We start from the raw sequence: 70,253 nt of genomic DNA on the forward strand, positions 1-70,253 counted from the left end.
CGTGCGAGGGTGCGTGTGAGGTCTCCTGCAAGCTTTGAGTCTGATTAGCTGGTGAGCAAGAACAGGACCAGGCCGTTCGTATCGTTCATGTTTATGAGTGCTGCTCACGTCTCTGTGGTGCCTGTAAAGGTACTGCGCCCCTGCCGGAGTTGATTTTTTGGTGGTCGACCATGACCGTACAGAGCATGTGTATGCCTCTTGGAAGTACATGCCCTGTCTCGCTGCTGGCAGGACCAGGGAACAGAGAAGTGCAGTAGTTTCCCTTCCAGTGGACCAGGAAGGAGGAATCCTTTATTCAAAAATCCACTGGATCCAGCATCCTTTAACAGTGCAGGCCTTGGAGGTGCTGCAGCTACTTGATCTTGATGTTGAGGTCCTGCTTCTCCATCACCTTGTGGTTCCCAAAGGGCACAGAGGCTTTGGGGCTGCAGCGTGAAGGACCAGCTTTGGCACCCATCTTTCTATTTCCCCACTATTGATTTAAGCAATACAAATACCAAGATCTTACAAGTGTTTGGGTCAGTGATCCCCTAGAGTCAAAGGGAGTTTTGTTTTGGTTTGTTTTTTTTCTGATCAGACTTTCCATCTGCCAGCCTTTATCATAAAAGTGGCTGGGGTCGGACAGGCAGTGCCATATGATCTACCCTCCATTTCTAAACCATCCACAGAAAGTAGCACTATTTAGTCAGTCTAAATAGCAGGGGCAATGGCCACTGTTTTGTTGGTGGTCCATAAACAGGACAGTTGTGCTAAGCAAAACTCTGTTGTCTAAGGATCTGATACACATTACTAAACACATCTTCATCATGTCCAAGGGTAAAAAAAAAGCTGGGCTTTGCACAAACATCTCCATAGCTGCATTATTGCCATTTCTGCCTGCTGTGAGACTGCAGACAACACGGGCACAAGAATAAGGTGCCTTAACTGCAGCTGATGTGTAGATCTGGGGCAGCACAAGGCCCTGGCTATTAGTCTTTAAATGGTTTGTCCAAGATTTTGTGAGAGAGGTGCCCAGGCTACATGGAAAAGCACCGCAAATGTAAAAGCTGGGAATGCTTTTTGCACCGTGAAAAGATCTTGAACATCAGCCAGCACCAGTGTTTCACACCTGTGGTCAAACCCCAGAAATAGGGAAGGGCTGTATTTGCTGTGATGTGTAACATGTGCAGGAAACTGGAACCAATCACATTTCTCTCCTGGAGGTAGCACTGGAAGTAGCGTGGGATGAAGAAGGGGTGGAAAGGAAAGCTCGGTGAGAACGGGAGTTCAGGAGGGTCACAAGTCTCGGGGACTTTCTGGGGTTGGCTCCGCCCGTGCCAGCTCAATGGTCTCCATGGCGAGGGACAGTCTGTGACACACCATGCTGCATCTCTGTGGTCACCTGGAGGGGACACCCTCCCTACCATCTCTATGGTCAGGTGGCTCCTCTGGGCCGGCCTCCAGCGCTTCTCTATGCTCTCCCGGCCGAGGGACACTCTGGGATCCCCCCTCCAGCCCCTTTCTTGGGCTGCTGATGGAGACAAAATTTCAGGGCCACCCGCTCATGGCAGATAATGCCAAAGGCTGCGATGGCCCCTGGGTTGTTCGCCCACTGCTGAAAAAAAGGCCGCGGCCTCCCGGGGCTCCCATGACGTGCACCTGCATCCCCTTGCGGAGACTTGCCCAGGCCCCGGGGCAGAGCAGGGCCCTGTGGCAGCAGCGCCCCAGCAGCAGCATTTCCCCACCAACGCTCCCCTGCAGCACAACTCCCACAGCCCAGGGCCAGCCCGGCGCCGCTCCCCCTCACTCCCTGCCCTCCGCCCCGGCCCCAGCCGGCAGCAGCCGCCACAGGTTCCAGCCACACGAGCACATGCCGGGCCGCAGCATCGCTCCGGGCTCCCTGCGCAGCAGCCGCCAACACCCGCCGCTGCCGCAGCTGCTTCTCCGCGGCCTCGAGAGCGGCACCGCGGCGGGGCCCAGTGGGGGCGGGGCCAGCGGCACCAGGGGCGGTGGCCATGGACACACAGGCCCCGCCCCCCACAGGGCCGGAAGTGCCGCCTCCCGAGGAGCATGCGCACTGGCACAGAGGAGGGTGGTGAGGGTCAGGGGCGGAGCTGGGGCTGCCCGGGCCCTGCGGGGAGGGAGGGGCCGAGAGGCGGCTGGTGCCGCGCGGGGCAGCGTCTCCTGGTGCGGGGCCGCCCGGAGCCTCGAGCCGCAGCGCCGGGAGCTGCCGCGCCGGAGCCGAGGGCCGAGGGCTGCGGGCTGGGCAGAGCGAGCGGCTGTGCGCACGGGGGCAGCTGGAGCCGCCGCGGCCCGGTGTGTGCGAGCAGCTGCTGGGGAAGGCCCGGCCCGGCCTGGGCCACCTCCGGCCCCGTGGGAGCCCCCGGCTCTTGCGCCCTTGTGCTGGCGGCCCCGCGGCTCAGTGCCGGCTGCGGTGGCCATCTGTCAGCGCCGTCCTGGCCCCGAGGGGAGGGCGCGGGTGCATCTGGGCTTGTGGTGGCTCCAGGCTGGAGGTGACAGCAGGCGTGGTGGAGCCAGCAGAGGTGCTGCTGGTGCTGCCTGTGGGCAGAGTGGTGTGAAGGCGCTTTCTGAGCTTCTTCGCAGACCTGCTGGTCTCTCCGTGGGCTTCAGAGTCTCGGGCTCCTTTCCCTTCCCCCCACTGCAGCAGCAGGGATCTGGAAGCAGAGGCTTGGGGAAGCTCCTTGCCTTTGGTGTCGTCCCTGCCTGGAGCTTCCTGCTGAGAAGCCCCTGGGGAAGTGTGGGGGCGAGCGGGAGCTGTGAGCAGCCCTGCCCCATGCAGCCCCTCTGCATGGGGAATGAGCCTGCCCTGCCGGGGCCGCTCCTTCCCCCGGAGCTTCCGCAGCCCATGTTCACCCTGTTTGTAGTTACCCCTGGATGTTGCCGGGAGAAGGCTGGGTTGTGCTTTGTGTCTGCTGGGAGACTGATGCTGGCGAGTTGTGACTGAAGGATCAGCATGAAATGTGCCTCTGGCTAAAAGCTGGACTGGAGCACACAGGCATTTTTTGTCACCTTGGGTTTTCCCTTCTGAAGTACCAGCATGTGCTGACCGAGAATGGATTTTGATAGGAAGGGATTTGCACTTAAAATCGACGCCCTGATTTTTTTGTAAGTCAAATTCGGTAGCATATTGACAGCCGATGCTCTCTGTATGACAGGAAAGGTGCAGTTAAGGATATCGGCTTTGTTCTGCGGACGCTTTGTACATCTGATACCCTCGACGCTTGGGCCGCTGGCCAGCAGAGCACTGGCACAAGAGCACCGTGATGCAATGCTGCCGCTTCACTGTGGAGCGTGAGAGAGTCAGTGCAAGAGGGACGGGGGCTTCAGCCAGGGCCTGTGGGGTGGCCTTGGCCCTGGCACAGTGATGCACCCAACGTGCTGCCAGCAGCAGCAGCTGTGCAGATCTGAGCATGCACTGGTGCAAGAAGAAGAAATATGTCCTGAGGAGTCATGTTTTAACTCTGCATTTTGGACACCATAATTCATATTGCTGTCATGTACCCTGATAGCAGTTTTTTCATGACTATCCCTTCCCTCATGTGTGTTGCTTCTATGTGAAAGTGCACAAGTGATAATTTCTGCTGTTTTACTGTCCCTGTAGGTCACACCCTGTAAAGCCTGATTGGAAACCTGTTGTTAAAAGTGAGGGCTGGCTAAGATAAGAAGTGGAGCACAGTGAAGACACCTGCCTTGCTCTGCCCTGGTCCTGGAAGTGGTCTGCTGCAGGCTAGGCTGCCTCTTGGAAGGCTTTGTCATCTCAAAAGTGATCATTACAGCAGTGTGTCCCTGGCAACTCTAGGCGCTAAATTCCACAAGGATGCAGAATTGGTTCACTTTTTAGGTCATTTTCAGTGTACAGGTTTTGGAAGGAAATGATTTCTTCTGTGTGTCTGAGAGGGCTTGCAAGCATTTCCATACATAATGTTCTTTTGTCTTCCCTCTGCTGTTCATTCTTGTTATCTCTTTTTTGTTCTCTCCCTCCCCACTTACGCTTTCTTGCTCTTAGCATGCTGCTGAAGCAAAGGAAAGGAACTAGGGGGTGTGTGGGGGGAGGCGGGGGGGAGAGAGGGTGCTTAAAAGGTGCAGAAGGCAGGTATGTAAAACTAGGGAGCCCTTTTAAAAGATATGGATTTTCTGCTCTCCTGTTATGGGGAAAATCAGGAAATTGAGGGGAAGAACAGAAAAGATTATTAATTAACAGATTAACAGAAAAGAAATATTAATTGCAATTAATTAATGGTATTAACTCCATTCCCCCACCCTTCAATCTCAAGGGCTTAATTTCATTCTGGCTGTCCCAGGGGCACGATGGGAAAGGGCAGAGTCAAGAGGCTGCGGCCTGGCTCTTCAGTGCAGCCACAGGGCAGAGGGCTCGAGGGTAGTAAATGAGCGTGGGGAGAAACAAGCCCATCTTCTGAACCTCAGCAGCCAAGTTCAGCTTTTTTTCCCCTCTTTTTATGGTAGCAGGTTGGGGGTTGATGTCACATCGAGCTGAGGGGGGGTGTAAAACCATGCTGCAGCAGCACACGGTCCATCGCCTACAGTCCTGCTCTCAGCCCATGTCAGTCCTTGCAGTTTTGTGATGAGAGGGATTTCTGTCTGAAAACAAGCCCCATGAGTAGGAAGAGGATCACAGGAGAGGGGAGCACCTGCTTTGCGGGCTGGCCTGGGGTTACAGCAGCTGGAGGAGGTGCTGAAGCTGAGCCCGCAGTGAGGGAGTGAAGCTGCAGGTTGTCACGCTTCATTTGGAAGGAGACTGTTCCCATCTGCCAACCTGATGGTCAACCAGGTGGCCAAGCTGGTGAAGAGAGCCTTAAAGTGGGAGTGAGTGGGAGGAGAGGGTGACTCAAAGAAGAGTGAGGATGTAATGGCGTGGGATGGCAATGAAAAGGTGCAGGGTGATGTGGGGAAGAGAAATGCCGAGAGAGCAGTGGGAATGCAGGGAGCTCTGCCTAGGGACGGACAGTGAGGCATTCGAGAGTGTATGGGTGAGGATTAGGGGGCAGACCAACAGGGGTGGCCTTGTAGTGGATTTCTGAAATGGATTGTCTGAAGAAGGGCAGCCTCTGCAAGGCCCAAGGAGCGCTGAGCTGGGGAGAGGAAAATTTGTCCTGCTCTGCAGATCCCAGCTCCCAGGCGGGCTCAGAGCTGGAACAAGAGGCTTGGAGGCAATGACGTGGTGATGGATGTTCCCACGGTGACCACCAGAGCTTTGTTGATGGGGGGTCCCCATGGGCACCACGAAGGCATTAAGATGGGGGTCCCCATGGTCACCACCAAGGCATTGTGATGGGGGTCCCCACGGCGACCACCAGGGCTTTTTGATGGAGGTCCCCACGGCGACCACCAGGGCTTTGTGATGGGAGTGGCGTCGTGCCCACAAGGCCATTGTGATGGGGCAGTCCCTGTGGTGACCGTGTCCTTGCTGGGGCCAGAGCCCTGAGGTCCTCACTCCGAGGAGAGCGGCTCGATCAGGAGGAAGCAGCTCCCCTTGGTGCCAGAGTGGCAGGTCTCTGGAAGAGGATCCTGGAGATGGGCAAGGAGCGGCAGGCAAACGTCTGCTCCCAGCCCATGGATGGGCTTCCAGGCACACAGGAGCACAGGAGAGAGGTGAGTGATGGGGCTGGAGGGAGAGGCAGGCAGCAGGGATGGGACCCGCACAGAGAGCACAAGGACGGTGGGGAAGAGGAGCTGGGGCATGAGCTCCTCCAGCAAGGGGGTATTTATTCCTAGCCTGGGGATTTTCTCGGAGACAAAGCACACCAAGCTGGATGCTCCAGGGCCCACACAGACCCCGTGAGCTCTGCGCTGAGAGGCAGAGAGCAGCTCTGGGCCAAGCTCAGCCGGGCCATACTCGGCCATGATCTTCCATTCAACACGGGGCTGAGGTTCCCTGTGCTTCAGGGGCCCTCGTACCAATGCAATCACCCCCATCATGTGCCTCCTTCTCCCCATAGGTGGGCCAGCAGGAGCTGCACTCAGCAAGGCAGCACATCTGGACGCCAGCTTCGTCCCACCGAAGGGACAGGCCGCCTTCGCTCCCCAGCCCACAGGTTTCACCGGCCTCTGAACACGGCATTGCAAAGGTACAGAGCTGAGCAGTGGTGGTGGCAAAGCCCCTGCCTGATTCCCCATAGCTGCTGAGAAGCAGGCGGGAAGAGCTGGGAGAGACCAGGAGGTCTCTGCCCCCCAACAGGCTGACTGCCTGCTCTGCACGGCAGTCTGCAAGGACATGCCGCAGGGTCTCCAAGGGAGCTGCCTTTGCCTGTCTCTTGCCCCACAGTGACAAACCTTCTCCCCACCCAGCCTCTGGGAGCAGGGCAGCAGCCGCCTGCGTGGGAGAGTGCTTCTGTTGTCGAGGGCATCAGGAGCCACAGGAAGCTTCCACCTGGGAAGGATGGAGGGCGGGGGAAAAGGACAGCAGTAACTTGGCCTTTCTCGTGGGCTTTGATTGCAGATGGTGGAGGACACTGCAAGGGAGGTTCCCGTTGCGGTGCAAGCTCTGCATCCCTCCATCGGCCTTGTAAGGAAGGCTCCTTTGGGACACAGGCAGACACTGCCTGGCAGGACTTGTGCAAGAGCAGAGACACCACATCTGCCTGACTTACCACCTCTGCCAACCAAGGCAGCTAGGCAGGCACATGGAGGCCTGGAGGCCTCCGCAGGTAAAACATCAGGATCTACAAGTCGAACCAAGCTGCCTGCTCTGGAAACATCCTGCAGATCTTCTGCCAGAGGCAAGGTCAGTGCCATGGCTACTGAAGGTGTGGTGGCCAGGAGAATCCTGGAGAGAGTGACCGAGGGATTAGAGAGGCTGGCTGCAAATTCCAGCCAAGCTGCTGCCAGGGAACACTTCCTGCCTATTAGTGGTGCTGGGATGGCTCTGGACTCAGGCAAGAGACGGGAAGAGGAAGAACTAAAGCCATCCCATCTTTCCTTGCCTCCCCTTCAAAAACCCAAGCAGGAAACGGTGACAGTGTGCTCCCCCCTACCCCAGCCAGACCTCTGCATAACCCCGCTCAGGCGATAAACATCAGCAACAGTTGTGATGGCTGCACCCCGTTCAAATCGAAATTTGGGGAGACAGATAACAGCATGATAGCCAAGGGCTAATTGAGCATGCACCAACCCAAATACAGTTGGCATGCAAATATGACTACAAGTCAATCATCTTACCCCGTAAATAGGAGGCAGCCCAGAGCCCGTTGAGCTCTACTGCGTGGCAGCGGGCTGCACGGCAGGATCTCCTCTTGAACAGGGACACCTCTCAAGGTCACTCCTCGAGGTTGGGAGATCCCTTACCTGCAGCAGATCCTCCCTAAGTGACTAATAGTGCACTGAAACTTTGCTAAGTTGCATCTTTGATTGATTGTGCACATAATCCTTTAGACATAAACCGTTGACCAAATCTGGGACTAAGATTGGATCCAGTCACACCCAGACTCCTCTGAGAAGGAGTTTGGAAAGCAAGGGGGTCCACTCTGAACCTCGTGACTCAACGGGAGGGCCTCCTTGACAATTTGGTTTGAACCTTATATGTAGTTATTGTTTTACCCTCCATGCAGTAAATAACCGAGTGTACCTTGCCATCAAACCTTGTTAAATCACTGTCTTATCTCAATAAAACATATTGCTGCTTCTCTCTTACGAGTGAAGTGCATCACTCATCCGCAACAAATTGGTGTAGTCGGCAGGATGGCAAGTAGTATCACCAATTATTTTGGGAGGCATGGAGTGAACCCGAGTCCCAGCTTCTCAGAAGAATGGGCTCGTGACAATTGGCATAATTGGGAAGCTGTTGAAGAATACCTAAAAGTGACCAGGGGCCATAGAAAGGATGGAAAAGGGAAAGGAATTAACTGCAAGATGCGAGGTACCTGTTTAGAAGCTGCATATCAAGAAAGGAAGAATAAAAATAAAGAGGAGCAGGACCTAAAGGAAGAAATAGAAGAGCGAAAGGCAGCTGAGTTGTTACTGTCTTTGAAAATTGAGCAGCTGCAGAAAGAGTTATAGGAGGAAAAGGAGAAAAGACAGAAGTTGGGAGAAAAAGTTGAGCTGATGCTTATGGGGGCTCCCTGCCCCCCTGACATTGTACAGATTAGGAAACTAATAGTATGCCCTGAAGATTGGGATGGAGACATGTGGGGTGATCCCGATGATAGCGAGCCAGGAGAAGATGATCCTTTGTCCCCCTCAAATCCCCCTGAATATGAAGCTAGACCCACTGTTAAAAGGGAATGAACTGAGGGACCTTGGGGTGGTGCTCCACGATATACTATGCGAATCACTCCCTGGGATCCGTGACAATTGACAATTTGGCAAGAGAGATATCACAGAATCACAGAATGGTTGAGGTTGGAAGCAGAAAATATAAGCAGAAAACCATGTGAAATTGAAACAGAATACTTGTGGTGAGTCTGCCTAAGTGGTGGTAACCGAATAATGCTGAGTGAGGACAAAGCAAACAGCTACTGCGGTGTTAAAGAAGTTACTTGACCCTAAGTTTCCCGAAGCAGAGTCTTAGACACAGAGTATCACAAACTGATTTACTAGAAGTGGTACAGCAGCAAACAACAGCTCGAGCAAATAAAGCTTGGAGTTGGCTGCACCTCACACTGTGACCTGGGGCTGATCATATTTCCCATGTCTGCAAAAGAGGACCAAACAACTCTTTTATCCCATGTAGTGCAGTGCATTCATACATCTACAAGGTAGAAATCTGCAAGGGGAAGGCAAGAAGGGAATGGGAAGGGTCTTCATTTCACTCATTAGGATAGCAGGCCTTTCCCCAGAGCATGGTTACTCCCTGCAATGGCTTCACAATGGAGCTATAACACCAATCCCATGCTGAGGGCTATAGTCAGTGATCGACAAGTGACGGCTTCTCTAGCCTTTCCAGTCTCCTCCTGAATGACTCTCTGCTTTGCTCCTTCACAGCGAGACATGTCCTTCCACAAGCGCACCGACTGGAGAGTCCAGCTTAGACTGAGGGCATGTGGTGGATGCCAAGACCCACAGGAGTCATGCTGTGGCAGAGACGTTTCTTCTGGGAGCATCCGAGAGAGGAACACCGTGGAGGAAGCGGAAGAGGAGCAGCATGCTCGCTTTTCCCCCTCCCACACGGCTGCCGAGGAATTTGCCAGCTTCATGGACTTCCTCGCTGACAGGGAGGTGTTTAACAGCCTCCAGACAGTCATAGAAGAAACCACCCAGAAAATAGAGGATGTCATGGCGGCATATGGAGAGCCCAGCTGCAGCCCAGAGACTGAGTGTCAAAGGTGTTCCTGTCGGACCGAGAGGGACCATTTCTACTCCTGCCACTACCCTGCCACCTCCAGCTTAGGAGGGCACTGGGAGAAGCAATGCATGACCAGAGCTGGGCAGGACCTGGAGTGGAGAATACTGGACCCGTCTGCTGCCAAAATTGCATGCAGGAAGGACAGGAAGCGGGTGGAGGAAGCGGTGAGGGCTTTTCACCCAACTGTCTCTCTCTTCTAAATCGTGGGGCCCTGGGCCTTTTCCCAGAGTGCAAAGCCACAAAGACTGTGATCTGATTTGATTGGAAACTGAATGTATAGTGTTGTATAGAGATACATGCAGCAAAATCTCAGCCTTAGCCCCTTCCTGTGGGGTTTGCATTATTTGCATACACGACCAGCTCTGTGTAATGCCCTTCTCTGCACCCAACAGTGTGAATTTGGGGTGTAAGGGATTGAGAAAGGAAGGCGGTGGAGACTTTCTCTTCTTGACTTTCATCACTTGAAAGCCGAACGCCAGCGTGAGCAGGAGGCACTTTTCTTAAAGGCACGTGCCTCCTACAGGCTGCTTATAGTACTGGGCCATTCCTCCTCTTTGGGCTACAGGGAGGCCCTGAGGGGGATCTGGCAAAGGCTCCGTCTCCACAGAAAAACCCTCATTCCACAGAGCCTTGAGTATAAGCTTCAGATTCATGCATGTCAGCCCATGGCCAGAGAACAATCTTGGTGCTATAAGTGGGACAAATGCATGGGACAAGATCCTGGAAGAAGAGCAAGTACATGCTGTTTTGCTCTAAACTAGAGTCATGGCGTTTAGTTATCTAAAGCCCCCCATAAGCCAGACAGTAAAAGTCTACAAGTTTTTAAAATAAGGACAGAGGCAGAGAGATTTTGTATGTTCTGCTACCTTCTGAGCTATTCAGAGTAGACTTGGATGAAGCTGTCAAGGTTTTTTCCCACAGCTATGAAAGCTACAACTATCCCAGAACAGAAGCTCTTAGAATCCATAGTCTGCTCATTTCTGGAGGGTGGGGCTTGAAGCAAATCCCCTGGGAAAATCACACTCAAATTGCAAGAACTGGCAGCCCTGAATGTGTGGCTGAATGAAAGCTGCAATCTGGCTCTGACACTCATGATCCTGCCCTCAAGCCTGGGGAGGCACAAGTGCCACCTATGTCATGAGCTCAGCTGTGCTCACAGCACTGCCCAGCTCTCTGCAAGCGTTGGCAGAGCATGTGCTCAGCAGCATCCCATGGTGTCCAAACCATGACATTGGGCTGCCTGACCTGGTGTCCACCTTGGGGGCAAGATCTGAACTTGCCCAGTCAAAAACTTGGATTCCACTAGACCTGTCATTAAAACTCACTGAGGCTTGGACCTCAGACTGGGCTTTGGCCCCTCTTCAAACTAGAGATGGGATTTGCCTAGTTTAGCCTTCCCTCACTGAGTCTCTGTGCTTCACGGGCTTACTCTGGTAAGATTTTCATCCTCTTCCCTCTTCTTGCAGACTGTTCATGAAAAGGCAGCTGAATTTCTGTCTCACAGGACCAAGATGAGATCTGCACCAGGGGCTAGCAAAGAGCGTGAAAAAGAAATCACAGCTGTCCTGAAAAAAGCAAGCCCCCCGAAGCTTCTCAGGACCATCATGGCCAGTTTCCCTCTGGCACTCCTCATTTCTTCAAAGACAGCATTATTCTCAGCCCTCCAAGATCTCACCAAGGACATTGTTGTCCAAGTATTCAGTGCAGTAATGGAAGAAGGATCCCACCTCCCTGACAAGTCCTGGGGACATGGGGAGAGCAAACCAAAACCATCTGCAGAGGAACCTCAGCCCAAGCCTACATCTGTGCCACCTCCACTGGCTAAAATTGCTCCAAGACCACCCCTGGAGAAACCTCCACCTAGGCTAAACAACAAGCCACCTCCACTGTGGAAGCAGAAACTTAAAGCCAAGAAATTGGAGAGGATCGAAGAAAACCCTCCACTTTCCCAGGTAACTTTCTATTTTTCCAGCTCAAGCAAAATGACATCCTGGGATCAGTTGCATGTTGCAGGTGTTTTTTCTTGGTATCCCATCCAACTCTGCATGATATCTGCATGATTTGTAACTACAATGTCTGCCTAAGAATCACATCTTGCTCCTTTACATTGCACTAGAACAATGTAGTCTTCAAATTCAGGTATTCTTAGGGTTGTCCCTGAAACACTGCTTTTGGAGTAGTCGCACGATAGCCAGTGTGCTTTATGGGCACAGTGGAGACACGTGTGCATGATGTCACTGCAGCTCTTGCTTTTACAGTAGGTGGTGCGTGTCTTGTGCTGTCTATCTTGAAGGCAGATTCACTTCTGGCATAGGTAGCAATGTAAGATGAGCTCTACAGGGAAATGGGATACAAAAATCGTCTCCAGCAAGACAGTCCAGGTAGACAGGCCTGAGGACTTCAGTGAGGCTGTCTCGGGTCTCAGGCAGCTGCAGGAGTCACGTTTCTTATAGCCATAGCGCTTCCATAAGCCTTCACATGAACCCCTGAGCCAACAACCATACACAGTCCCAAGGTGAGGCAAGAACAGCCTTCCTGTACTGGGGGATGATAACTTCAGTGCTCACTGAGACTGACTTTTAATCCCTTTTCTACTTCCATCCTTCAGAGGACAATTTTTTCCTCTGCTGCATTTCTTCCAGTGTCTCTCATGTGGACTGAAAACACATTAAGTCATAGCTGAGGCTGAGCTGAGCTGTAGCATCCATGACTGGTGACAGATTGAAAGGCAAAGATGCTACTTTTGGTTACAGATGTCTCTGATGCCTCACGCTGCTGAGGTACGCTCAATATCCAAAGCTGCTGGTCATGAGAGAGTTGGGGCAGGGAGCCCTTTGACAAGCCAAAATGATGGTTCTCAAAAAGCGACTGTTTAACTGTGTGGATTTAGTCTAGACTCCCACATCCCATCAGCTGGTTTGTCACACCAAAACTCTGTCACATCTTCAGCATAAGAGGCCATTTGCTCTTTTCCACTCCCACCTTGCTCCCTTGGCTTCAGTGGGCATGGCCCAAACAAGAGCAGAGTTTAGCCTGGTTCTGGTTTTGACCAAAGTTAATCAGAAGCCACTACTACCAATAAAAAAGACACCGCAAAGGGGTCTTCATGTTTAGAAAATATTTGCTATCTTTCACATTCCAAATTGTAACGAAATATATAAAAAAAATTTTTCATGCTGATTCTCTCTTGGCAACTGGACATATGGATAGGCGGGACCTCATCTCCCCCCAAGGAGCCAGCTTGCTAAAAGGGTGGTGAAGAAGAATCAGCTCGGAGGAGGCAAGCGTTTCCGAAACGAAGAGCAGATTATCAAGCCTCTTGTGGAAAAGGCGGTCAGGCACATACTACGCAAGTATAAGAATGAACGATCACTTTCAGAGAAACTTGGATTTAGCTCTGTTCTGGTAACAAAGGTGCTCCTTGAGATGGTGTTGGGCTTTAAAAAGCTGAAGGGCAGTGGCATACAGTTAACGTCGCAGATTGACTGGGCTGAGGTGTATAAGCAAGGAAATCTGAAGAGTTCTTCTCAAGCTTGAAAGCCGACAGCAGAAGGGATGGGCAAGAAGATTTCTCCTCAATGAGAAATGATTCTCAGCAAAGCAGAATTGCCCAAGAAACACATTAGGCAGCATGCCACTCCTCTGCCAGCACCCACAGAAACAGCACCTCCAAAATTCCCTCAGGTGCTAACACAAAAGGCAGAGGACTCACCACAGCTGGCCGCTGTGCAATTTCTCGGGCAAACATCATCTTCTACAAAACCAAGGATTGCAAATGAGAGCCAGAGAAAACGACCTGTTTTACCAAACACTCAAGTCAACACCTCTGCAAGGCCGCCCATACCTCCTCCAAAGCCTGGTAGCCAAAAGCCACTCTCCTTCTTCCCAGACATGCAGGAAATCGGACGGAGCCTTCAAAGCCCTGTGCCCACTCTGAAAGAGCTAGTGCTACCCCTGAGAGCCTCGGGACCCTGTTTACCACCTTATTATTACACAGAAGAGTTAATTCCACAGCTCCCTGGCAGCAATTAGCATCTTCTCCAAAACCAGGTACCTCCAATATCTCAGATGATTTAGCAGGCACAACAGCCCATTCCCCTCGAGCTCGAAGAGAGAGCCCATCCTCTTCCAGGACTGACACCAATGGCGAGAGCAGCCCAAACTCTCTGACTCTTTTACTGGCCACAGACCGCCACGACTCTCTAGGAGTGCTGAGGCACTCCTCTCTTTCCCAAAGACCACAAGGAGGGCACAGGCACCAAAAGCCCTCTGCTGTTCTCCCCCCGATTTGAAATTCTCTCTGTTTAAACATGAATATCATTGTACAGATTTTTGCCCAGTGTGTTCTTTGTCTTTACCAATTCTACTTATTCTTACAGTCTTCTGAGATGGATTCAGTGTGAACAAGTGAAACATCAGTTTTTGGCGCTCTCATCCTTCAACAAATGTGCCAAGTGATGAGATGCTGAGCACTGCCACAGGTTCTTTGCAAACCATTGGGTTTTTTGTGGCTTCCGTCTCTCCTTGGGAAACAGCCCTGCTGTTATTAACACTGTTGGTCATTTGTATCATGGCCATGCTTTGGGGTCACAGGGAAGAAAACTCTGCTCTTAGCCGTGGGAACGGATAGCAATGTTTGATGTAGGGTGAGGTTATGACCATCAGTTCATCAGGGTGGGGGAAAGAAGGACACAGAAGGAAAGAAGCAAAAGAAGGCACAGACTGTTTGCAGGCTTGATTCTCCACAGTATGTGTTCATGCACTGTCTTTCCAACCCCACCTTCTCCTGGCTACTCTCTGAACAACTTCAAAAAAATACCTTCTTTCCCACAAGAGTCTTCACTAATTTCCCAGCTTCTCATATGTTGTTACTGGGTAATTCTAAGAGCTAGGGCATATTGAACTGGATTGGCTCCTGTGGTGTTAGCCAGGCATCCAAATGGTTTTGTTAGTGATGATTTATATTTATCTATTTCGACAGGAATCCAGAACCTTTGCAGGTGAACACCATTCATCAGCATTTACCTTTTAGTATTTCTTTGAGTGACCTCTCTGTGTTAACCCAATGTAGTATATTTAGCATACAGGTTCAGAGTGGCCTAAAGGAAGGACTGCCTCGTTTAGAAAAACCTCCTGGCCAAGAGATCCCACAAGTACTCTGGCATCCTGTTCCAGTGTTTGACTACTGTCACGGTGAAAAATTACTCCTACTGTCTAACTGGAGTTCCCCTTGCTCCAGCTTCTGCCCATTCCTGTCTCTGTGCACCTCCAAAACAGTCTGGCTCTCTCCTCCCTGCGGCCTCCCACGAGACAGCCGCAGATCGCAACAAGATCACCCCTCAGCCTTCCCTTCTCCAGGCTGCTCCAGAGCTCTGATATGTGTATTCTGTTTTTAGTTCTGTTCTATTGTCTCCTGAGATTTCTGTCAGCCTGTTTCTCCAGACTGTCAGTGTCCATCTGAACAGCAGCCCATCACACATTTCAGAGAGCTTTGGGAACCTTTGTGTAAACAACTGGACTGAGCCCTTGATGTCTATTTTTTAGATGGCTACGTCACAACAGTGATGCTACATTTAGTGAGCTACATCACAACAGTGGTTGGAAACACCCTCATCACCCTCTTGTGGTGGCTGTTCAGCACCCTCACAAGGGAATCTGTCTTTCCTGGGTGTCTGCAGTATTTCCACTATCTTATCCAGGACATTGTTGAGCTTTCTGACTGGGAAAGATCTATTTCCATTATTGGCTGCTTCATGCAAATTTCTTGCTCTTGTTTTCTGGCAACAGCAGTGTGTTAAACTTTTAGTTTTAATGTCACCTGATCCCTATACAGCCATATGCAGAGCATTGCACTATGAAACCCTGATGAATGGGAGGATCTGCCTCCCACTAGCAGGTGGATCTGGGACGGGAGGATTATTTGCAAGCGCAATAACAGCACTTTTTAGTCACAATTGACTTTTTGTGGTCACAATGAAATCAATCGCTTCTCCTGCAACTTCACCCCAATGGTTAAGCAGTCCTATAGTGATATCAGCCTGATTCCGATGGTCCACCCCTTCATTTACAGCCTGAGGAACAAAAAGATACAGCAGGAGGTCTTGGGTCTCAGACAGGATTAGCTGGCTCTACAATTAGAATTGAGTTCCTTGAAACCCATTCTCTGTTCTCTGAGGAGCGTGAGTGTGAATGAGAATGTGAAACATCAAGATCCAGATTATTATTAATGAAGGTGCCACATTAAAGTGAGTGCTTGAGAAGCTGTTAGCCCCTGTTGTCCTGTGGAGAGACAAAGGCATGTCCCCTGGAGTAAGTAACATCTTTAAATTTAGGGCAGTCATTCACATACGTTGGCAAAAGGTGAGACTACTTTACCTAAACATGGGTGTCAGGTACCCGCTGAGATACCCTCAGGTATCTGAGACACCCACAGAAGGCTGGTAGATAGGACATAAATGTACTTTTCCACAGCCAAATTTAGATTGCTATGTCTGCATTTGAGCTAGCGTCTAAATTCAAAGGACTGTGATCAGTGATACAAAGTCCAACTGGTGGCCAGTTAACACTGGTATTCCTCAGAGGGGCAATGTGGAAAAGAGAGGGAGAGCAGATCTGCTGGAATGGCCTTAAACACAGGGCTCTGCTGTATGGTTAATCCTCCCTGAAGGGATATGTCAAAATTACTTGGTCCTGGAAAACAGGAAACAAAGAGGTAGACGCTGACCGACTCTCGACATGAGAGCAGTACTGCCTTGTGACTACCATGTTTCCTGGGGATGGAGGGGCATTGCCTATGTTTATGCAGTAGATTAAACACCACTGTCTGGGCTGGTAATCTCTGGGGTCCCTGCTGTTCCCTCCAGAGACTGTCATGGACCTCTGCTGAGACTTTAACCAGCACCAGGAGGCCAACTGCAAGGGCAGTACCATTCAATTGCGTCTGGAGCCCCTGTGCCGTGACTGAAAGGCTGAGAGCTTCAGCTGTTTGCGTAACAGGCAACTTAGGGCTCTTCAGCAGGGCCTCAACTGGCTTCTGAATACATTGTAAAGGGGCCCAGAGTGTAAGAATTTGCCTTCAGTTTCAGTTCTGCGGGAGACACCATCTTGCCCAAAGCCACACAGGGCACAAGCGACTTGCTCTGTGGGTAGAGCCCAACACCCTACAAAGCATAAAAGAACTTGGGAACTGGTTCTGATGATGACTAGGCTGTATGTGATAACTGTGCTCGGGTTGAAATCATGTCTGCCAGTTTTAGATAGCTACATTTGATCTCATTATGTAGGCTTCTAATATGTCTTTGAAAAGGCATAGGCATCCCTTTTGAGATGATTCATCTGTCCTACAGTAGATGAAAAACAGGTTCCTATAGGCACTGTTGATTTCTCCTGGTGACTCTAAAGGCTTGTTCTTAGTGAACATCACAATTTACATAGGTAAGAGACCAACCACTTCTCTAAAGGTAGGGAAGGGCATCCTAGAAAATCAGAGACAGCCACACTGGGCTGTGACATATGACTCAAGACCTCCAGGAGACCAAAGCTTTCTTTGAACATCAACTGGAGGCCAGGCAGGCTCTCCTGGGACATATTAGGTAACTGGATCCCAAAGTGTGGGATTCACATTACCCATCCTTAGGGATGAAAGTTCAGTTCTGTATTTAAACACCTAAAAATGGCTTTTGATAACGCAGATGTCTACATGCGAGTTAGGTACTTTCAGTTCCTGCTTTAATGAAATCATTGGACAGTTGGTGAATACAGTCAGTTGGGTCTATAGAGTTATTCAGTAGCAAGACTCATTTGCCCAGCTGTAGGCATGTAGCTCCAGTACAGAGCTGGAAAATATGTTATGGGACTTCCATAACACCTGCACTCTTGTGGAATGGTGAGTAGAGGCCAGAAGGGATTAACGACAGATGCAAGGAGTTTCATACACGATGCAGAGATGTCTGAGGCAGTGCCTCTCACGTTGCCCTTGCTTTCAGTGAAGAGGAGGTGGTGTTCTGCCTGGGTTTACATGGTAACATATAGCACAGGATGATTCACGCCCCAGGAACATCTCCTGCTCTCTGCTGCTCAGAAATGAGGCCGGAGATACCCAGCTTGTCTGGCAATGGCAAAACCTGGGGGGAGCAATTTCTGCTGAAAACTCCTTTTCTGGTCAATAGAGAGACTGACTGACCTCATGTACTTTGGAGAGCAGGTGCAGGCGAGGAGGGATCCCGCTCAGGAAGTGGGTCTCTCTCCCCCACAACAGTGAGATTTCCTTGTTCACGATGGTTTCCAGCATCATTTGAGTTGCCGTAGGCTGTACTGCCTAGCTTCCCACTCTCAGAGTGTGAGGATCTCCCTCAGACCCTGCCAACCCCACAGAGACATCTGGGGCTCTGTACAGTCCTGCACGCCCTCGATGCTCCTGGGCACCCTGACTCTCCCAGTGGGGCTGTACAGCCCCTGGTCTGTGTAAGCCCTGCAGCTCAATCCATCACCAGGCACAGGTCAGTCACTCTCCCTGGGAACAGGCACCAGTGCTCTTTATTTTGCATTTGTAGGTGGATGTTCACATTTTGAAAGCACTCCATCCCCTTTACTGACAGCTCCATTGCTATAAAAGGGAAAACAGGTAGAGTGTCAGCAGGAGCTCCCACAGGAACACGTCTTTGCTCTGCCCTGGAGGTGCCATCCCCTGGGGCTGGCCAAGCTTTAGGGCCAAGCACACTCCAGAGTAATCGCTCAGGACCTGCCTTTGAGCTTGCTCATGTTGCTCTTCTCTCTTTTGCATAGCTGCCTTTCCTAGGACACGCTCCTAGTCCTTCCTGTCCCATCTCAGCATCTTCTCCTAGTGCTAGGGAGTTAAAAAGAAAGCTGTAGAGTTGTATGTATAGGGAGAAGGCAGAGAAATACTGGAGGCCTAATTTAGGCCGTATATTATGGGATCTGCTTCTGAAGAAGTGGCAAGGTCTCTGTGATGCGGTCCATGGGCCCTTGGTGCCCATGACAGGGTCCCATGTGCAGCTAGTCAGCGAGGGGCTGAGTCAGGTGGGCTGAGACCTTGGCCTGAACAGGGATCGACCCTCAGGGCAAGGGGTCTCAGTGTCAGTGCTCTGTGATGGAAGGACAGACCAACTGGTTTGGAAAAGGCAGAGCCAAATGTCAGAGGGATCCTTTTGTCTTCAGCCAGAACTCACATGTGCCATATTGAAAGCCTATTCAATGCTATTCAATTCTATTTCAAGTGCCCAAGAACTTCCTCTTGGATGTCAGGGACATTCAGTTCAAGGCCAGACTCAAAGAAGACCTGCTTCTGTCTCAGGAGGGCTGTCAGAGAAAGATCTCCTTTCTCTCTTGGTGCTGCCATCTCAGGTTTTCTACCTGTGCCCAAATAACTGAATTCCACCACTGCCTCTAGGAAAGTCCATCCCATCTACATTCAAGCAGCTGCATAATTGGGAGGCACATCACACCAAGGCCTCCGCTGTAGTTTCTGCACTCTCAAACCCTTCAAGCTCTCCCACCCCTGAACCTCTTCTCATCCCAATGATATGAACAGGGACTGTGCTAATGATGTCCACAGGATGGCTGGATCACAGGCTGTTCAGGCCCAGGGACTTCTTCAGTGGCACCTTGTCCTTCCTGGAGATCGGTTGACCTCTTTCACAGGCCCTGTGGTGCTGCAAAGCCAGCTCAGGCAGCAAAGCCCTTTCCTGCCATTTCTGCACAGCCCAGCTCTGTTTTCCTCCAGCCTCAGGTACTGCAGGGTTTGCTCCCTCAGTGGGAACCTCCTTTCGCCATTACATTGACACCTGCTATCTATGCCAGCATGTCCCTGCACTGAAGTGGGCCATTGCACATACAGTGTCCTTGACTCTTGGTAACATGGTTCACCATGAGCAATCTGTGCTCTGTGCCACAGCTGAGGCTCTGCAACCCAAATATATGCAAGCGAATGCAGCCTGGGGCACAGACAAGAGCAGATGGAGATGCACAAGTTGTCACAGGACTACAGCATTGCCAGAATAACTGAGATGTGGTGGGATCACTCACGTGACTGGAGGGCTGTGATAGCACAGTACAAGCTCTTCAGGAGAAACTGTTGGGGAAGATGAGGAGGGGTAATGCCCTTTCTGTGAAGGGGCAGCTCAGATGTATGGAGCTCTTCCCTGGGATGGACAAGGAGCTGCATGAGAGCTTGTGGGTAAGCATGAGAAGGATGACATTGTGATGGGAGCTACCAACCATGTGATCTGGGTGAGGAGGTGGACGCAATCTCCTTTAAGCAACCTGAGGAAATCTGTGGCTCACGGGCTCTGGTTCTTATGGGGAGACCATAATCTCCCTGACGTTCACTGGAAGGACAAACAGCAGAGTGCAAGGAGTCCAGGAGGTTTTGGGAAGACGTCAGGGAAAACTTCTTAGCACAGCTGCCAGATGGGCCAATAAAGGTGATGCTTTCCTGGATGTGGAAATTGCAAACAAGGAGGAACTGCTCAGGCATGGGATAGTCAGTGTCAGCCTCGCCTACAGTGACCATGAAAAAGTGGAGTCCCAGATCCTGAAGGGAGCGAAGAAGGACAGCAGCAGAGTACAGACGCTGGGCTTCAGAGGAGCAGACTTGGGCCTGTCCTCGGGACTGGTGGGGGAGCCCATGAGAGGCAGCTCTGGAAAACTGGCAGGGCTTTAAGGACAGCACCCACCAAGCACAAGAATGGTCCATCCTGATGCACAGTAAAACCAGTAGCCATGTCAGGGGACCAGCTTGGCTAAAGAGGGAACTCGCACCTGAGCTCCAGGGCGATAAGGTAGCATATGGGAAGGGGGAGGAGAGAGAGGCTGCAAAGGAGGAATTTAGAAATATTGTCTGGCAGGGTAGGCATGGTGTTCGGGAAGACAAAGCTCCCCTAGGATTGACACTTGCAGAGGATGTCAAGAGCATGAGGATGAGCTGCTACTGCTCCAGTAAGAATAAAAAGGAAAAGGCGGGCTCACTGCTGAATGGGGCAGGGAATCTAGTAACAGCAGATGCAGATAGATCTGAAGAAACCAATGCCTTGTTAGCTTTCATTTTCACAAAAAAGGTCTCTCAGGCTGTTGTGCCTTACCTCAGGACTCCTGAGGAGAAGAAGAACCAACAGGGGGATGAGGTTAGTGAGGGATTACTTGTGAGACCTCAAACTATGCAAGTTAATGGGGTTGGATGGGCTGCATATGAGGATGCTGTGAGAGCTGCCTGCTGTCATAGCAAGGCCACTTGCTATCATAATTGAAAGACTGGGGAGACTGGGCAAGGTCCCAATGACTGGAAAAAGGCAAATGTTACATCCATCTTCAAAACAGGCCAACAGGACTACCTGGGGAGCTGCAGGTAGTTTAGCCTCACTTTGGTGAGGAGTGTGTCATGGAGTGAATCCTCTCACATCACATTTCTGGGCACATGAAGGAGAAGAAGGTGATAGAGAGCAGTCAGCATGGATTTACCCGGGGTAAATTGTACCTCACCAACATGATTGACTTCTATGATTAAATAACTGCATTTGTGGCTGGAGAAGAGTAAATGACTTTTTTCTGGACTTTAGCAAGGTGTTTGACACTGTCTTCAACAATATTCTTGTTTGCAAGTTAGAACATTACTGCCTAGGCAGATAGACAACCGGATAGGTAAAAAGCTGCTTGGATAGTCAGGCTCAGAGGGCACTGGTGAATGGGTAGCACTCTCCCTGGAAGCCAGAGATAAGTGGAGTACCACTGATCTCTCCAGGAACCTGTCCTGTTTATCATCTTTATTAGTGACACGGAGGAAGCAACACTCATCATGCTTGTAGATTGCCCCAAAATGGAAGGGGAAGACCAGTCATATGCTTGAGGGCTGCCATTCAGAGGGACATAGGCAGGCAGGAGGAACGAGCTTCAGAAACCACACAGTTTCCAACAGTGGAAGTAGGTCAGCTTTCTTCTCCTCCTCCATTCAGAATTGTTCAGATGCAGGGCTTCTTGGCAGGACTCCCCCAAAGGTCTTGATCAATCCTTTGCTTCACTTTTAATTTCCCCCTTTTTTTCCCCCCCTTTCCCGCTTCTAAGTTTGTGCCTTTTAACATCCTTATCCCCTCCCATATAGTCAGCCCACACCTGCTTACCCTTTCCTGTTTTGTGGGTTTGGGGTTTGGGTTTTTTTTTTTTGACACAGAGGAACTTCAGTCTAGAAGGACCTTGAGAAACTTGGGTGATTTGGCCAACAGACACCTCATGAAGATTTACAAGAGAAGTGTCAAGTCCTGTGAGTAGGGAGGAATAACCGCATCCACGAGGAAAGGTTGGGGGGACCTGCGCTTCTTTAGCCTGATGAAGTGGAGGTGAAGGGCAGGAGAGTAGTAGCTTGTGACTGCTTGAAGGGTGATTTCAGAGATGATGGAGCTTTTCTTGGTAGTGGGAAAAAGCATGAGAATGGAAAAAAGCCACAAACAGCAGCTTGTGGGGTTCAGATGTAACATTAGGAAAAGGAAATGTCACTTGAAGGGTAGTGCTGTGGTGCTACAGGTCACCTAGAGGGTGTCTGTGATCAGCCCCTGGCTTTGTGATTCAAGGAAAACCAAGTGAGGACAGAGAGACATGAGTAGAGGTAGGGACATCCATGGGTGAGAACAAGGTGGCGAAGCAGGTTGGTGTGTACAGTCTGCAGGGAAACAGACACAGGTGTGGGACAGCGTAGGACAGCCTGTAGTGGAGACAGCCATGGGCACTGCCAAGGCTGAAGGCTGCCTACAAAACTGAGCTCTTAGTCCTCTTGGCTATGGCTGTTGTCCCTGCCACTGAGGCCCTCAAGAAGATGTTTCCTTAAAGCACTGTGACCTCGCTGCCTTCTCGTCCCTGGGGACTCAGGAGGTGCTGTATCACTGTCCTGCACTCGGCATTGCACACCCCCACCCTCACACTGCCCCCAGGAAGAGCCCTGAGCAAAGCGCGAGGGAAAAGATCACCCTGCCCAGGGGCTGGGTGTCAGTGCCTGGCCATTCTGCTTGATAAAACACATCAAGGCTTACTTGGCATCAGAGCCACCCACACATTGCCTTTGCCTACCTGCAATCAGGGCCTCCAGCTTTCTGCTCTCATCAGCCCCTGGGGAGCCTTCCTTGGTAACAACCCTCAGTGGGACCCATTAACGCTCCAAGAAACTTTGGAATTTACTTCTGCTTTTAATTTCTTGAGAGGCTTGTTCAATGTCCCCTCAGTCTTGGGAGGCAGTACAATGTCCCCCCTCAGGTTCATAGACTCAGCACCAAATACACTCGAGAGGCCATTAAAATGCCAAAAGCCCTAACAAGGCATGTCACTCCCCCTAATTTTCTTCAGTTCTTGTGTGCCTAATTGGAGGGGATTCAGGAGTGTATTTACAAGAGCAAGATTTCCATGAGCACCTGAAAAAGAAGGGATTTCTCCTTTTTAAGCTTCCTTTATTTTTCAGGTTACAGAATAAGTGATAGCCACATCCTCCAATTTGTACTGACCCAGAGGGTCTCCTAATGAAGTCCAGACATGTAGGAAAAGCAGTATTTTCCATATGAGACCTTTATGGACAACTTTCCTCCTCACCTCCCCAACCCTGCCATTTCTCTCATTAGCCACTGGGGACTTATATGACTCTTGTTAAAATCTAACTTTTTTCCACTCGAGTCTGTAGCTGAATGTTACAGCTCCTACGCACCAATTCCCACCTGCTTTCCTTAGACAACTAGCTGCAGACACAGGAGGATTTTTCTCAACTGCAAACAAGCAAAAATAAAATAGGATACAGTTTAATAAAAGGTAAAAGACACTCCTCAACTGTATGTTAAGTGCAAGCTGCCTCCAGTGTGGTCCACTTTCCACAAGGAATAACCCTCCTTGAAATGATTTTGACAGATAGATAGGAAAGGAAAGATAGAAACAGAACTAAGGAGTTGGCTAAAGAGAAAGTAAGACTCCTTAAAGATGAGGCAGGCTTCAGACGCCCTGAAGCTCAGAGCAGCAGCTGGAGAGTTGAGAGGCATCTGATGGATAAAGCGTAAGATATGTCTAGTTCGTCTGATGCAAAGATGCCTTTAGAAATGATCAGTTTAATCAGGACATGTGAAAATATGTGAGGAATTACTGAGGTTAAATCCACAGCATAATAAACAGAGCAGTGGTAACAAATTGAGGGGCAGATCAATATTTCTTCTCCTGAGATTCATACCCTGTCTGAACATTTCCACTATTTTATCATGGGAAAAGTGGACATTAAAATTAGTCATTTTAGCTGATGAAAGTGTGCTCATATTTTTTAAATGTTGAAAATTCTTCTCCACCTTTTCAGGCAGAGCTCTGTTCTAACCACAAGCACCCAGTGGCACGTGGAGAGGTCCTGGTATGTCTGCGGTATATCCCTAGGCCTGGGAGCTCTCACAGGGGACCTGCGGAAGACCGGAGCCCCTTGAAGCTGCAGATAGAGGGTGGGTAGAGTGGACCAGGGCACCTACAATGGCACCAGCCGTCAGTGACCCTGTGATTGCATCCCACCCCAATTCTGGAAATCGCTTTCCTTTTCAAAAAAAAAAAAAAAAAAGTATATTAAAAAAAGACAACAAAGCAAAGACAGACAACAAGAACACAAAAAAATTTAAAAGCTGGGAAGTGTTACAAAACATTTCTTCATTTTAGATCATTTTATTTCTTTCTTTCTTGTTTCATTTTTTATTGACGTTTGGTATTATCAGGCCTGCACCATTAAAAAATATATTTCTGTGTCTCACACAGAGCCCAGTGGCCCAAAACCACTCGCAGCCCAGGGCTGTCCATGCCACTCCTCACTCTCTGCACAGACCAAGTCGCACCCACCAGAGACAGGAGTGACCACTAAACCCACATCCTAGCCCTGTGCCTGTTGGTGGCCTAACAGGTACTCAGGCAGGCAGGACCTCGCAACCTCTTACCCCAGACAGGAGTCAAGTGCTGGCCTATCAGCTTCACCCATAGAAGTCACCTCACAGCCACTTTCCCACTCATGTGTCTGCTCATCGCCCATCACCTGTAGAGGCAGAAGTGACCTCACTTTCATCTTTATGATCATGGGCCTCCTACTCTCCTATGAGCTTCTGAGAAACAACTAATCTCATAAAAATGTCCCCAGCCATCAGCTTCCTGGTGGCCTATCAGACACAACTGATCTCATAATCACCTACCAAGCCAATGGGCCTGCTGCTGGTCTCTTACCTTGCCTTATGGACATCACCTCAGCATGTTTTTGGCTTCTATCCAGTCAGGTATTCATGCAGGCGATGATTTTCAGGGTCCAAAAGCAATGTTGTGATTTTCTTTGTTTTCAGCACAAAAAATAAGCTCTGAGCCCTTGAAACATCACTCACTGTTGTATGTGCATCTGGGAGAACTTGTTGTAAGAGGCCAATTCTTTGCTGAAGAAATACTTTGTCTTTGGAAGTTTTCCCTATGTGCCCATTCTGAAAGGTAATGACTGTGGCACTGCTGCTCAAAAGAGTACCTCCGCGAGCTCTGTCACGGCAAGACCATTTCCTTGTTCACTATGCCAGAGAAAAAAGTCCCACCATGTCAAAACTGCTCTCTGCCGCCTCCGCCTGGAAGTCAGCCCCTGGATGTCTTGTTTCAGGGCCCAGGGCAGTGCATGGTGTGCAGGTTGCAGCAGAGATCCGCAAGGCAGCGAGCCTTTTGGCAGGGAGAGCTCAGAACCCTGCCCCCTCCCCCCCATTTTGCTGGATTGGGAGGTTACTTGGATGGTTAATTAAGAGCAAAGAGTTTCTAGGATACTGCTATATTAGAAGAAAAGAGAGTCCGCACCAATTATGCTTATTGGTAGTGGCCCCCCCCATAAGACAAAGTGAATAAAAAAAGCTGTTGTCTGCATGCTATCACTGGCAAATCAGTGAGGCTGTCTTCATCACACTAATGAAACTGAGAAGTGTTTTATGGATTTGAATCCAGTGAATCTGAACCCATTGTAATGTCTGAGCTTAATTTTCGTGTTTAGCATCTTCTGTTATTCAGGGAGAGGTGTTTTGAGCTTTTCTCAACAACCCTTGGACATTGTCCCCAGAGTTTTCAGCTAAATTTCCTGAGATGACTTATGAAAACTTCCTTGTGTCAGCATGCACTGGCAGTCTATGTCCCACTCCTAAGAAGTGTGTGTGTGTGTGTGTGTGTGTGTGTGTGCGCGCGCGTGTGTGTTCAACATTTTATTAATATTTTTTAGATTTTGTTTATAATAATCCCCTGCAACCAAGGCACACAATTCACTTTGCTTCCTTTCACCACTACAATCCAATGAGAACATAAATCTCCCGAGGCACCTGTATTTAGTAGCTACATATATATGTGTGTGACATGATATATGATACATAATCAGAATTGCTGTCATGAAAAGCATCATGACTGGGGAAAAAGCCAAGCCTTTGCACGACCAATGGCTTCCTTCAGGGCCACCTTCACAGTCTCGTTTCTGAGACTGTAGATGAAGGGGTTTAAGAATGGGTACAGGACATTGTTCAGCAAAGCTACAATTCTGTTGTTCTCCAAGGAAACCCCTTCTGAGGGCCGTGCATAGAGAACAATGCAGCATCCATAGACAATGGCTAAGGCAGTGAGATGGGAAGAACATGTAGCAAAAGCTTTCTTCCTCCCAGATGCTGCTGGCATGTGCAGAATACAGTGGAAGATGCACATGTAGGACACTATGATTAGACATAAGGAACTCAGCACTACAAGCGATATGAAAATGGTGTCTACTTTCCAAAGCAGGCTGGCATCAGAGCAGGACAGTGTGAATAAGGGGGAGTTATCGCAAAAAAAATGGTGGATCTTGTTGGGGCCACAGAAAGTCAGCTTTGAGAGCAAGACCAGGCGGTAGCTGAAGAGTGTGAAGCCTAGGACCCATGCAGCAGCAACCAGGTGGGTGCGCAGCTGCCACTTCATGACAGCAGCATAATGCAAAGGTTGGCAGATGGCAACGTAGCGATCAAAGGACATGACAACAAGGAGAGCAAACTCTATAAAACCCAGGGCAAAATAGAAATAGGATTGGGCAAAGCAGCTGCTTAATGAGATTGGTCTCCTTCCAGAGCTCAGAATCGCCAACAATGTGATGGTTGTGGAGGATGCGAACCAGATTTCCAGGAATGCCAGCTTGCTGATGAAAAAGTACATGGGAGTTTGCAGGTGGTGATCCACACACATGAGGAAGATGATCATTGTGTTCCCCGTCACTGTTGTCAGCTATATGAGTAGAAGGAGCAGGGAGAGAAATTGCTGTAGTCTTTGATCAAGCCCTGAGAAACCCTCTAGGATGAACTCAGCAACTATAGTTTCATTTCCTGGTCCCATGTCTAATTTCAGTACATGCTGCTGAGACAGGAGCACGAAGAAGCAAGCGTGAGAATTTCACAGTCTCGACGGGAGGGTAGATCCTTCCTTCTTTGTTCCCTTGCTTGCTTCCTAGGTAGCACAGACAGAAATTTTCCTCTCAGCCATTCATCGCACCCTGATTTCTCCGCTTCACATTTACAGTCCTCAGAGATTTTACTGTCTTCTTTCTACCTTCTCCAAATGCTCACAAAGGATTCTTTCTCACAAGCACAGTATTGTAAAGAGGTTGTGAACTAGTTCATGCCATGCCTGGGAAATTCCCTGTTCACTTCGACCTATTGCAAACATCCATCACATCTCTGTTTCAAAAGCCAACCTAATCTCCCAGCAAAAGTACTTACTATTATCTGCAGATGCCAGTCCATCCATTTAGATAAGTATTTGGAAAGTTATTCCTTCTACTTTTTGGTGCTTGCCTTTTTTGACTTGGAACATCTGTGAGGCTGCTGGTTTCAAAACAAGCCAGTACTGAGCATCTCTTCTGTAATCCCCTGCTTTCTTCCACAGCTTCTTCCTCTCTCTTTCTCCAGAAAAGGGGGACACATAGAGAACAAGTATAGCTTGCCTTCTTTAATACTCTAAATAGTGAAATTCAGGAGGGTTCCATTCAGTCATTGGAAATGTCTGTGTCAGACAGTCTCATCTGATATCATTGTGCACTGAAATAGAGTTCTTGCCAAAGCATTGCCAAATTCCATTGTTATTAAATGTCCTGACCTAAATGCCTTGCTTTCCCTTTAGGGGAGGGGGGGAATCTTCTCATCTTAAAGAACTTAAAGGCTGTCCTTTTGATTATTTGAAATAGGAAGGGTCTGGAACAAAGAAAATACTAAGCAGGGTGATGTTTCAGATGTCTAAAAGTCAGGCACTTCAGTTTGAGCAAGTTCGCTTCCTCCCATCTTGTCAGTGCAGAGAGGGAGAAGAGTGTCTGGAAGAGACTGGTAACACTTCTTTCACATGCCAGTTATAGTCTGGGAGGACCCAGCCTCTCTCTAGAGCTCTCTCTTTGCCTCCATTAACAAAATAGGGACCAAGGGAAAACAAGTGCAGACACCAGCTGCTCACAGGCACCTCCAGTGAAGTTGATAAACTCACTATTTCAGTCTCAAATCTCTTCATTTATTTAGCTGCTAATTTCTTTTTTAAACCAAAGAACACGTCTAACAGAAGGAAGTCCAAGGAGAACATAGGCAATAAATACTGACATTTTTCCCTCCACCTTTGCATTTGGTTTTAGACATATAAGGAAAGGAGCAGAAGACTCCACAAATAGGATGCCTCAAAAATACAAGGGTGGAGGGGAGAAGGAGATGATGGATTTCAAGGAGTGAACCAGAGGTTCTGCACAGACTCTGTTGTCCCGCAGACCCTGTCTCAGAGTGTAATGGGTGACTTACACAGAGAGCAAAATGGGAAGCTCAGTAGTGGGCAATACCCCATGTTCGCACTGGCATTTTAACTTGGGGCTCAGGTTAGTCCTAGATCCCAGATGCTCTGTCTTACTCTCTGCTTCTAGTCTGTCATAAGGGAATCTCTGGACTAGGTTCATCTGGAAGATATGCTGAAATTGAACCACTGGCTGTAATTACTTGAGCAAAAGCTCAAGCCAAGTCACCTACAGCAATATCACTGTAGCCTCAGTGAGTCAGAGGTGACAGTCCCAGCTTCCCATTTGCTGGGTAAGTTCCAGCACTCAAAATGTTGTGTCTTCTTAGTCTGCTGGATGTCAGCTAAAATCATGCTTCTCCTCAATGTACTTTCTTAGAGGAGCCTGCAAAGCTGCTGAGAGCTTACAGCAAAGCAGCTTCTCTGCTCACCATGGAGGTAACCGTCTTGAACCCTTTCATCAGGCTTTGGTTGGTTCAAAGGACTTGCTGTATTCAGGCCCCTCGTAGCCAAAAATGGAGCTACCATATGCAGTAGTGACGATGGCAGTGTCACCGGCTATGCTGGTGAAGAAGGCTTCATATGGCTTTCCCAGAGGGTATTCTCAGGATAGTGCGTCTAGTGCAGGCATAAGACACGGGTCAATGTGAAGGAGCTCAGCAACACAGCAGAGGAGAGAGCAAAGCTCATGTTTGAAGGTAGCTGGTGCCCCTGCAGGCTGCTCTCATGAAAGGGATGAGGCCACAGAAGAAAGAGTCTCTTTACTGGGGACACAGGGTACCTTGGTATATAAGATGGTGGGGCTGAGCAAGGATAGAGATGCCATCAGCCAATGGATAAAGATGAGTGTGGAGTCCAACGAGGGCTTCATAAAGATGGTACAGTGCGATGGATTGCAAATGGCCCCACAGCAATCAAAAGACAGCACAACAAGCAGGCTGAACTCAGCGGTGCCCAGGAAGATGGAAAGCACGGTCTGGAACTGGCAAGCAGCTGTGGGATGGTCTTAATCTCCAAGATGAGGCTGACAAACCTTTTAGGGGCAAAGGGAACCAAATATCTAGGAAGGGGAAGCTGCTGGGGAAGAGATACGCTAGGGGTGGAACTGGTGGTTGAGTCAAATGATAGATATCATGACCATATGCCCCATGGCAGTGAGCAGATAAATCACCCACGGCAGTGTGAAGAAGAGGATTTGCATTTCATGAGTGACTGAAAAGGCCTTGAGGAAGAATTTTCCCCCTATGGTATGGTTGGGAGGATCCATTTCAGAAGCCAGTCAGTTGAAGGTGGGACAAGAGTAACTAATGTCATGTGTGGTGAAATTCGCCTTGCTGCCTTCATCAACTTTCCCTTCCCTTTTCCTAGTCCTACTTTTCTTTCTTGAGGTGGGAGACCAGAACTGCACAAGGGATTCTCATTTTCTCTTTGTTTATATGCAATGCCATGAAATAAAGGTTGATTCATCCCACCTGTCTTTAGACACAGGAAACAACTCTCCTGCCTCACTTGCTTGCAGAGGTAGGCCAGAGTGCTAGCTAAGAGCCAGTACTTGTGGCAAAAGCTCTGGAAATCAAGTTCCAGGTATGAAATTCAGGTTTCTCTTACAGTTAGAATTGTGGTGTGGGTGGGCACCAGGCTATCAGGCCTGTGCCTGTATGCGCACTCAGAGCACTCAAGTCATTAATCCCCTGGGTGGCCCAGGAACTCCCCCATCTAGTAATCCACACAGGTGAGCTGATGGGCAGGTTTGAGACAGGGGATGGACTTGAAACTAGGAGACTGACTGAACTCCTACCACTTTCCAAATTAAGTGTTGGACTGACTGGTGCAGAACCTCTCCAAGTGGGTATTTCAGACAGTTCTAGAGATTTCCAGGGGCAGATCCTGCTGTGCCTGCACCAATTCCTGTGCTTAAATGTGGTGAGTACCATCTCAGGTGGAGTATCTGGCTGTTTCAGAATCTCTGCAGCAGCTCCTGCTGCAGAACTGATTAAATTGTAATTATTTAAGACCCTTGAAAATTGACAGTAGAAACTGCTCCTGCAAATGAAGAAGTGGCCATGTAGGACAGTCTTCTGTGCATTCTTAGGAGAGTTAGGAGATGCTTTGGTATGTAGTTTGAGGTAATCAGTAGCAATGGCTCATGCATATGCTGGAGAGGTCACACAGGACCACAAGCCAGATGGACTATAAAAATTCCCCAGAAGAACAGTTCGGGGAGTCTCATCTGATCCAGTGGAAGCCACTGTTGGAAGGACCCCAGCAAAGGAGACTGCCACCACCATCTGGACAGTAACCAACCATCCCATTCAAGAGATTTGATGCCCCTTGTGAGTGTTACCTGTGACATGCCAATAGAGGGGCGTCTGTGATTCTTTCAGATTCGGGTTTATTTGCACTGAACTCCGAAAGATCATGATTTGTCAAGTATGAGAATTTATTAGAGATAAGAGGTTATAACAAAAAAAGCTAGAAATATAGCAGAACTGAAAAAATATATACACATATTAGAACTCTACAGTTAAATCATAGATGCACGGTACAGTGACCGCACTTGCCCTTTATTGGCCACCCTTCCAGCACGGTTTTGCCTGGATTCTCCTCACCACGCCATTGACATCCACTGGCCAGCTGATGGTCGGTCAGAGTCCACACCAACTTCTGTGGCTTACTCTTTTCTATAGCGAGTCAAAACAACGCCAGACCGCAGTTACACAAAGGCTGTATGGCCTCAGTCAATAACAGCATGCACATCAACAGGTAACCTAGTGCTCAGCCCACAGCACTGCTCAGTTGGCAACAGCAGCCATGAACAGGTCGTTCTGTGGGGAATGGTTCCACAGCACCTAGATGTTTATGGGGTGAGTCTGTGGTGTCGCTTCTCCTCTGTCTGGAATTGTCAGTCGTGGGGTCGTTAGAGGGTTGCCCCCAGGCTGCAGCAACCCCACAGTGTGGTGGCTCCAGCCGTGATGCACCCAGGGTTCCTTAACTCCTGGGATCACCCCAGAGCAAACCCCTCTTCTGTGGGCTGCACCATCCAGAGTCCCACGCTTGCCTGTGTGGCGCCTGTCACTCCACCCCTTGACACTGTCAGACACACACATTTATTTCAGAAGTCAGCTAATTCCCCTTGGTGTGCAGTGGGCGGCTTTTGGGTAAGCACAGTGTACTGGGGAAATGCGCACTGCTATTAATAGACGCCAAAAGCAAAGCATGCCCATTTGCAGTAACACGTAAACAACTGTTAAAAATAACAGTCTTAATCCTAATAGCAACATGATTGGTCTGGCCTATTGACCCAAATTCGGTGAATCCGAGTGTTGTTCCAGCTCCATATCTTAACACAGAAATCTTATTTCCTTTAATTGCAGGCATTTCTTTCCTGCACCGAAAGATCAGTTTGTTCCCCAAGCTGGAATAGTTCCCTTTAGAGGAGCTTCAAATAGAGTTGGTCACCTTTTTTTTATTATTCTTTTTCCGTATTTCCCTGTCTTCTCTATAGGAAACAGACAACTTTAACTTCAGATCAACAGCTGTTACATTTATGCTTAATTTTACCATCTTTTTCTCTTTCTTTCCTTTCCTTTCATCAAGGGAAGGTGTTAGCCCCTTCCTTAGGATCATCAATTTTTACAAACACTAGAATACAGCTGTTGAGTTTCGTTATCAGCCTGGTATGTGTATCCCCTCATTCTTAGGTCTGCCACCTTCCTTTGATGTTACTTCTCTCCTGGCTCCTAGATTCATTCTATTATTTAGATACTTTTAAAAAACACATTACTTAGCCTAACAATTCTACCACTCTTTCTGGCTGCTTCTTTTCAAGTTGTTGCTCTTCAGAGGGTCACTCTGTAGAACCCAAACAAAAAGAAAAGCCTACCAAGGCCATTAGGTTGTTATAGTTTGGTTTTAACTGTAACTGCTGAAGCTATTTCTTTTAAGGTTACTCGGTTACATCCATCTATTATTCACATTTGAACAGTTTTTCTTTTTTTTCATTGATTTTTCTTTATGCTCAGAAACTTTTACTACAGCTTGGGGCATTTTCCAGCCCCTGCTGGTTTCTGGTGTACTTAAAGATGCTGTTTTTTTGCATTCGAGGTCTTTTCTTGTTTCCTAACTCTGCCCCTGGGGCTCTTCTCTGCAGAGCCCGATCTCCACCCTGAGTCCTCTTGTGCCTCAGTGCCAGGCAGAGCAGTTATACTGGCCAGGGGGGGCAGAGCGTTTTTCACGGTCTTGTGAGAAACAAGCTGCCCAAGCCCGGTCCTGCTTTCCACCCAAAGCCTCCCCTGCTTCGCTCCCTCTCCTCTTTCACTTCTCTCTTTCACGTCTGTTTTTCTTCCACATGGTGGACTCCGATTGGCTGACAGAGCCTTCAGTGAAATCCAGACCCGCCCCCCTCCTCCTGCCAGCCAATAGGCAGGTCGCAAATCAGCAGCTGCCTATGGGAATGAGCTAGGGGAGGAGTCACAATGTTGCAGTGTCCAGATGGAGTGTTGTAAAGGTGAGGTTACAAACTGTCCATTTAATCGGGGAATGGGGGAACAGAAGAGAGAGCCAGACAGCTCCTGGGGGTCCCGGGCGATGCTGGGGGCCGTGCTGCTCTTGGGGATCTTGGACCAGGCTGGGTTTCTGTACAAAAGTCTGGAAAAGCCTTGATGCAAGCCCCTAGAGAAGAGGGATTTTCCTGAGCACTCAGAGAAACCCATGCAGGACCCAGGGATGTTGAGGGAAACCCATCCCACCCACCCCCAAACCCACTGCTCTCCCTGGAGACCTTCCTGGATCCTCAGGCTGGGAACAGGAGGGTGTCTGTGGGCACAGCCATGTCCCAGACTAGCCTCCTTCAGGCCTTCAGATTCACAACATGTCACAGCTTCAAATGAGCTCTCTAAAGCAGCACTTCCCATGCCCCTGGTGTGGAGAGAAGACTTTGGGTAAACAAACAAGAGACACGGGAGAGAAAGGGCAAAGACAGCAGGCTGCAGAGCTGGGGCTCCCAGCATCACAGAGCGGGTGCCACAGGCTCAAGAAGCAACCCAAAGAAGTAAAGGAGTCCTTCCTTTTGCAGTGACTTGGAAAGCCACATCTCTCACAGTATTCAAGGGGGATGGAGTCTCCCTTCTGCAAGATTTGCCCCAAAACTGTGCAGAGATTAGGAAGAGCAGGAAGGCTGGTTGTAGGGATGCTCTCAAACTTCAGCAGCTGCAGAGCTGGGAGCTGGTCATCTCACAAACTTCGGAGCAAGTCAAAATGCACGTCCTGAGGCATCGCACTGCCTCATAGACTCTGCACTGGAGCCTGGACAGCAGCACTGCAGTGTGTGGGCGTGTCCTCAGAAGCCCAGAGTCATAAAATGTGGGAGATCCAGGATGTCGGGGCTGTACAGACCCGGGAGAGCAAGGGTGCCTGCGGGGAGGAGGAGGGCAGGGGGCTGAGGAGCGTACCCAGGGGAGAATTCTCGCACAGCCCCAAGGTGACACTGAAAAGCACAAGGACCAAATGAGGCCCAGGGATGAGAAATGGCTTCCTCAGGCTCAGCCAGAAGGAAAGATGGGCAAACTTCATGGGAAATGGGAAAACTTCCCCACATTTGCTACCTGGCCTCGCCCATGGCTTTGGAGCCTGGCAGGCTCCAGGGTCCTGGATAAGGGCCTCTGGATGACGTGTGTTAAGGCTATGTTTGCTCTTCTCTGGCATAGCATCTCTAGCTCAAGCACTGCCGACTGAGAAACCTTGCCGAGCACTTTTAAAAGCAGAGATCCTGCCTTGGTGCCTAAAGGAGGAAAGCTACGTCCTGTCCCACATTGTCCTGCATCCTGCTTCCACAAAAAGAGGGGCCCACAGCAGAAACCAGTTTTGAGGCTCACCAAAGCATTTCTCAGCCTGTGGCCATGCTTTGTGCTGGTTCATCCCACATGCCTTGGATCCTGTAAAAACGCCAACCCCCAAACCCCAGATTCCTGCACAGGTCTGCCCAGTGCAGTGACCTGTCAGTGCAGGGGCGCAGAAGTGACATCTCCAGTGCCCCGTTTGAGATATTTCACAGTCTTTGACACTGTCTGGAGACATTCCTGAAGGATTTATCAGAAAATTATGGAAAATAACTGCAGTGAAGGGAAGTGATGGCTTTCCAGCACATGAGGGGAAATCCCTCTGCTCTCTCCCTGGCTGTGCCATCTCCATGACAGTGACCTACAGAGCCCCCAGATGACACGAGCTGAGGTCACAATGGGACGTGCCACATCACAGGGAGGTCTCCCCGGTGTCGTGGGCGGGGACCCTCACTTCCCTGTGAGGCCCAGGCACTCCTGGGCACTGCTCACACCCTCCCCACGGCTGCCTTTCATAGTGGCTCCACGGCAAGGAGAGGGGACAGGAGGCAGTGGGACCACGTTGGGGCCCCTCACCAACAGACGGAGGAGCAGGGGCATGTTGGAAAGGAGTTTTGGGTAATGAGATGGGAAGAGCGTCCTGTTTCTCTGGCTGGAGAGGTGAAACGAGAGCAAGAGGGCAAGCGAGATGGAGGACTGCTGGATGGACACCATCAGCCAGGACCACAGCTCCTTGTCCCCTGCGCTCCTGCGGCTCTCCACCGAGGGTAAGGGCTTTGGGAGATCCTTCCCGAGGTGTCGCACAGAGACTGTTAACTGCCAAAACTGCTGTGGATCCCGGGCTGTGGGGGTGCCTGGACAGGGCTGGGGGCTGCTGCAAGAGCCCTGCCTGAGGGTCCCCTCTGGCTCGGGGGACAATGTGGCAGCCAGGACTGCTGGGTCCTGGGGATGGGGCTGTCCTGAGCCCCAAGGCTTCTGTGCGGCCAGCTCCATCGCCTCTTAGGGTGGGGGGGGGGCATGGGAATCCATGACAGGTTTCCCTGGGAGTGGGTCCTCTTTGGGGTCTGGCTCTGAGAGGAAAGGGGTCCTGCATCCCAGATGCTGAGGTGGCCTGCAGCTCCATGGGGCTCTCAAGACCCTGCTGGAAATGTCCGTATATGATAATAAAACCTTCACCTTTTAATAACCCCAAGTCCTCTGGGTGTTTGGGAAAAATCTCTCTTCCTTCCCCCTCGATCCTTTTATGCTTCCAGCTTGGCGCAGCATGTTTTGGGCTCAGAGATGCCACCTTCAGATGGCCACAGACCCTGTCTTCCTGCAAATTGGGCTCAAACCTCTGCACCCAAAAGAAAATACATTGGAGAGAGCAGCCTGGAAACAGGCGGAGGTGCAATCCTCATTCAACAGGTCCTGGCTGACACCAAGGTCTTTTCTCTGAGCTGGGTGGGCAGCGCTGGGGTGAGCCCAACACAGCCATCTCCCCCAGCACCCTCACGACCCCACACCACCGCTACCTAGCCAAGCCCTAGGGCTGCCGTGGGCAGGCGGCCGGGGCAGGAGGGGCGAGAGGACACTGCCCTGCCCTGCCCTGCCCTGCCCTGGGGGCAGGAGGACGCTGCCTGAGGGCTCTGGTGCCACAGCCAGCCCCAGGGCCCCCACAGCGGCACCACAGAGGCCACCAGCACAGGCCCCAGTGCTGCCCCCCCCCACGCCCCGCACAGCCCCCAGGGCGCAGGGCGGCCAGCAGCCCCGCGGGGCCCCTGCCGCACAGCCCAGCCCCGCCGGGGCAGCGGCCGCACCCCGGGGCCCCACACTGCCCGCCCACACAGCACCCCGCTGCACCCAGGCCCCGCCGCGCCCCGCGCTGCCGCCCACAACATGGCGCCCGACCAAGGGGGAGGGGGCGGAGCTGGCCGCCAGGGCAGGAGGGCCCAGCGTTGCCATGGCATCGCCGCAGTGCAGCCCTTCTATTGGCTGTCAGGAGGAGGAGGGCGGGCATCGATTTCACTGATGGCTCTGCCAGCCAATTGCAGTCCAGCATGTGGGGAAAAAAAAGACGTCAAAGAGGTGGAAGAGGAGCGGGAGCAAAGCAGGCGAGAAGCGAGCGGGCGAGAGCGTTTGGTGGGGGCTGCGGGCGCGTTCAAATGGCGGCGGGTGCCCTCCCGCCGGGGCGGGGCAGCGGTGCTGGCTTTGCCGGGGCTGCTTTGCTGCAGGAGCTGCAGCAGGGGCTGGTGGGGCCGTGAGCAGGGGCCAGAGCGACGTGGGCCAGAGGGGGGAGCTGCCCTGCAGCCAGACGTGGCGGCCTGCCGCGAGCAGCTGGGCCGGGGCGGCTCGGTGGGGTTTGGGGGCAGGAAGCTTTGGCCCTGTGGTGGCTCTGGGATCCCTGTTAAAGCGTTTCCCTGAGCTGCTGCTGCCAGCGCAGCCCCAGGTGCTGCTTTGAGGTGCATTTGGGAGGTGCTGGGCAAAGTGTGAGCAGGCTGCTGGTGTCGTCGCGAGGTGCCCTTCCCGATGGTGTCTTTTGTTGTGAAAACTGCATTTCCGAGTGGCTCTGAGAGAGGCTGTGCCCGCATGTGATGCCGTGCCTTAGCCGTTGTTTTTGCTCCCTGCCTCTTGCTTTGCACCGAGACCTGTGAGCCTGGCAGCAGGGTGAAGGGTGTTTGCAGAAGAGCTCTGTAAGTGTGAGCTGTTTTGCTTGTCAGGGGCCTTGAAAGTTGATGAACGGCCATTGCTTGCACTTGCTGTTGTTCTTTCCATGCTCCTAGGTCAGGGTGAAGAGTTGCTGAATTGTGTCTCTGCTGGTTTCACCAACTGAGATGCCCTGGCCTGAGTCCTTCCACGTGCCTCCAGTTGTCAGGGCCTAAAATAGGAGAATGCTTGTTGTCCTGGATGTGTAGAGGATTTTCTGGTTTTGTTCAGCATTGGGGAAGGAACCAGAGTTCTGAGTTGCGGGAAGGCTTCTCCCTGTGCCTGGGACACGAGGCCCTGCTGTCTTCAGTTTGATGATCGCTGCTCCCATGCAATCCTCCCGTTAGAAAATGTTGCCAAGAATTACTTGCAGGCTGTTCTGCAATTCTTAAATTTCATAGGCTAGGTGTTGATAATGCATAGCAGAAGCTAATCTTTTGGTGTAGTAACTGGTAGGCAATGGGTGTTTCAGAGCATTGTGAGTATTATGAGGCCATGATGTGAATCTGTGATGTGATGACACCTCTGTGTGAGCAGCTGACAGGTCAGGGGAAGATGCATGGCTTGGATGCTGGTGGTGAGGTCACTTCTGGGTTTGTTGCGTGTGCTCAGAGGAGGGATTGACCCCTGCAGAGCTCTACAGCAATACAGAAATGCAACTCATTAATCAAGCAGAAGTCGATATTCCACATCATCTGACACAAATTTTATTCCACTCCATCATCATGAGTTAGTACTGCTACATTTAAAATGCAGATGATGTTCTGTGGTGAGCATGGACATGGAGTTGGCCTTTCCACTTGTTGCTAGGTAGAAGCTTGCAGCGTCCTCCCGGTCAGCTAGGGAGTGCAGCTAGACTTTTGAGGCTGCTAAGTGAATGTAGTGCTGGTGTGAGCAGTGGTGTGAATAATCTCTTCTTGCCAGGGTGTGTGTGTGCTTTAGAAGTTGCCCCTGTCAAAAGAGCAGGGAGCTTGTGAGATTTTCCTGCAAGGTCTGCATGCTGTGTCTGTCTTTGAGGTGTCCAGCTGCTTTTATGACACGTTTAGAACTGTAACACTTTAGGGGTCTCTGATTTTCTGTGCACGTATGCAGTCATTGGAGAATGGGTGCAAAGGCTGTTGGAGGAGATGGAAGGAATGTCACCCCCCAAAAAGGGTATGGGCCACATTTTGAAAGAGATTTCTTGTTCAGAGAAGTTGAGGCACAAGCGAGAGGGAAAAGCTGGCCTGATCAGCCCCTGTGAGAGCACTTCTTCTCTGCTTCCTGGTGGGAAGGTGGGAAGTGAGCAGGCCCCGGGCTGTGAGTGGCTGTTCAGAGGCAGAGCCTGTTGCAAGGCCTTGGAGGACTAGAAAGGAATGGAAGGTCTGGAGAGTTGGGCTTTGTGTGTTGTGGGGTGCTTGGGGTGCCCTGTGTGGTGCCATGTGTGGTGCTGTGGGCTGTGTGTCGCTGATGCAGAGGCGTGTGTTGGTTGCCAACCCTCTGTGAGGTGTGGAGGTAACGGCGTGTTACAGTGCGAGATGCCCTGTGGTGGAGCCGGGTGGTGGCGCCAGTGTTTTGGTGCTCAGCGTGGGAGGAGGTGTCTGGAGAGAGCAGTGCTCTGCTCCCAAGGCCCAGCCTGCCATCACGGTGTCCTTCTGGGAGACGTGGGTGAGGACTGTTGGTGACCGTGTTGCCTCCTTGGAGCATCGTGGTGCGAGGCAGGGCTGCTCCCAGTTTGGTGGTTTGTGTCAGCTGAGGTTCAGGCTTGCAGTTTCGGAAGGGTTTGATGCTTCCGTGAGTCTTTGGGATTTTACCGACTGCTGGCGAGAGTTCTCTTCTCCCTCCTTAAAGGCTTTCTGCTGAATCTGGACCCTCATTGCATCTTCCCATCTCAGACGCTAATCCATTCCAGTCCCTCAGCGAGATGGGTAGTTAATGAAAGCAGTCAGAGGCATTTCTGCACGTTGTGCCTACGCAGAGCCTTGCAGAGAGGGGAGATGCCCCCTCACAAGAAGTCAGGCCTGTGAGGGTGATGGGTGGCTCTGAGACACCTGTCCTTGTTGAGCGGTGGAGGCGGCATCTCCAAAGCCTCTGGTGCCTTTGGCAAGAGTCTCATAATAGCATATTCCTTGAGGCTGCAATGGGGGAGCCATGTGGAGGTAGCAGGGCTCCAACGCCCTGCTCCAGGCAGGTGCCAGTAGAGGAGGTATCTTGGGGCCTTTTCCAGTGAAGTTTTGATTACCTCCAAGGATGGAGATCTGGGAACCTCTCTGGATCCCTGTGCCGCAGTTTGGCCACCGTCACGGAGAAAAAGGTTTCTTCTTAATGTCTCAGAAGCATTTCCCATTGTCCGATTTGTCCCCGTTGCCTCCCATGCTACTAGTGTGCACCTCCAAGAAAATCCGGCTCCGTCTTCTCTGTGCCCTCCATAAGGTAGCTGTGCACAGCATGAAGATCCCCGTTGGCCTTCTCTTGTCTAGGCTGAACAAAGCCAGCTCTCGCAGCCTCTCCTTTTATGCCCCACGCTGCAGCCCCTGACCGTCTTGGTGTCCCTGTGCTGGACTCCCTGCAGTGTGTTAGCGCCTGTGCAGAACTGGAGAGCCCAAACAGGACCTGGTATACAGACATGGTGTCACCTGTGCCAAAAAGAGGGGTAGAACGTCTTGGTGGCCCTGCTGGCTGTGCTCTCACCAATAGAGCTCAGCACAGAGGGGAGACATTTGCCCCTGCCTGTTGCGACTCTGTAAGGCCAGCAGAACTGCCAGTAACACTCCGATTCTTTCTTTCTTTCTAGGTTGCTCCACTCATGGAGGTTCCCAGTGCAGTGCTAGAGGCGCTGAGGATGGAGGCAGGATGCCAGGCTGTGTCCCTGTACCTGTCAACATCTTGGCCAGCGTCATGAGCCCTCTGTGAAAGCAGCTGCAAGTGACTGAGAAGAGGCTACGTATGGATGCGAAGGCTTCCATAAATGCGCCTGTCTTCCCTGGGTGACTTGGGTTGTGGGTTCAGCTCCTGGTACCTCTGCTGTGCTGCAAATTCCGCCTCCCACAAGTGCTGTTATTGCCAGCCCGCTCAACAAATGCTACGGTGCCCCCTCCTTTTCCTAGGAGGTTGTGGTGCCATATAGGACGAGTCCAAGACCCTTATAATAGATGCCAGCATGTCCTGAGTGCCTTTGTGTGAGTGCCCCAAAGCGTCCATAGCTTGACCTGCGGAAGTCTCAGAGCTCTTGGGCTGCCGGCTCTGCGAGGGGTGAAGATGTGCCCAGGGCCAGGTTGCCCGTGGCACCCAGCCCTCAGTGCTCTGTGAAGCCAGCTGTGGAGCGCGGACTGGTGCTGCAGAGGCTGCGCAGCCAGGAGAGCTGTCATTTCAGCAGCCGTCCAGTGTGGGGCTGTCTCATTGCTTGGGCCTCATTTCAAAGGCTCTGCACCCTTTTTCCCTTCCCCGTCCAAGCTCCTTGTCCAAGTAACTAAAGGAAAGGAAGGGAGGTTCCTTTGGGCTCAGGAGGCCTTCCGGACTCTCAAGTGTTTCTGTGTTGTATCTGTAACTTTTGTATTACTACAGAAAATCCCCATGTCCCCATCCCTAGCAGGAGGTTCGTGAGGGGATGGGGGTGGAAAGCAGCAGCCTGCTGTGCCCAAAGAAAGCAGGATGCTTCCCTCTGAAAAGAGCAGCATCACCCAAGGAGGCAGCTCTGTGCCTGATCTTGTGCTGCTCATTTGCACAGGCCTTGTGAGCCTAGAGTGCCTTGGCCACCTTGTGGTGTTACCGCAAGAGCTTGCCTGAGTGTCTGGATTGAGAAGCCAAGGGAAGGCAGCGAGCAGAGCAGTGGCTGGGGAGTGTGCAAGTGGCGAGTGTCCTGCATGCATCTCTTCTTGCTGGCACTTGGTTGTATGTAGCAGAAGAGGCAGCTGTGTGGGGCAGAGGCAGTGTGTTTGTAGAGTAGGTGGCAGAGCAGAGGTCTGGCGTCAGGTTGATGCCTGGTGCAGTGCCGAGTTGATCTGAGAGTGTCAGAAAGCCTTTGCAGTGCAGCTGCTCCCTCAGCTGATCTCTGTCCCTAGAAATGCACTAGAAATGGAAGTGGCATGCTGCTGCCATTGTGTAGGTGCTGCAGTGCGAAGGCTCCCAGCTCGGACTTGATGGTACTAAAGGAAAAGCGAGACCAATTGTTCCTTTTGTGATTTGTGTGCAGGGTGGCAGAGTGGAGCTGTTGCATGATCTGGAGAGAGTCTTGTCAGGAGATGAAAGCCTTTTGCAGAAGACTGTTCTGTACGGAATGATCACAGCGTAATCAAGGGACGTGCGAGTGGCCCAGGTGAGCTTCTCCTCTGTGAAGGTTTGCACTTTTGAGCTCCCTTGTGACTCAGTCAAAGATAGGGCAGCAGCAGGCAGGTCGATGCCATTTGTGCTTGTGAGGTGAGTTGTGCCTCTGAAGCTGGTAGGCCAACAGCATGCCCATAGCTTTGGTGATGCTTGTGTCTCAGTGCCTCCTAAAGGGTGGGCAGACCCTTTGCTGCTGTTGGTGCTTTTGTGGTGAGTTGTGCATCAGTATGTGACTGGCGATCAGCATGGACATTGCTGCTGTTTGTGCTTGTTGAGGTCAATTGTGCCTCAGTTGCAAAGAGGCCAGGAGCAGCTATTTGGCTTCATGGCTGCCTGTGAGGTCACTTCAGCATGAGCACCTGAGAGTCCACCTTGATGCATATTGCTGCTGTTTGTGTTTGTGCAGTTATTTGGCCTCAGTACCTGCTAGGCCACCAGCAGCCACGTTGCTACTTCTTTGTATCTGTGAGGCCACTTCTGCTGAGTGCTTGATAGGCCAGTGCTAGGTCCAGGGCTGCTGTTTTTGGTTGAGAGGTCACTTGTTCCTCTACTGCCTGATAGGCCAGTGCTGATCCTGTGGGTGGAGTTTGTGGTTGTGAGGTCACTTGTGGCTCAGTGCCTGATAGGCCAGTGCTGATCACATGGGTGCAGTTTGTTGTTGTGATGTCGCTTGTGGCTCAGTGCCTGATAGGCCAGTGCTGGTCATGTGGATAGAGTTTGTGGTTGTGATGTCACTTGTGACTCAGTGCCTGATAGGCCAGTGCTGGTCCTGTGTGTGCAGTTTGTGGTTTTGATGTCACTTGTGGCTGAGTGCCTGATAGGCCAGTGCTGGTCATGTGGGTGCAGTTTGTTGTTGTGATGTCATTTGCGGATCAGTGCCTGATAGGCCAGTGCTAGTCACGTGGCTGCAGTTTGTGTTTGTGATGTCACTTGTGGCTGAGTGCCTGATAGGATATTGCTGGTCCTGTGGCTGCAGTTTGTGTTTGTGATGTCACTTGTGGCTCAGTGCCTGATAGGCCAGTGCTGGTGATGTGGGTGGAGTTTGTGTTTGTGATGTCACTTGGGGCTGAGTGCCTGATAGGCCAATGCTGTTCATGTGGGTGGAGTTTGTGTTTGTGATGTCACTTGTGGCTCAGTGCCTGATAGGCCAATGCTGTTCATGTGGGTGGAGTTTGTGTTTGTGATGTCACTTGTGGCTCAGTGCCTGATAGGCCAGTGCTGGTCACATGGCTGCAGTTTGTGGTTGTGATGTCACTTGTGGCTCAGTGCCTGATAGGCCAGTGCTGGTCCTGTGTGTGCAGTTTGTGGTTTTGATGTCACTTGTGGCTCAGTGCCTGATAGGCCAGTACTGGTGATGTGGGTGGAGTTTGTGTTTGTGATGTCACTTGTGGCTGAGTGCCTGATAGGCCAGTGCTGTTCATGTGGGTGCAGTTTGTGTTTGTGATGTCACTTGTGGCTCAGTGCCTGATAGGCCAGTGAGGGTCATGTGGGTTCAGTTTGTGTTTGTGATGTCACTTGTGGCTCAGTGCCTGATAGGCCATGCTCTTCCTGTGGTGCAGTTTGTGGTTGTGATATCACTTGTGGCTCAGTGCCTGATAGGCCAGTGCTGGTGATGTGGGTGGTATTTGTGATTGTGAGGTCACTTGTGTCTCAGTGCCTGATAGGCCAATGCTGGTCACATGTCTGCATTTTGTGTTTGTGATGTCACTTGTGGCTGAGTGCCTGATAGGATATTGCTGGTCCTGTCGCTGCAGTTTGTGGTTGTGATGTCACTTGTGGCTCAGTGCCTGATAGGCCAGTGCTGGTCATGTGGATAGAGTTTGTGGTTGTGATGTCACTTGTGGCTCAGTGCCTGATAGGCCAGTGCTGGTCAAGTGGGTGGAGTTTGTTGTTGTGATGTCATTTGCGGATCAGTGCCTGATAGGCCAGTGCTGGTGATGTGGGTGGAGTTTGTGTTTGTGATGTCACTTGTGGCTCAGTGCCTGATAGGCCAGTGCTGGTGATGTGGGTGGAGTTTGTGTTTGTGATGTCACTTGTGGCTCAGAGCCTGATAGGCCAGTGCTGGTGATGTGTGCAGGTTTGTTTGTGATGTCACTTGTGGCTCAGTGCCTGATAGGCCAGTGCTGTTCATGTGGGTGCAGTTTGTGATTGTGATGTCACTTGTGGCTCAGTGCCTGATAGGCCAGTGCTGGTCATGTGGATAGAGTTTGTGGTTGTGATGTCACTTGTGGCTCAGTGCCTGATAGGCCAGTGCTGGTCCTGTGTGTGCAGTTTGTGGTTGTGATGTCACTTGTGGCTCAGTGCCTGATAGGCCAGTGCTGGTCCTGTGTGTGCAGTTTGTGGTTTTGATGTCACTTGTGGCTCAGTGCCTGATAGGCCAGTGCTGGTGATGTGGGTGCAGTTTGTGGTTGTGATGTCACTTGTGGCTCAGTGCCTGATAGGCCAGTGCTGGTCATGTGGATAGAGTTTGTGGTTGTGATGTCACTTGTGGCTCAGTGCCTGATAGGCCAGTGCTGGTCCTGTGTGTGCAGTTTGTGGTTGTGATGTCACTTGTGGCTCAGTGCCTGATAGGCCAGTGCTGGTCCTGTGTGTGCAGTTTGTGGTTTTGATGTCACTTGTGGCTCAGTGCCTGATAGGCCAGTGCTGGTGATGTGGGTGCAGTTTGTGGTTGTGATGTCACTTGTGGCTCAGTGCCTGATAAGCCAGTGCTGGTCACGTGGGTGGAGTTTGTGTTTGTGATGTCACTTGTGGCTCAGTGCCTGATAGGCCAGTGCTGTTCATGTGGGTGCAGTTTGTGTTTGTGATGTCACTTGTGGCTCAGTGCCTGATAGGCCAGTGCTGGTCATGTGGATAGAGTTTGTGGTTGTGAGGTCACTTGTGGCTCAGTGCCTGATAGGCCAGTGCTGGTGATGTGGCTGCAGTTTGTGTTTGTGATGTCACTTGTGGCTCAGTGCCTGATAGGCCAGTGCTGGCGATGTGGGTGGAGTCTGTGGTTGTGATGTCACTTGTGGCTCAGTGCCTGATAGGCCACTGCTGGTCACGTGGGTGGAGTTTGTGCTTGTGATGTCTCTTCTGGCTCAGTGACTGGTAGGCCAGTGCTAATCACGTGGCTGCAGTTTGTGTTTGTGATGTCACTTGTGGCTGAGTGCCTGATAGGATATTGCTGGTCCTGTGGCTGCAGTTTGTGTTTGTGATGTCACTTGTGGCTCAGTGCCTGATAAGCCAGTGCTGGTCACGTGGGTGGAGTTTGTGTTTGTGATGTCACTTGTGGCTCAGTGCCTGATAGGCCAGTGCTGGTCATGTGGATAGAGTTTGTGGTTGTGATGTCACTTGTGGCTCAGTGCCTGATAGGCCAGTGCTGGTCCTGTGTGTGCAGTTTGTGGTTTTGATGTCACTTGTGGCTGAGTGCCTGATAGGCCAGTGCTGGTGATGTGGGTGCAGTTTGTGGTTGTGATGTCACTTGTGGCTCAGTGCCTGATAAGCCGGTGCTGGTCATGTGGGTGCAGTTTGTGGTTGTGATGTCACTTGTGGCTCAGTGCCTGATAAACCAGTGCTGGTCATGTGGGTGCAGTTTGTGTTTGTGATGTCACTTGTGGCTGAGTGCCTGATAGGCCAGTGCTGGTCATGTGGCTGCAGTTTGTGGTTGTGATGTCACTTGTGGCTCAGTGCCTGATAGGCCAATGCTGTTCATGTGGGTGCAGTTTGTGTTTGTGATGTCACTTGTGGCTCAGTGCCTGATAGGCCAGTGCTGGTCATGTGGGTGCAGTTTGTGGTTGTCAGGTCACTTGTGGCTCAGAGCCTGATAGGCCAGTGCTGGTCACGTGGGTGCAGTTTGTTGTTGTGATGTCATTTGCGGATCAGTGCCTGATAGGCCAGTGCTGGTCACGTGGGTGGAGTTTGTGTTTGTGATGTCACTTGTGGCTCAGTGCCTGATAGGCCAGTGCTGTTCATGTGGGTGCAGTTTGTGATTGTGATGTCACTTGTGGCTCAGTGCCTGATAGGCCAGTGCTGGTCATGTGGATAGAGTTTGTGGTTGTGATGTCACTTGTGGCTCAGTGCCTGATAGGCCAGTGCTGGTCCTGTGTGTGCAGTTTGTGGTTTTGATGTCACTTGTGGCTCAGTGCCTGATAGGCCAGTGCTGGTGATGTGGGTGCAGTTTGTGGTTGTGATGTCACTTGTGGCTCAGTGCCTGATAAGCCGGTGCTGGTCATGTGGGTGCAGTTTGTTGTTGTGATGTCATTTGCGGATCAGTGCCTGATAGGCCAGTGAGGGTCATGTGGGTTCAGTTTGAGGTTGTGATGTCACTTGTGGCTCAGTGCCTCACAGTCCAGTGCTGGTGATGTGGCTGCAGTTTGTGTTTGTGATGTCACTTGTGGCTCAGTGCCTGATAGGCCAGTGCTGGTCACGTGGGTGCAGTTTGTTGTTGTGATGTCATTTGCGGATCAGTGCCTGATAGGCCAGTGCTGGTGATGTGGGTGGAGTTTGTGTTTGTGATGTCACTTGTGGCTCAGTGCCTGATAGGCCAGTGCTGGTGATGTGGGTGGAGTTAGTGTTTATCATCTCACTTGTGGCTCAGTGCCTGATAAACCAGTGCTGGTCATGTGGGTGCAGTTTGTGTTTGTGATGTCACTTGTGGCTGAGTGCCTGATAGGCCAGTGCTGGTCATGTGGCTGCAGTTTGTGGTTGTGATGTCACTTGTGGCTCAGTGCCTGATAGGCCAATGCTGTTCATGTGGGTGCAGTTTGTGGTTGTGATGTCACTTGTGGCTCAGTGCCTGATAGGCCAGTGCTGGTCCTGTGTGTGCAGTTTGTGTTTGTGATGTCACTTGTGGCTGAGTGCCTGATAGGCCAGTCCTGGTCATGTGGATAGAGTTTGTGGTTGTGATGTCACTTGTGGCTCAGTGCCTGATAGGCCAGTGCTGGTGATGTGGGTGGAGTTTGTGGTTGTGATGTCACTTGTGGCTCAGTGCCTGATGGGACATTGCTGGTCCTGTGGCTGCAGTTTGTGGTTGTGATGTCACTTGTGGCTCAGTGCCTGATAAGCCAGTGCTGGTCATGTGGGTGCAGTTTATTGTTGTGATGTCATTTGCGGATCAGTGCCTGATAGGCCAGTGCTGTTCATGTGGGTGGAGTTTGTGTTTGTGATGTCACTTGTGGCTCAGTGCCTGATGGGCCAGTGCTGGTGATGCGGCTGCAGTTTGTGTTTGTGATGTCACTTGTGGCTCAGTGCCTGATAGGCCAGTGCTGGTCATGTGGGTGCAGTTTGTGGTTGTGATGTCACTTGTGGCTCAGTGCCTGATAGGCCAGTGTTGGTCACATGTTTGCAGTTTGTGTTTGTGATGTCACTTGTGGCTCAGTGCCTGATAGTCCAGTGCTGGTCCTGTGTGTGCAGTTTGTGGTTTTGATGTCACTTGTGGCTCAGTGCCTGATAGGCCAGTGCTGGTGATGTGGGTGCAGTTTGTGGTTGTGATGTCACTTGTGGCTGAGTGCCTGATAGGCCAGTGCTGGTCACGTGGGTGCAGTTTGTTGTTGTGATGTCACTTGTGGCTGAGTGCCTGATAGGCCAGTGCTGGTCATGTGGGTGGAGTTTGTGTTTGTGATGTCACTTGTGGCTCAGTGCCTGATAGGCCAGTGCTGGTCACGTGGGTGCAGTTTGTTGTTGTGATGTCACTTGTGGCTCAGTGCCTGATAGGCCAGTGCTGGTGATGTGGGTGGAGTTAGTGTTTATCATCTCACTTGTGGCTCAGTGCCTGATAGGCCAGTGCTGGTCCTGTGTGTGCAGTTTGTGGTTTTGATGTCACTTGTGGCTCAGTGCCTGATAGGCCACTGCTGGTCACGTGGGTGGAGTTTGTGCTTGTGATGTCTCTTCTGGCTCAGTGACTGGTAGGCCAGTGCTAATCACGTGGCTGCAGTTTGTGTTTGTGATGTCACTTGTGGCTGAGTGCCTGATAGGATATTGCTGGTCCTGTGGCTGCAGTTTGTGGTTGTGATGTCACTTGTGGCTCAGTGCCTGATAGGCCAGTGCTGGTCCTGTGTGTGCAGTTTGTGGTTTTGATGTCACTTGTGGCTCAGTGCCTGATAGGCCAGTGCTGGTGATGTGGGTGCAGTTTGTGGTTGTGATGTCACTTGTGGCTCAGTGCCTGATAAGCCAGTGCTGGTCACGTGGGTGGAGTTTGTGTTTGTGATGTCACTTGTGGCTCAGTGCCTGATAGGCCAGTGCTGTTCATGTGGGTGCAGTTTGTGTTTGTGATGTCACTTGTGGCTCAGTGCCTGATAGGCCAGTGCTGGTCATGTGGATAGAGTTTGTGGTTGTGATGTCACTTGTGGCTCAGTGCCTGATAGGCCAGTGCTGGTGATGTGGGTGGAGTTTGTGATTGTGATGTCACTTGTGGCTCAGTGCCTGATAGGCCAGTGCTGGTCATGTGGGTGCAGTTTGTGTTTGTGATGTCACTTGTGGCTGAGTGCCTGATAGGCCAGTGCTGGTCATGTGGGTGGAGTTTGTGTTTGTGATGTCACTTGTGGCTCAGTGCCTGATAGGCCAGTGCTGGTCATGTGGGTGCAGTTTGTGGTTGTCAGGTCACTTGTGGCTCAGAGCCTGATAGGCCAGTGCTGGTCACGTGGGTGCAGTTTGTTGTTGTGATGTCATTTGCGGATCAGTGCCTGATAGGCCAGTGCTGGTGATGTGGGTGGAGTTTGTGTTTGTGATGTCACTTGTGGCTCAGTGCCTGATAGGCCAGTGCTGGTCATGTGGGTGCAGTTTGTGGTTGTGATGTCACTTGTGGCTCAGTGCCTGATAGGCCAGTGCTGGTCATGTGGATAGAGTTTGTGGTTGTGATGTCACTTGTGGCTCAGTGCCTGATAGGCCAGTGCTGGTCCTGTGTGTGCAGTTTGTGGTTTTGATGTCACTTGTGGCTGAGTGCCTGATAGGCCAGTGCTGGTGATGTGGGTGCAGTTTGTGGTTGTGATGTCACTTGTGGCTCAGTGCCTGATAAGCCGGTGCTGGTCATGTGGGTGCAGTTTGTGGTTGTGATGTCACTTGTGGCTCAGTGCCTGATAAACCAGTGCTGGTCATGTGGGTGCAGTTTGTGTTTGTGATGTCACTTGTGGCTGAGTGCCTGATAGGCCAGTGCTGGTCATGTGGCTGCAGTTTGTGGTTGTGATGTCACTTGTGGCTCAGTGCCTGATAGGCCAATGCTGTTCATGTGGGTGCAGTTTGTGGTTGTGATGTCACTTGTGGCTCAGTGCCTGATAGGCCAGTGCTGGTGATGTGGGTGCAGTTTGTGTTTGTGATGTCATTTGCGGATCAGTGCCTGATAGGCCAGTGCTGGTCACGTGGGTGGAGTTTGTGTTTGTGATGTCACTTGTGGCTCAGTGCCTGATAGGCCAGTGCTGTTCATGTGGGTGCAGTTTGTGTTTGTGATGTCACTTGTGGCTGAGTGCCTGATAGGCCAGTGCTGGTCATGTGGATAGAGTTTGTGGTTGTGATGTCACTTGTGGCTCAGTGCCTGATAGGCCAGTGCTGGTCCTGTGTGTGCAGTTTGTGGTTTTGATGTCACTTGTGGCTCAGTGCCTGATAGGCCAGTGCTGGTGATGTGGGTGCAGTTTGTGGTTGTGATGTCACTTGTGGCTCAGTGCCTGATAAGCCGGTGCTGGTCATGTGGGTGCAGTTTGTTGTTGTGATGTCATTTGCGGATCAGTGCCTGATAGGCCAGTGAGGGTCATGTGGGTTCAGTTTGAGGTTGTGATGTCACTTGTGGCTCAGTGCCTGACAGTCCAGTGCTGGTGATGTGGCTGCAGTTTGTGTTTGTGATGTCACTTGTGGCTCAGTGCCTGATAGGCCAGTGCTGGTCACGTGGGTGCAGTTTGTTGTTGTGATGTCATTTGCGGATCAGTGCCTGATAGGCCAGTGCTGGTGATGTGGGTGGAGTTTGTGTTTGTGATGTCACTTGTGGCTCAGTGCCTGATAGGCCAGTGCTGGTGATGTGGGTGGAGTTAGTGTTTATCATCTCACTTGTGGCTCAGTGCCTGATAGGCCAGTGCTGGTCCTGTGTGTGCAGTTTGTGTTTGTGATGTCACTTGTGGCTGAGTGCCTGATAGGCCAGTCCTGGTCATGTGGATAGAGTTTGTGGTTGTGATGTCACTTGTGGCTCAGTGCCTGATAGGCCAGTGCTGGTGATGTGGGTGGAGTTTGTGGTTGTGATGTCACTTGTGGCTCAGTGCCTGATGGGACATTGCTGGTCCTGTGGCTGCAGTTTGTGGTTGTGATGTCACTTGTGGCTCAGTGCCTGATAAGCCAGTGCTGGTCATGTGGGTGCAGTTTGTTGTTGTGATGTCATTTGCGGATCAGTGCCTGATAGGCCAGTGCTGGTCACGTGGGTGCAGTTTGTTGTTGTGATGTCACTTGTGGCTCAGTGCCTGATAGGCCAGTGCTGGTGATGTGGGTGCAGTTTGTTGTTGTGATGTCATTTGCGGATCAGTGCCTGATAGGCCAGTGCTGTTCATGTGGGTGGAGATTGTGTTTGTGATGTCACTTGTGGCTCAGTGCCTGATAGGCCAGTGCTGGTGATGTGGGTGGAGTTTGTGTTTGTGATGTCACTTGTGGCTCAGTGCCTGATAGGCCAGTGCTGGTCATGTGGGTGCAGTTTGTGGTTGTGATGTCACTTGTGGCTCAGTGCCTGATAGGCCAGTGTTGGTCACATGTTTGCAGTTTGTGTTTGTGATGTCACTTGTGGCTCAGTGCCTGATAGTCCAGTGCTGGTCCTGTGTGTGCAGTTTGTGGTTTTGATGTCACTTGTGGCTCAGTGCCTGATAGGCCAGTGCTGGTGATGTGGGTGCAGTTTGTGGTTGTGATGTCACTTGTGGCTCAGTGCCTGATAGGCCAGTGCTGGTCACGTGGGTGCAGTTTGTTGTTGTGATGTCACTTGTGGCTCAGTGCCTGATAGGCCAGTGCTGGTCATGTGGGTGGAGTTTGTGTTTGTGATGTCACTTGTGGCTCAGTGCCTGATAGGCCAGTGCTGGTCACGTGGGTGCAGTTTGTTGTTGTGATGTCACTTGTGGCTCAGTGCCTGATAGGCCAGTGCTGGTGATGTGGGTGGAGTTAGTGTTTATCATCTCACTTGTGGCTCAGTGCCTGATAGGCCAGTGCTGGTGATGTGGGTGGAGTTTGTGTTTATGATGTCACTTGTGGCTCAGTGCCTGATAGGCCAGTGCTGGTGATGTGTGTGCAGTTTGTGTTTGTGATGTCACTTGTGGCTGAGTGCCTGATAGGCCAGTGCTGTTCATGTGTGTGCAGTTTGTGTTTGTGATGTCACTTGTGGCTGAGTGCCTGATAGGCCAGTCCTGGTCATGTGGATAGAGTTTGTGGTTGTGATGTCACTTGTGGCTCAGTGCCTGATAGGCCAGTGCTGGTGATGTGGGTGGAGTTTGTGTTTGTGATGTCACTTGTGGCTCAGTGCCTGATGGGACATTGCTGGTCCTGTGGCTGCAGTTTGTGGTTGTGAGGTCACTTGTGGCTCAGTGCCTGATAGGCCAGTGCTGGTGATGTGGCTGCAGTTTGTGTTTGTGATGTCACCTGTGGCTGAGTGCCTGCTAGGCCAGTGCTGGTCACGTGGCTGCAGTTTGTGTTTGTGATGTCACTTGTGGCTCAGTGCCTGATAGGCCAGTGCTGGCGATGTGGGTGGAGTCTGTGGTTGTGATGTCACTTGTGGCTCAGTGCCTGATAGGCCACTGCTGGTCACGTGGGTGGAGTTTGTGCTTGTGATGTCTCTTCTGGCTCAGTGACTGGTAGGCCAGTGCTAATCACGTGGCTGCAGTTTGTGTTTGTGATGTCACTTGTGGCTGAGTGCCTGATAGGATATTGCTGGTCCTGTGGCTGCAGTTTGTGGTTGTGATGTCACTTGTGGCTCAGTGCCTGATAGGCCAGTGCTGGTGATGTGGGTGGAGTTAGTGTTTATCATCTCACTTGTGGCTCAGTGCCTGATAGGCCAGTGCTGGTGGTGTGGGTGGAGTTAGTGTTTATCATCTCACTTGTGGCTCAGTGCCTGATAGTCCAGTGCTGGTCCTGTGTGTGCAGTTTGTGGTTTTGATGTCACTTGTGGCTCAGTGCCTGATAGGCCAGTGCTGGTGATGTGGGTGCAGTTTGTGGTTGTGATGTCACTTGTGGCTCAGTGCCTGATAGGCCAGTGCTGGTCACGTGGGTGCAGTTTGTTGTTGTGATGTCACTTGTGGCTCAGTGCCTGATAGGCCAGTGCTGGTCATGTGGGTGGAGTTTGTGTTTGTGATGTCACTTGTGGCTCAGTGCCTGATAGGCCAGTGCTGGTCACGTGGGTGCAGTTTGTTGTTGTGATGTCACTTGTGGCTCAGTGCCTGATAGGCCAGTGCTGGTGATGTGGGTGGAGTTAGTGTTTATCATCTCACTTGTGGCTCAGTGCCTGATAGGCCAGTGCTGGTGATGTGGGTGGAGTTTGTGTTTATGATGTCACTTGTGGCTCAGTGCCTGATAGGCCAGTGCTGGTGATGTGGGTGGAGTTTGTGTTTGTGATGTCACTTGTGGCTGAGTGCCTGATAGGCCAGTGCTGTTCATGTGGGTGCAGTTTGTGTTTGTGATGTCACTTGTGGCTGAGTGCCTGATAGGCCAGTCCTGGTCATGTGGATAGAGTTTGTGGTTGTGATGTCACTTGTGGCTCAGTGCCTGATAGGCCAGTGCTGGTGATGTGGGTGGAGTTTGTGGTTGTGATGTCACTTGTGGCTCAGTGCCTGATGGGACATTGCTGGTCCTGTGGCTGCAGTTTGTGGTTGTGAGGTCACTTGTGGCTCAGTGCCTGATAGGCCAGTGCTGGTGATGTGGCTGCAGTTTGTGTTTGTGATGTCACCTGTGGCTGAGTGCCTGCTAGGCCAGTGCTGGTCACGTGGCTGCAGTTTGTGTTTGTGATGTCACTTGTGGCTCAGTGCCTGATAGGCCAGTGCTGGCGATGTGGGTGGAGTCTGTGGTTGTGATGTCACTTGTGGCTCAGTGCCTGATAGGCCACTGCTGGTCACGTGGGTGGAGTTTGTGCTTGTGATGTCTCTTCTGGCTCAGTGACTGGTAGGCCAGTGCTAATCACGTGGCTGCAGTTTGTGTTTGTGATGTCACTTGTGGCTGAGTGCCTGATAGGATATTGCTGGTCCTGTGGCTGCAGTTTGTGGTTGTGATGTCACTTGTGGCTCAGTGCCTGATAGGCCAGTGCTGGTGATGTGGGTGGAGTTAGTGTTTATCATCTCACTTGTGGCTCAGTGCCTGATAGGCCAGTGCTGGTGATGTGGGTGGAGTTAGTGTTTATCATCTCACTTGTGGCTCAGTGCCTGATAGGCCAGTGCTGGTCCTGTGTGTGCAGTTTGTGTTTGTGATGTCACTTGTGGCTCAGTGCCTGATAGGCCAGTCCTGGTCATGTGGATAGAGTTTGTGGTTGTGATGTCACTTGTGGCTCAGTGCCTGATAGGCCAGTGCTGGTGATGTGGGTGGAGTTTGTGGTTGTGATGTCACTTGTGGCTCAGTGCCTGATGGGACATTGCTGGTCCTGTGGCTGCAGTTTGTGGTTGTGATGTCACTTGTGGCTCAGTGCCTGATAGGCCAGTGCTGGTCACGTGGGTGCAGTTTGTTGTTGTGATGTCACTTGTGGCTCAGTGCCTGATAGGCCAGTGCTGGTGATGTGGGTGCAGTTTGTTGTTGTGATGTCATTTGCGGATCAGTGCCTGATAGGCCAGTGCTGTTCATGTGGGTGGAGTTTGTGTTTGTGATGTCACTTGTGGCTCAGTGCCTGATAGGCCAGTGCTGGTGATGCGGCTGCAGTTTGTGTTTGTGATGTCACTTGTGGCTCAGTGCCTGATAGGCCAGTGCTGGTCATGTGGGTGCAGTTTGTGGTTGTGATGTCACTTGTGGCTCAGTGCCTGATAGGCCAGTGTTGGTCACATGTTTGCAGTTTGTGTTTGTGATGTCACTTGTGGCTCAGTGCCTGATAGGCCAGTGCTGGTCACGTGGCTGCAGTTTGTTGTTGTGATGTCACTTGTGGCTCAGTGCCTGATAGGCCAGTGCTGGTGATGTGGGTGGAGTTAGTGTTTATCATCTCACTTGTGGCTCAGTGCCTGATAGGCCAGTGCTGGTCCTGTGTGTGCAGTTTGTGGTTTTGATGTCACTTGTGGCTCAGTGCCTGATAGGCCACTGCTGGTCACGTGGGTGGAGTTTGTGCTTGTGATGTCTCTTCTGGCTCAGTGACTGGTAGGCCAGTGCTAATCACGTGGCTGCAGTTTGTGTTTGTGATGTCACTTGTGGCTGAGTGCCTGATAGGATATTGCTGGTCCTGTGGCTGCAGTTTGTGGTTGTGATGTCACTTGTGGCTCAGTGCCTGATAGGCCAGTGCTGGTCCTGTGTGTGCAGTTTGTGGTTTTGATGTCACTTGTGGCTCAGTGCCTGATAGGCCAGTGCTGGTGATGTGGGTGCAGTTTGTGGTTGTGATGTCACTTGTGGCTCAGTGCCTGATAAGCCAGTGCTGGTCACGTGGGTGGAGTTTGTGTTTGTGATGTCACTTGTGGCTCAGTGCCTGATAGGCCAGTGCTGTTCATGTGGGTGCAGTTTGTGTTTGTGATGTCACTTGTGGCTCAGTGCCTGATAGGCCAGTGCTGGTCATGTGGATAGAGTTTGTGGTTGTGATGTCACTTGTGGCTCAGTGCCTGATAGGCCAGTGCTGGTGATGTGGGTGGAGTTTGTGGTTGTGATGTCACTTGTGGCTCAGTGCCTGATAGGCCAGTGCTGGTCATGTGGGTGCAGTTTGTGGTTGTGATGTCACTTGTGGCTCAGTGCCTGATAAACCAGTGCTGGTCATGTGGGTGCAGTTTGTGTTTGTGATGTCACTTGTGGCTGAGTGCCTGATAGGCCAGTGCTGGTCATGTGGGTGGAGTTTGTGTTTGTGATGTCACTTGTGGCTCAGTGCCTGATAGGCCAGTGCTGGTGATGTGGGTGCAGTTTGTGGTTGTCAGGTCACTTGTGGCTCAGAGCCTGATAGGCCAGTGCTGGTCACGTGGGTGCAGTTTGTTGTTGTGATGTCATTTGCAGATCAGTGCCTGATAGGCCAGTGCTGGTGATGTGGGTGGAGTTTGTGTTTGTGATGTCACTTGTGGCTCAGTGCCTGATAGGCCAGTGCTGTTCATGTGGGTGCAGTTTGTGATTGTGATGTCACTTGTGGCTCAGTGCCTGATAGGCCAGTGCTGGTCATGTGGATAGAGTTTGTGGTTGTGATGTCACTTGTGGCTCAGTGCCTGATAGGCCAGTGCTGGTCCTGTGTGTGCAGTTTGTGGTTTTGATGTCACTTGTGGCTGAGTGCCTGATAGGCCAGTGCTGGTGATGTGGGTGCAGTTTGTGGTTGTGATGTCACTTGTGGCTCAGTGCCTGATAAGCCGGTGCTGGTCATGTGGGTGCAGTTTGTGGTTGTGATGTCACTTGTGGCTCAGTGCCTGATAAACCAGTGCTGGTCATGTGGGTGCAGTTTGTGTTTGTGATGTCACTTGTGGCTGAGTGCCTGATAGGCCAGTGCTGGTCATGTGGCTGCAGTTTGTGGTTGTGATGTCACTTGTGGCTCAGTGCCTGATAGGCCAATGCTGTTCATGTGGGTGCAGTTTGTGGTTGTGATGTCACTTGTGGCTCAGTGCCTGATAGGCCAGTGCTGGTCATGTGGGTGCAGTTTGTGGTTGTCAGGTCACTTGTGGCTCAGAGCCTGATAGGCCAGTGCTGGTCACGTGGGTGCAGTTTGTTGTTGTGATGTCATTTGCGGATCAGTGCCTGATAGGCCAGTGCTGGTCACGTGGGTGGAGTTTGTGTTTGTGATGTCACTTGTGGCTCAGTGCCTGATAGGCCAGTGCTGTTCATGTGGGTGCAGTTTGTGATTGTGATGTCACTTGTGGCTCAGTGCCTGATAGGCCAGTGCTGGTCATGTGGATAGAGTTTGTGGTTGTGATGTCACTTGTGGCTCAGTGCCTGATAGGCCAGTGCTGGTGATGTGGGTGGAGTTTGTGGTTGTGATGTCACTTGTGGCTCAGTGCCTGATGGGACATTGCTGGTCCTGTGGCTGCAGTTTGTGGTTGTGATGTCACTTGTGGCTCAGTGCCTGATAAGCCAGTGCTGGTCATGTGGGTGCAGTTTGTTGTTGTGATGTCATTTGCGGATCAGTGCCTGATAGGCCAGTGCTGGTCACGTGGGTGCAGTTTGTTGTTGTGATGTCACTTGTGGCTCAGTGCCTGATAGGCCAGTGCTGGTGATGTGGGTGCAGTTTGTTGTTGTGATGTCATTTGCGGATCAGTGCCTGATAGGCCAGTGCTGTTCATGTGGGTGGAGATTGTGTTTGTGATGTCACTTGTGGCTCAGTGCCTGATAGGCCAGTGCTGGTGATGTGGGTGGAGTTTGTGTTTGTGATGTCACTTGTGGCTCAGTGCCTGATAGGCCAGTGCTGGTCATGTGGGTGCAGTTTGTGGTTGTGATGTCACTTGTGGCTCAGTGCCTGATAGGCCAGTGTTGGTCACATGTTTGCAGTTTGTGTTTGTGATGTCACTTGTGGCTCAGTGCCTGATAGTCCAGTGCTGGTCCTGTGTGTGCAGTTTGTGGTTTTGATGTCACTTGTGGCTCAGTGCCTGATAGGCCAGTGCTGGTGATGTGGGTGCAGTTTGTGGTTGTGATGTCACTTGTGGCTCAGTGCCTGATAGGCCAGTGCTGGTCACGTGGGTGCAGTTTGTTGTTGTGATGTCACTTGTGGCTCAGTGCCTGATAGGCCAGTGCTGGTCATGTGGGTGGAGTTTGTGTTTGTGATGTCACTTGTGGCTGAGTGCCTGATAGGCCAGTGCTGGTCACGTGGGTGCAGTTTGTTGTTGTGATGTCACTTGTGGCTCAGTGCCTGATAGGCCAGTGCTGGTGATGTGGGTGGAGTTAGTGTTTATCATCTCACTTGTGGCTCAGTGCCTGATAGGCCAGTGCTGGTGATGTGGGTGGAGTTTGTGTTTATGATGTCACTTGTGGCTCAGTGCCTGATAGGCCAGTGCTGGTGATGTGGGTGGAGTTTGTGTTTGTGATGTCACTTGTGGCTGAGTGCCTGATAGGCCAGTGCTGTTCATGTGGGTGCAGTTTGTGTTTGTGATGTCACTTGTGGCTCAGTGCCTGATAGGCCAGTCCTGGTCATGTGGATAGAGTTTGTGGTTGTGATGTCACTTGTGGCTCAGTGCCTGATAGGCCAGTGCTGGTGATGTGGGTGGAGTTTGTGTTTGTGATGTCACTTGTGGCTCAGTGCCTGATGGGACATTGCTGGTCCTGTGGCTGCAGTTTGTGGTTGTGAGGTCACTTGTGGCTCAGTGCCTGATAGGCCAGTGCTGGTGATGTGGCTGCAGTTTGTGTTTGTGATGTCACCTGTGGCTGAGTGCCTGCTAGGCCAGTGCTGGTCACGTGGCTGCAGTTTGTGTTTGTGATGTCACTTGTGGCTCAGTGCCTGATAGGCCAGTGCTGGCGATGTGGGTGGAGTCTGTGGTTGTGATGTCACTTGTGGCTCAGTGCCTGATAGGCCACTGCTGGTCACGTGGGTGGAGTTTGTGCTTGTGATGTCTCTTCTGGCTCAGTGACTGGTAGGCCAGTGCTAATCACGTGGCTGCAGTTTGTGTTTGTGATGTCACTTGTGGCTGAGTGCCTGATAGGATATTGCTGGTCCTGTGGCTGCAGTTTGTGGTTGTGATGTCACTTGTGGCTCAGTGCCTGATAGGCCAGTGCTGGTGATGTGGGTGGAGTTAGTGTTTATCATCTCACTTGTGGCTCAGTGCCTGATAGGCCAGTGCTGGTGATGTGGGTGGAGTTAGTGTTTATCATCTCACTTGTGGCTCAGTGCCTGATAGGCCAGTGCTGGTCCTGTGTGTGCAGTTTGTGTTTGTGATGTCACTTGTGGCTGAGTGCCTGATAGGCCAGTGCTGGTGATGTGGGTGCAGTTTGTGGTTGTGATGTCACTTGTGGCTCAGTGCCTGATAAGCCGGTGCTGGTCATGTGGGTGCAGTTTGTGGTTGTGATGTCACTTGTGGCTCAGTGCCTGATAAACCAGTGCTGGTCATGTGGGTGGAGTTTGTGTTTGTGATGTCACTTGTGGCTGAGTGCCTGATAGGCCAGTGCTGGTCATGTGGCTGCAGTTTGTGGTTGTGATGTCACTTGTGGCTCAGTGCCTGATAGGCCAATGCTGTTCATGTGGGTGCAGTTTGTGGTTGTGATGTCACTTGTGGCTCAGTGCCTGATAGGCCAGTGCTGGTCATGTGGGTGCAGTTTGTGGTTGTCAGGTCACTTGTGGCTCAGAGCCTGATAGGCCAGTGCTGGTCACGTGGGTGCAGTTTGTTGTTGTGATGTCATTTGCGGATCAGTGCCTGATAGGCCAGTGCTGGTCACGTGGGTGGAGTTTGTGTTTGTGATGTCACTTGTGGCTCAGTGCCTGATAGGCCAGTGCTGTTCATGTGGGTGCAGTTTGTGATTGTGATGTCACTTGTGGCTCAGTGCCTGATAGGCCAGTGCTGGTCATGTGGATAGAGTTTGTGTTTGTGATGTCACTTGTGGCTCAGTGCCTGATAGGCCAGTGCTGGTCCTGTGTGTGCAGTTTGTGGTTTTGATGTCACTTGTGGCTCAGTGCCTGATAGGCCAGTGCTGGTGATGTGGGTGCAGTTTGTTGTTGTGATGTCACTTGTGGCTCAGTGCCTGATAAGCCGGTGCTGGTCATGTGGGTGCAGTTTTTTGTTGTGATGTCATTTGCGGATCAGTGCCTGATAGGCCAGTGAGGGTCATGTGGGTTCAGTTTGAGGTTGTGATGTCACTTGTGGCTCAGTGCCTGACAGTCCAGTGCTGGTGATGTGGCTGCAGTTTGTGTTTGTGATGTCACTTGTGGCTCAGTGCCTGATAGGCCAGTGCTGGTCACGTGGGTGCAGTTTGTTGTTGTGATGTCATTTGCGGATCAGTGCCTGATAGGCCAGTGCTGGTGATGTGGGTGGAGTTTGTGTTTGTGATGTCACTTGTGGCTCAGTGCCTGATAGGCCAGTGCTGGTGATGTGGGTGGAGTTAGTGTTTATCATCTCACTTGTGGCTCAGTGCCTGATAGGCCAGTGCTGGTGATGTGGGTGGAGTTAGTGTTTATCATCTCACTTGTGGCTCAGTGCCTGATAGGCCAGTGCTGGTCCTGTGTGTGCAGTTTGTGTTTGTGATGTCACTTGTGGCTCAGTGCCTGATAGGCCAGTGCTGGTCATGTGGATAGAGTTTGTGGTTGTGATGTCACTTGTGGCTCAGTGCCTGATAGGCCAGTGCTGGTGATGTGGGTGGAGTTTGTGGTTGTGATGTCACTTGTGGCTCAGTGCCTGATGGGACATTGCTGGTCCTGTGGCTGCAGTTTGTGGTTGTGATGTCACTTGTGGCTCAGTGCCTGATAAGCCAGTGCTGGTCATGTGGGTGCAGTTTGTTGTTGTGATGTCATTTGCGGATCAGTGCCTGATAGGCCAGTGCTGGTCATGTGGATAGAGTTTGGTGTTGTGATGTCACTTGTGGCTGAGTGCCTGATAGGCCAGTGCTGGTGATGTGGGTGCAGTTTGTTGTTGTGATGTCATTTGTGGATCAGTGCCTGATAGGCCAGTGCTGTTCATGTGGGTGGAGTTTGTGTTTGTGATGTCACTTGTGGCTCAGTGCCTGATAGGCCAGTGCTGGTGATGTGGGTGGAGTTTGTGTTTGTGATGTCACTTGTGGCTCAGTGCCTGATAGGCCAGTGCTGGTCATGTGGGTGCAGTTTGTGGTTGTGATGTCACTTGTGGCTGAGTGCCTGATAGGCCAGTGTTGGTTCACATGTTTGCAGTTTGTGTTTGTGATGTCACTTGTGGCTCAGTGCCTGATAGTCCAGTGCTGGTCCTGTGTGTGCAGTTTGTGGTTTTGATGTCACTTGTGGCTCAGTGCCTGATAGGCCAGTGCTGGTGATGTGGGTGGAGTTTGTGGTTGTGATGTCACTTGTGGCTCAGTGCCTGATAGGCCAGTGCTGGTCACGTGGGTGCAGTTTGTTGTTGTGATGTCACTTGTGGCTCAGTGCCTGATAGGCCAGTGCTGGTCATGTGGGTGGAGTTTGTGTTTGTGATGTCACTTGTGGCTCAGTGCCTGATAGGCCAGTGCTGGTCACGTGGGTGCAGTTTGTTGTTGTGATGTCACTTGTGGCTCAGTGCCTGATAGGCCAGTGCTGGTGATGTGGGTGGAGTTTGTGTTTATGATGTCACTTGTGGCTCAGTGCCTGATAGGCCAGTGCTGGTGATGTGGGTGGAGTTTGTGTTTGTGATGTCACTTGTGGCTGAGTGCCTGATAGGCCAGTGCTGTTCATGTGGGTGCAGTTTGTGTTTGTGATGTCACTTGTGGCTGAGTGCCTGATAGGCCAGTCCTGGTCATGTGGATAGAGTTTGTGGTTGTGATGTCACTTGTGGCTCAGTGCCTGATAGGCCAGTGCTGGTGATGTGGGTGGAGTTTGTGTTTGTGATGTCACTTGTGGCTCAGTGCCTGATGGGACATTGCTGGTCCTGTGGCTGCAGTTTGTGGTTGTGAGGTCACTTGTGGCTCAGTGCCTGATAGGCCAGTGCTGGTGATGTGGCTGCAGTTTGTGTTTGTGATGTCACCTGTGGCTGAGTGCCTGCTAGGCCAGTGCTGGTCACGTGGCTGCAGTTTGTGTTTGTGATGTCACTTGTGGCTCAGTGCCTGATAGGCCAGTGCTGGCGATGTGGGTGGAGTCTGTGGTTGTGATGTCACTTGTGGCTCAGTGCCTGATAGGCCACTGCTGGTCACGTGGGTGGAGTTTGTGCTTGTGATGTCTCTTCTGGCTCAGTGACTGGTAGGCCAGTGCTAATCACGTGGCTGCAGTTTGTGTTTGTGATGTCACTTGTGGCTGAGTGCCTGATAGGATATTGCTGGTCCTGTGGCTGCAGTTTGTGGTTGTGATGTCACTTGTGGCTCAGTGCCTGATAGGCCAGTGCTGGTCCTGTGTGTGCAGTTTGTGGTTTTGATGTCACTTGTGGCTCAGTGCCTGATAGGCCAGTGCTGGTGATGTGGGTGCAGTTTGTGGTTGTGATGTCACTTGTGGCTCAGTGCCTGATAAGCCAGTGCTGGTCACGTGGGTGCAGTTTGTGTTTGTGATGTCACTTGTGGCTCAGTGCCTGATAGGCCAGTGCTGTTCATGTGGGTGCAGTTTGTGTTTGTGATGTCACTTGTGGCTCAGTGCCTGATAGGCCAGTGCTGGTCATGTGGATAGAGTTTGTGGTTGTGATGTCACTTGTGGCTCAGTGCCTGATAGGCCAGTGCTGGTGATGTGGGTGGAGTTTGTGGTTGTGATGTCACTTGTGGCTCAGTGCCTGATAGGCCAGTGCTGGTCATGTGGGTGCAGTTTGTGGTTGTGATGTCACTTGTGGCTCAGTGCCTGATAAACCAGTGCTGGTCATGTGGGTGCAGTTTGTGTTTGTGATGTCACTTGTGGCTGAGTGCCTGATAGGCCAGTGCTGGTCATGTGGGTGCAGTTTGTGTTTGTGATGTCACTTGTGGCTCAGTGCCTGATAGGCCAATGCTGTTCATGTGGGTGGAGTTTGTGGTTGTGATGTCACTTGTGGCTCAGAGCCTGATAGGCCAGTGCTGGTCACGTGGGTGCAGTTTGTTGTTGTGATGTCATTTGTGGATCAGTGCCCGATAGGCCAGTGCTGGTCACGTGGGTGGAGTTTGTGTTTGTGATGTCACTTGTGGCTCAGTGCCTGATAGGCCAGTGCTGGTCATGTGGATAGAGTTTGTGGTTGTGATGTCACTTGTGGCTCAGTGCCTGATAGGCCAGTGCTGGTCCTGTGTGTGCAGTTTGTGGTTTTGATGTCACTTGTGGCTCAGTGCCTGATAGGCCAGTGCTGGTGATGTGGGTGCAGTTTGTGGTTGTGATGTCACTTGTGGCTCAGTGCCTGATAAGCCGGTGCTGGTCATGTGGGTGCAGTTTGTTGTTGTGATGTCATTTGCGGATCAGTGCCTGATAGGCCAGTGCTGGTGATGTGGGTGGAGTTTGTGTTTGTGATGTCACTTGTGGCTCAGTGCCTGATAGGCCAGTGCTGGTCATGTGGGTGCAGTTTGTTGTTGTGATGTCATTTGCGGATCAGTGCCTGATAGGCCAGTGCTGGTGATGTGGGTGGAGTTTGTGTTTGTGATGTCACTTGTGGCTCAGTGCCTGATAGGCCAGTGCTGGTCATGTGGAAAGAGTTTGTGGTTGTGATGTCACTTGTGGCTCAGTGCCTGATAGGCCAGTGCTGGTGATGTGGGTGGAGTTTGTGGTTGTGATGTCACTTGTGGCTCAGTGCCTGATAGGCCAGTGCTGGTCATGTGGGTGCAGTTTGTGTTTGTGATGTCACTTGTGGCTCAGTGCCTGATAGGCCAGTCCTGGTCATGTGGATAGAGTTTGTGGTTGTGATGTCACTTGTGGCTCAGTGCCTGATAAGCCAGTGCTGGTCATGTGGGTGCAGTTTGTTGTTGTGATGTCATTTGCGGATCAGTGCCTGATAGGCCAGTGCTGGTCACGTGGGTGCAGTTTGTTGTTGTGATGTCACTTGTGGCTCAGTGCCTGATAGGCCAGTGCTGGTGATGTGGGTGCAGTTTGTTGTTGTGATGTCATTTGCGGATCAGTGCCTGATAGGCCAGTGCTGTTCATGTGGGTGGAGTTTGTGTTTGTGATGTCACTTGTGGCTCAGTGCCTGATAGGCCAGTGCTGGTGATGTGGGTGGAGTTTGTGTTTGTGATGTCACTTGTGGCTCAGTGCCTGATAGGCCAGTGCTGGTCATGTGGGTGCAGTTTGTGGTTGTGATGTCACTTGTGGCTCAGTGCCTGATAGGCCAGTGTTGGTTCACATGTTTGCAGTTTGTGTTTGTGATGTCACTTGTGGCTCAGTGCCTGATAGTCCAGTGCTGGTCCTGTGTGTGCAGTTTGTGGTTTTGATGTCACTTGTGGCTCAGTGCCTGATAGGCCAGTGCTGGTGATGTGGGTGCAGTTTGTGGTTGTGATGTCACTTGTGGCTCAGTGCCTGATAGGCCAGTGCTGGTCACGTGGGTGCAGTTTGTTGTTGTGATGTCACTTGTGGCTCAGTGCCTGATAGGCCAGTGCTGGTCATGTGGGTGGAGTTTGTGTTTGTGATGTCACTTGTGGCTCAGTGCCTGATAGGCCAGTGCTGGTCACGTGGGTGCAGTTTGTTGTTGTGATGTCACTTGTGGCTCAGTGCCTGATAGGCCAGTGCTGGTGATGTGGGTGGAGTTTGTGTTTATGATGTCACTTGTGGCTCAGTGCCTGATAGGCCAGTGCTGGTGATGTGGGTGGAGTTTGTGTTTGTGATGTCACTTGTGGCTGAGTGCCTGATAGGCCAGTGCTGTTCATGTGGGTGCAGTTTGTGTTTGTGATGTCACTTGTGGCTGAGTGCCTGATAGGCCAGTCCTGGTCATGTGGATAGAGTTTGTGGTTGTGATGTCACTTGTGGCTCAGTGCCTGATAGGCCAGTGCTGGTGATGTGGGTGGAGTTTGTGTTTGTGATGTCACTTGTGGCTCAGTGCCTGATGGGACATTGCTGGTCCTGTGGCTGCAGTTTGTGGTTGTGAGGTCACTTGTGGCTCAGTGCCTGATAGGCCAGTGCTGGTGATGTGGCTGCAGTTTGTGTTTGTGATGTCACCTGTGGCTGAGTGCCTGCTAGGCCAGTGCTGGTCACGTGGCTGCAGTTTGTGTTTGTGATGTCACTTGTGGCTCAGTGCCTGATAGGCCAGTGCTGGCGATGTGGGTGGAGTCTGTGGTTGTGATGTCACTTGTGGCTCAGTGCCTGATAGGCCACTGCTGGTCACGTGGGTGGAGTTTGTGCTTGTGATGTCTCTTCTGGCTCAGTGACTGGTAGGCCAGTGCTAATCACGTGGCTGCAGTTTGTGTTTGTGATGTCACTTGTGGCTGAGTGCCTGATAGGATATTGCTGGTCCTGTGGCTGCAGTTTGTGGTTGTGATGTCACTTGTGGCTCAGTGCCTGATAGGCCAGTGCTGGTCCTGTGTGTGCAGTTTGTGGTTTTGATGTCACTTGTGGCTCAGTGCCTGATAGGCCAGTGCTGGTGATGTGGGTGCAGTTTGTGGTTGTGATGTCACTTGTGGCTCAGTGCCTGATAAGCCAGTGCTGGTCACGTGGGTGCAGTTTGTGTTTGTGATGTCACTTGTGGCTCAGTGCCTGATAGGCCAGTGCTGTTCATGTGGGTGCAGTTTGTGTTTGTGATGTCACTTGTGGCTCAGTGCCTGATAGGCCAGTGCTGGTCATGTGGATAGAGTTTGTGGTTGTGATGTCACTTGTGGCTCAGTGCCTGATAGGCCAGTGCTGGTGATGTGGGTGGAGTTTGTGGTTGTGATGTCACTTGTGGCTCAGTGCCTGATAGGCCAGTGCTGGTCATGTGGGTGCAGTTTGTGGTTGTGATGTCACTTGTGGCTCAGTGCCTGATAAACCAGTGCTGGTCATGTGGGTGCAGTTTGTGTTTGTGATGTCACTTGTGGCTGAGTGCCTGATAGGCCAGTGCTGGTGATGTGGGTGCAGTTTGTGTTTGTGATGTCACTTGTGGCTCAGTGCCTGATAGGCCAATGCTGTTCATGTGGGTGCAGTTTGTGGTTGTGATGTCACTTGTGGCTCAGAGCCTGATAGGCCAGTGCTGGTCACGTGGGTGCAGTTTGTTGTTGTGATGTCATTTGTGGATCAGTGCCCGATAGGCCAGTGCTGGTCACGTGGGTGGAGTTTGTGTTTGTGATGTCACTTGTGGCTCAGTGCCTGATAGGCCAGTGCTGGTCATGTGGATAGAGTTTGTTGTTGTGATGTCACTTGTGGCTCAGTGCCTGATAGGCCAGTGCTGGTCCTGTGTGTGCAGTTTGTGGTTTTGATGTCACTTGTGGCTCAGTGCCTGATAGGCCAGTGCTGGTGATGTGGGTGCAGTTTGTGGTTGTGATGTCACTTGTGGCTCAGTGCCTGATAAGCCGGTGCTGGTCATGTGGGTGCAGTTTGTTGTTGTGATGTCATTTGCGGATCAGTGCCTGATAGGCCAGTGCTGGTGATGTGGGTGGAGTTTGTGTTTGTGATGTCACTTGTGGCTCAGTGCCTGATAGGCCAGTGCTGGTCATGTGGGTGCAGTTTGTTGTTGTGATGTCATTTGCGGATCAGTGCCTGATAGGCCAGTGCTGGTGATGTGGGTGGAGTTTGTGTTTGTGATGTCACTTGTGGCTCAGTGCCTGATAGGCCAGTGCTGGTCATGTGGATAGAGTTTGTGGTTGTGATGTCACTTGTGGCTCAGTGCCTGATAGGCCAGTGCTGGTGATGTGGGTGGAGTTTGTGGTTGTGATGTCACTTGTGGCTCAGTGCCTGATAGGCCAGTGCTGGTCATGTGGGTGGAGTTTGTTGTTGTGATGTCATTTGCGGATCAGTGCCTGATAGGCCAGTGCTGGTGATGTGTGTGCAGTTTGTGTTTGTGATGTCACTTGTGGCTCAGTGCCTGATAGGCCAGTGCTGGTGATGTGGGTGGAGTTTGTGGTTGTGATGTCACTTGTGGCTCAGTGCCTGATGGGACATTGCTGGTCCTGTGGCTGCAGTTTGTGGTTGTGATGTCACTTGTGGCTCAGTGCCTGATAAGCCAGTGCTGGTCATGTGGGTGCAGTTTGTTGTTGTGATGTCATTTGCGGATCAGTGCCTGATAGGCCAGTGCTGGTCACGTGGGTGCAGTTTGTTGTTGTGATGTCACTTGTGGCTCAGTGCCTGATAGGCCAGTGCTGGTGATGTGGGTGCAGTTTTTTGTTGTGATGTCATTTGCGGATCAGTGCCTGATAGGCCAGTGCTGTTCATGTGGGTGCAGTTTGTGTTTGTGATGTCACTTGTGGCTCAGTGCCTGATAGGCCAGTGCTGGTGATGCGGCTGCAGTTTGTGTTTGTGATGTCACTTGTGGCTCAGTGCCTGATAGGCCAGTGCTGGTCATGTGGGTGCAGTTTGTGGTTGTGATGTCATTTGCGGATCAGTGCCTGATAGGCCAGTGCTGGTCACGTGGGTGGAGTTTGTGTTTGTGATGTCACTTGTGGCTCAGTGCCTGATAGGCCAGTGCTGGTCATGTGGGTGCAGTTTGTGGTTGTGATGTCACTTGTGGCTGAGTGCCTGATAGGGCAGTGCTGGTCACGTGGGTTCAGTTTGAGGTTGTGATGTCACTTGCGGCTCAGTGCCTGATGGGACATTGCTGGTCCTGTGGCTGCAGTTTGTGGTTGTGATGTCACTTGTGGCTCAGTGCCTGATAGGCCAGTGCTGGTGATGTGGCTGCAGTTTGTGTTTGTGATGTCACCTGTAGCTGAGTGCCTGATAGGCCAGTGCTGGTCACGTGGCTGCAGTTTGTGTTTGTGATGTCAGTTGTGGCTCAGTGCCTGATAGGCCAGTGCTGGTGATGTGGGTGGAGTCTATGGTTGTGATGTCACTTGTGGCTCAGTGCCTGATAGGCCAGTGCTGGTCATGTGGGTGGAATTTGTGCTTGTGATGTCTCTTCTGGCTCAGTGCCTGGTAGACCAGTGCTAGTCACGTGGCTGCAGTTTGTGTTTGTGATGTCACTTGTGGCTGAGTGCCTGATAGGATATTGCTGGTCCTGTGGCTGCAGTTTGTGGTTGTGATGTCACTTGTGGCTCAGTGCCTGATAGGCCAGTGCTGGTGATGTGGGTGCAGTTTGTGGCTGTAAGGTCACTTGCGGCTCAGTGCCTGATGGGACATTGGTGGTCCTGTGGCTGCAGTTTGTGGTTGTGATGTCACTTGTGGCTCAGTGCCTGATAGGCCAGTGCTGTTCATGTGGGTTCATTTTGTGGCTGTGAGGTCACTTGTGGCTCAGTGCCTGATAGGCCAGTACTGGTGATGTGGGTGGAGTTTGTGTTTGTGATGTCACTTGTGGCTGAGTGCCTGATAGGCCAATGCTGTTCATGTGGGTGCAGTTTGTGGTTGTGATGTCACTTGTGGCTCAGTGCCTGATAGGCCAGTGCTGGTGATGTGGGTGGAGTTTGTGTTTGTGATGTCACTTGTGGCTCAGTGCCTGATAGGCCAATGCTGGTCACATGTCTGCATTTTGTGTTTGTGATGTCACTTGCGGCTCAGTGCCTGATGGGACATTGGTGGTCCTGTGGCTGCAGTTTGTGTTTGTGATGTCACTTGTGGCTCAGTGCCTGATAGGCCAGTGCTGTTCATGTGGGTGCAGTTTGTGATTGTGATGTCACTTTTGGCTCAGTGCCTGATAGGCCAGTGCTGGTCATGTGGATAGAGTTTGTGGTTGTGATGTCACTTGTGGCTCAGTGCCTGATAGGCCAGTGCTGGTCCTGTGTGTGCAGTTTGTGGTTTTGATGTCACTTGTGGCTCAGTGCCTGATAGGCCAGTGCTGGTGATGTGGGTGCAGTTTGTGGTTGTGATGTCACTTGTGGCTCAGTGCCTGATAAGCCGGTGCTGGTCATGTGGGTGCAGTTTGTTGTTGTGATGTCATTTGCGGATCAGTGCCTGATAGGCCAGTGCTGGTGATGTGGGTGGAGTTTGTGTTTGTGATGTCACTTGTGGCTCAGTGCCTGATAGGCCAGTGCTGGTCACGTGGGTGCAGTTTGTTGTTGTGATGTCATTTGCGGATCAGTGCCTGATAGGCCAGTGCTGGTGATGTGGGTGGAGTTTGTGTTTGTGATGTCACTTGTGGCTCAGTGCCTGATAGGCCAGTGCTGGTCATGTGGATAGAGTTTGTGGTTGTGATGTCACTTGTGGCTCAGTGCCTGATAGGCCAGTGCTGGTGATGTGGGTGGAGTTTGTGGTTGTGATGTCACTTGTGGCTCAGTGCCTGATAGGCCAGTGCTGGTCATGTGGGTGGAGTTTGTTGTTGTGATGTCATTTGCGGATCAGTGCCTGATAGGCCAGTGCTGGTGATGTGTGTGCAGTTTGTGTTTGTGATGTCACTTGTGGCTCAGTGCCTGATAGGCCAGTGCTGGTGATGTGGGTGCAGTTTGTGGTTGTGATGTCACTTGTGGCTCAGTGCCTGATAAGCCGGTGCTGGTCATGTGGGTGCAGTTTGTTGTTGTGATGTCATTTGCGGATCAGTGCCTGATAGGCCAGTGAGGGTCATGTGGGTTCAGTTTGAGGTTGTGATGTCACTTGTGGCTCAGTGCCTGACAGTCCAGTGCTGGTGATGTGGCTGCAGTTTGTGTTTGTGATGTCACTTGTGGCTCAGTGCCTGATAGGCCAGTGCTGGTGATGTGGGTGCAGTTTGTTGTTGTGATGTCATTTGCGGATCAGTGCCTGATAGGCCAGTGCTGTTCATGTGGGTGGAGTTTGTGTTTGTGATGTCACTTGTGGCTCAGTGCCTGATAGGCCAGTGCTGGTGATGCGGCTGCAGTTTGTGTTTGTGATGTCACTTGTGGCTCAGTGCCTGATAGGCCAGTGCTGGTGATGTGGGTGGAGTTTGTGGTTGTGATGTCACTTGTGGCTCAGTGCCTGATAGGCCAGTGCTGGTCACGTGGGTGCAGTTTGTTGTTGTGATGTCATTTGCGGATCAGTGCCTGATAGGCCAGTGCTGGTCACGTGGGTGCAGTTTGTTGTTGTGATGTCACTTGTGGCTCAGTGCCTGATAGGCCAGTGCTGGTGATGTGGGTGCAGTTTGTTGTTGTGATGTCATTTGCGGATCAGTGCCTGATAGGCCAGTGCTGTTCATGTGGGTGGAGATTGTGTTTGTGATGTCACTTGTGGCTCAGTGCCTGATAGGCCAGTGCTGGTGATGTGGGTGCAGTTTGTTGTTGTGATGTCATTTGCGGATCAGTGCCTGATAGGCCAGTGCTGTTCATGTGGGTGGAGTTTGTGTTTGTGATTTCAGCTGTGGCTCAGTGCCTGATAGGCCAGTGCTGGTGATGTGGGTGGAGTTTGTGGTTGTGATGTCACTTGTGGCTCAGTGCCTGCTAGGCCAGTGCTAGGCCCATGGCTGCTGTTTGTGGTTGTGATATCACTTGTGTCTCAGTGCCTGCTAGGCCAGTGCTAGGTGCCTGGGTGCTGTTTGTGGTTGTGATGTCACTTGTGGCTCAGTGCCTGCTAGGCCAGTGCTAGGTGCCTGGGTGCTGTTTGTGGTTGTGAGGTCACTTGTGGCTCAGTGCCTGCTAGGCCAGTGCTAGGTGCCTGGGTGCTGTTTGTGGTTGTGAGGTCACTTGTGGCTCAGTGCCTGCTAGGCCAGTGCTAGGTGCCTGGCTGCTGTTTGTGGTTTTGTTGTCACTTGTGGCTCATTGCCTGATAGGCCAGTGCTAGGTGCCTGGGTGCTGTTTGTGGTTGTGAGGTCACTTGTGGCTCAGTGCCTGATAGGCCAGTGCTAGGTGCCTGGGTGCTGTTTGTGGTTGTGAGGTCACTTGTGGCTCAGTGCCTGCTAGGCCAGTGCTAGGTGCCTGGCTGCTCTTTGTGGTTTTGTTGTCACTTGTGGCTCATTGCCTGATAGGCCAGTGCTAGGTGCCTGGCTGCTGTTTGTGTTTGTGATGTCACTTGTGGCTCAGTGCCTGCTAGGCCAGTGCTAGGCCCATGGCTGCTGTTTGTGGTTGTGAGGTCACTTGTGGCTCAGTGCCTGCTAGGCCAGTGCTAGGTGCCTGGGTGCTGTTTGTGGTTGTGAGGTCACTTGTGGCTCAGTGCCTGCTAGGCCAGTGCTAGGTGCCTGGGTGCTGTTTGTGGTTGTGATGTCACTTGTGGCTCAGTGCCTGCTAGGCCAGTGCTAGGCCCATCGCTGCAGTTTGTGGTTGTGATGTCACTTGTGGCTCAGTGCCTGATAGGCCAGTGCTGGTGATGTGGGTGGAGTTAGTGTTTATCATCTCACTTGTGGCTCAGTGCCTGATAGGCCAGTGCTGGTGATGTGGGTGGAGTTTGTGTTTATGATGTCACTTGTGGCTCAGTGCCTGATAGGCCAGTGCTGGTGATGTGGGTGGAGTTTGTGTTTGTGATGTCACTTGTGGCTGAGTGCCTGATAGGCCAGTGCTGTTCATGTGGGTGCAGTTTGTGTTTGTGATGTCACTTGTGGCTGAGTGCCTGATAGGCCAGTCCTGGTCATGTGGATAGAGTTTGTGGTTGTGATGTCACTTGTGGCTCAGTGCCTGATAGGCCAGTGCTGGTGGTGTGGGTGCAGTTTGTGGTTGTGATGTCACTTGTGGCTCAGTGCCTGATAGGCCAGTGCTGGCGATGTGGGTGGAGTCTGTGGTTGTGATGTCACTTGTGGCTCAGTGCCTGATAGGCCACTGCTGGTCACGTGGGTGGAGTTTGTGCTTGTGATGTCTCTTCTGGCTCAGTGACTGGTAGGCCAGTGCTAATCACGTGGCTGCAGTTTGTGTTTGTGATGTCACTTGTGGCTGAGTGCCTGATAGGATATTGCTGGTCCTGTGGCTGCAGTTTGTGGTTGTGATGTCACTTGTGGCTCAGTGCCTGATAGGCCAGTGCTGGTCCTGTGTGTGCAGTTTGTGGTTTTGATGTCACTTGTGGCTCAGTGCCTGATAGGCCAGTGCTGGTGATGTGGGTGCAGTTTGTGGTTGTGATGTCACTTGTGGCTCAGTGCCTGATAAGCCAGTACTGGTGATGTGGGTGGAGTTTGTGTTTGTGATGTCACTTGTGGCTGAGTGCCTGATAGGCCAGTGCTGGTGATGTGGGTGGAGTTTGTGTTTGTGATGTCACTTGTGGCTCAGTGCCTGATAGGCCAGTACTGGTGATGTGGGTGGAGTTTGTGTTTGTGATGTCACTTGTGGCTGAGTGCCTGATAGGCCAGTGCTGGTCACGTGGGTGCAGTTTGTTGTTGTGATGTCATTTGCGGATCAGTGCCTCATAGGCCAGTGCTGGTCATGTGGATAGAGTTTGGGGTTGTGATGTCACTTGTGGCTCAGTGCCTGATAGGCCAGTGCTGGTCCTGTGGGTGCAGTTTGTGATTGTGATGTCACTTGTGGCTCAGTGCCTGATAGGCCAGTGCTGGTGATGTGGGTGGAGTTTGTTGTTGTGATGTCACTTGTGGCTCAGTGCCTGATAGGCCAGTGCTGGTGATGTGGGTAGAGTTTGTGTTTGTGATGTCACTTGTGGCTGAGTGCCTGATAGGCCAATGCTGTTCATGTGGGTGCAGTTTGTGGTTGTGATGTCACTTGTGGCTCAGTGCCTGATAGGCCAGTGCTGGTCATGTGGGTGCAGTTTGTGGTTGTCAGGTCACTTGTGGCTCAGAGCCTGATAGGCCAGTGTTGGTCACATGGCTGCAGTTTGTGATTGTGATGTCACTTGTGGCTCA

This window comes from Apteryx mantelli, chromosome 25 (assembly GCF_036417845.1).
Source record: "Apteryx mantelli isolate bAptMan1 chromosome 25, bAptMan1.hap1, whole genome shotgun sequence".
NCBI classification, from domain to species: domain Eukaryota; kingdom Metazoa; phylum Chordata; class Aves; order Apterygiformes; family Apterygidae; genus Apteryx; species Apteryx mantelli.